Source organism: Arachis hypogaea, chromosome 18, assembly GCF_003086295.3.
Source record: "Arachis hypogaea cultivar Tifrunner chromosome 18, arahy.Tifrunner.gnm2.J5K5, whole genome shotgun sequence".
Lineage (NCBI taxonomy): Eukaryota > Viridiplantae > Streptophyta > Magnoliopsida > Fabales > Fabaceae > Arachis > Arachis hypogaea.
Genome location: NC_092053.1, coordinates 7,531,983 through 7,604,071, shown reverse-complemented (window position 1 = coordinate 7,604,071; position 72,089 = coordinate 7,531,983). Strand labels below are relative to the sequence as shown.

Sequence of the window (72,089 nt, the reverse complement as noted above, 5' to 3'; positions counted from 1 at the left end):
ATGAACTCAAGAACCTTTAAAGCTATAATTTACAATAAAGAAAAATGTGTTTTTATTTGTGTGCAAGGGGTTGGCAAAAAGCACAAAGAACTGAATGTTTGAAAAGCATTAAAAAAGAAGACAAGAAAAAGGAGCATTAGATTGGACTATGTCTATTGTGGCCAAAAGTTGAAATAAAACAGCACTAAACTACTAGTCATAGTGAGACTGAAGCCAATATCCAACTTAGTTTTGCCATCAATTAATATACGTCAAATTGGTTAGAGACACGGAGCTACACTTTTTAATCTAATGTGGTTGCATGCATAAGGATACTGCTATTTTCTTGAATGTGTGGATAGGTGGCTATGGACTGAAAATAAAAATGAACATTCAGACTATTTTACTGATTGGACTATGTCTATTGTGGCCAAAAGGTGGCTGTGGGTTTTACTGATCTTTCAATGACAGAATTCAAAGTAAACAGCACCCTAATTCTCAAAACTCTTGGACTTGAAGAAGAAACGGTAGCATTTCCACTGGTAGCTCTTGTATTTGAAACATTAAGTGACCTCAATGCAGTCATCCCTGTGTTTAGATGAAAATATACCAAATTTGACAACAAAATAGATTGAAAGGTATTAAATCCTAAAAATATGCAGAAAAAACCAAATAGCAATTCCAAAGTTTTATCCAAGTTGCAATTCTGGACAGTTTTGCCCAACTTCTTTCCATATTGATCTATAAGACCATCATTTTTGTCCAAAAAGTTGAAAATAATCACCTTGTTTATTCTTCTGGAAATTATTTTTTCGTAATTGAGTAATCTTTTTATACAAATTCTTTGCTTCAATCTGTATTTAAGGGAAAACTCATATAATGAGTTACATAATTACTGCAAATAAAATAAGTACAACAAATCAAAGTCAACAGCATTGCCTCCATCTTTTAATACAATGGCAAATAACAGGTTACCATCAAAGATGCTAAAATCACTAAAGTTAATAGAATAACAATATATTACTCGAAGATTTTGCCATTTTGGTCACTAAAATTATCTCAGAGAGTTTTCCTTTTGGAACAATAATAATCATCTGGGATATCTCATTAATGTTTTAGACCATCTGCAACATGAATCTCAATTGTTGGAATATGGAGTTTAAACATTATTAAGTGATTGAAAAGTGGAGAAAATAAGAGGAAATAGTAAACAAAGGTGATTATCCAAGAGTAGAAAATCAAGAGGAACAACACTATCACCATGTTGTCATGCCTTGTAAACAAGTGCACCTCCATTTTTGAGAGAACCTATTATCAAACCAGCATCAAAACAAAGCATATGCCATATGCCAACCAGTTTCTCGAGCAGTACAAAGAGGAACATCAACACATGACAAGAATCATCATAACCAAAATAAGGCAAATACAAGGATATATTTGCAATACAACTTCAATAAGAAACTTTTTTGAGAGGCATAAGCTTCTTCACAATATGCAAATTCTGCATATTATGATATTAAGACCCATCAAATCAAGAGATGTAACAAAAAGCAGCTATATTGGATAATACTACATATTAACACATGGTTTTGCAAAATGCTTAATTGTACTTAGAAAAATTACATATCCAAACTATATTTTTCGGTTGACCATAATCATTGATCTAACATTCTGTAAGAATTAATCAAGAAGCAAATTAAAGAAATGAGTCCTAGTAAGAAAATCTCTCAAATATTCCTAAATGAGTACACATTCACATAGACAAGAAGGGTCTAAATAGAAAAACTTTGCCGCAATTCAACATCAAAATCAGATATCAAGTAAGCAGTCTAACTATGAAAATGAAAATCACGTATAACCAATATACATGTGTATATGCAAATCAAAATCAACCACTTCATAGTTCACATATCATTGATTAACTTTATAGAAATCTCAGAATATATCTAATAAACCAAACAAATCAAAGGCATGAATCAGCAATAGAAGAAAAACCAGAAGAAGCTTGAGCCCTGATTAATTTAGGCTTAGCAGAAGAGCAAAAAATTCTTGCTGCAAAACCCCTTCTTGCAGTGCTGAGATCAATTTCCATGGTGCTCGGTTTCTAAAATCAAAGAACATCTGAACCCTAGGTGTCACACAAACATAATCTATAGAGTAGAATAATATTTTTATACTGACCTTTTGTAGTCCAAGAGGGGAACGAAAAAGACGTCGGAGGGTAAAACGTCACCGGCTGGAGGGGAGGGGCTTTTCCGATTGGCAGGTTTAGGGCTATGCAATGACGCAACCTGCGTGACGGTGATGCAAGGGCATTCGCGGTGCGCACGAAAGCATCTCCCAATGCTATGGGTGACGGGGGCTGTTGTGGGTGGCGGCGCAGCACGGTGAGAGAGGATGAGACTGCGGGAGAAGCAATTCCGTTCACTCGGGGGAGAGGAAGGCAGTTATGCAGTGCGATGGTGTTGCTCAGTCTTTCGCGGTGCTCACGGCGGCATCTCCTGAGGCTATGCGCGATGGCGGCTGTTGTGGGTTGCGGGGCGGCACCGTTGAGAGATGAAAATATTTGAGAAGCAAATCCGTGCAAATAAGGGATAGGGTTGGCAGTTTTTAGTTTTGCATTATGAAATCCTTATTTCGGTTGAATTTGAAATTTGAAATAAATAATAATTAATTACATTAATTATCATTTGATTTTAATTACAAAAATATCCCCATTGTACATATTGTATAGTAACTACATTGGCTCCTCATACTTTTCCATAAACTGACTATAATAATGTTTATTACTCTAAGTTGATAAAGGAAAACAATACACATATATCCACTACCTTTGTGTGTGTGTGTGTGTATGTTTTTTTTTTCTTTACATGTACATTTCTATATTTAGATTAGTGTTGAAGGTGCTGCAAGAGTAGCTTGAGAATGTGTGAAATTGGGAGATCAGAGAAGAGAAATTTGAGAGATAAAAGCTAAATCAGTAAATGACAAAACTCATCATTTACTGTAGGCTTCCTTATATACACATGTGTACACCTAGCTAATTATGCAGCCACTGTACCTGATAACCTACTCTAATAAATATCTCAATTGGCTCTAACTAACTCTACCACTTGCTGAATTATGCTAACTACTTTAAACTAACTAACAAACTGCAGCTAAACGATTCTGTTAAGTAACATCTTCCCTCAAGTTAGGGGTGCAAATATTTTGCAATCCTAACTTGCCAAACAAATTGGAAAATATATTGGGAGCAAGTGCTTTAATCAGCAAGTCGGCAACTTGTTTGTAAGTTGAGATAGGTAGAAGGTGGATTAATTTCTCCAGCATCTTGTCCTTGACAACATGGCAGTCAACCTCTATGTATTTAGTCTTTCATGGAATACCGGGTTGGATGCAATGTGGATGGCTGCCTAACTATCACAGTACATGCTTATTAGTTTCTGCAACTCCATTCCCAAGTCTCTGAGTATTTTCTTCATCCAAATTGTCTCTCGAGTTGCTGATGCTAGAGCTCGATACTCAGCCTCGGCTGAGGAAGAGGCAACAATAGTCTACTTTTTGCTTTTTCAAGAGACAATGGAGCTTCCAATGTAAAAACAGTAGGCAGATGTTGACCTTCTCAAGTCTGGGCACGCTGTCCAATCTGAGTCATTGAATCCCGTTACCAGCAAGCCTAATTGTGCAAGGAAGAAGAGACCTGTTGTTGGTGACATTTTAATATACTTCAATACTTTATGTGCTGTCTTAAGTTGTAGTGTGGTTGGTTTCTCTAAAAATTGACCCAATTTTCCAATTGCATAGCTAATATCAGTCCTTGTATTAGCTAAATACAATAGCCTGCCAATAAGTTTCTTGTATTCAGTGTTGTCATCGAGGAATTCCCCCTCATCTTTGGTCAATTTGGCACTATAACCCACAGGTGTGGTGCAAGGCTTGCAGTCTTCAAGCCCAGAATCTCTCAGCAAGTCTAGTGTATGCTTAAATCATTGCCAGTAAGTACAACATCATCCACATAGACAAGTAGAGCAGTGAATCCAGTCTTTTGTGATTCGGTGAATAGGCTATGATCAGATTTTGACTGCAAGTAACCATGCTCAAGGAGAACAGACTTGAGCTTGTTGTTCCACTGTCGGCTAGCTTGTTTGAGTCCATATAGGGACTTGTTTAACTTGCAAACAGACTTTGGGGGTGCATTCAGGCCTTGGATAACTTGCATGTAAACTTCTTCATCTAAATCACCATGTAAAAAGACTGTATTAACATCAATTTGCTTTAAAAACCAACCTTTTTGCAGCAGCTAGAGCAAGGACAAGTCGTAGATACTAAGCTTCATGACTGGACTGAAAGTGTTTAGATAATCAATGCCCACGACTTGTGTGAATCCCTTTGCCACTAACTTGGCTTTGTACCTATCAATAGTGCCATTTGGATTATGTTTAAGTTTGAAGATCCACTTACAGCCAATAGCTTTCTTGTGTGGTGGAAGAGTTGTAAATTGCCAAGTTTGGAGATGCTACAGTGCATTTAATTCTTCTTCAATAGCTTTCCTCCAGTTCGCATCAAATACAACTTCCTCATAGTTCTTGGGTTCTTTGTCGGTGGAGATGGCCAAAGAGAATGCCTTATGTGATGGTGAAAGTGCATGGTAGGACAAAAACTGTGAGATGGGATATTGTTTGAGTGAAGTTGTAGAGATGTTCATACACTGAAAATCTGATAGGTATAAAGGTTGTTTCCTTTCTCTGGTGGATCTTCTAAGAGGAATGATATGTGAAGCCTGCTTATCTAAATAAGATGCTGATGCATGGCTAGTGGTGCTAGAGCTAGCTAAAGTGGATTTAGCCATAGTGTGTGTGTGAGATATAGTGTTTGAAGTAGAGGCAGCAGGTGTAGCTGGTGTGTGCAGGTGTGTTGTGCTACTGGGAGTGTGTGAATGCATGATGCTATCTCGTGCATTTAGGGGGAAAGTAAATTGTGTCGGAGGGCTCTCTAAATGATAAGTGAATGGGTCATGTAATGCAAATGTTGTTTGATCACTTGTAATTTTTTATGAATGTTGTTGTGTGCATGAGGTGTGAAAAGGAAATAAACTTACATAAAATTTTACATCTCTTGAAAGAAACATTTGATTGAAATCATGTCTAGAAGCACGAATCCTTTGGTGGCTTCCCTGAACCCCAAGAAGGCACACCTCCTTGTCCTGAGATCCAGTTTCTTTCTACCAGCAGAGACACTATTGGCATATGCCAAATATCCAAACACTTTTAAATCTGAAATTGAAGGGAAGGTTTGATACAAAACTTGATTAGGTGTTTTATTATCTAAGAATGTAGAGGGAATGGCATTTATTAGGTGAATTGCATGTTTTGTGGCATAATTCTAGTAACAACGTGGCAAGTTTGACTGAAAAATTAGAGCTCTAGTTACTGCAAGGATGTATTGATGTTTTCTCTCAACAATTCCTTTTTGTTGAGAGGTTTCAACATATGTCCTTTGATTAATGATGCCAGTTGAAGCATAGAATGTAAACATGATAAATTCTGCCCCATTATCAACGCGAATTGCTTTAACAGTTTCACCAAATTGAGTTTTAGCCAAATTGATAAAAGTTGTAACAAATATGAAGAATCTGATTTGGCTTTCATGAAGTAAACCCAAGTATACCTTGATTTATAATCGACAATAGTAAAAAAATATTTGTGACCCTCAATTGAGAGAGTTAAGAGAGAGACCCCATATGTCAACATGAATTAGTTAAAAAATAATGCTCTGAAATTTTATTACTTGCTAGAAAGGGGATTTTTCTTTGCTTTGCTAAATGACAAGAATTACAAGGTACATCAACAATTATTGCAAGTAATGAAATTGTAGTTCTTTTTTATTGTGTCATGCTATGTAATGATAGGTGTCCTAATCTAAGATGCCAGATGTTATTGTCAGATGACTTTTGAACATTCATGATACATGATTGTGTGAGGTTTAACCAATATGTATTCAGTGTATAAAGACCAACAACCTCAGCTTTGCCAATCATCCTCTTGGAACTGCAGTCCTGAATCTCATAGTGCAATGCAGGGATGTAGTGAGTTTCAAAACTGAAATAAGCTTGAAATTTAAGGATGGTATATACAATGCATTGACAAGATGCAATTTTTCAGAAAAAATAATAGTTCCAATTGTATTGCTTGTAGTGTAAGAACCGTTTGGCAATTTTACAAGAATTGGATCTATTTGATGATAGGTTTTAAAATCTTCAAGGGCATATGACACCTGATCTGTAGCTCCAGTGTTAATTACCCAAGAAGTGCACTTTCTGTTTGAAATCCTTAAATCTGTCACATTGGTTTTAAAATGCAATATGTGTACCAAATTACCTTGATGAAGTTGTGACTGTGGTAATTTCACAATTTGGTTTGCACTATGGATTTTCTTTACCTCTTGCTTGTGTAGTAAAGCTAGTAAAGCCTCCTTTTGTTCTATAGTAAATTCAAAATTGACATTCTCAATCTCTCCCAACTGTGAATTGAGTTGTTCATTTTCTACCTCAGTGTTTGTTGTGGCCATGGCATTTACAACAGCTTCTCCACTATACTTTTGCCTTAAGTGTGGTGGAAGGCCATGCTTCTTATAGCATGTTTCAACAGTGTGCCCCAACTTTTCACAATATGAGAAATGTAGTTTGCCTCTTGCACCTCTCCTTACACCAGCTTGATACCTACCTCCTCTACCTCTACCTCTTCCTCTACCTTGACTATAGTCTGTAGTGTTTGAGTGAAAATCAGAGTATGCGAGCAACTTTGGGTCTGAGATAGGTTCAAGGCTATGATTCTGCCTTTCTTGCTGTGTGAGCAGTGAAAACACATTGTTGATGTTAGGAAGTGGATCCATTAACATGATTTGGGACTTTACACCTGATTATTGGTCATTTAATCCTCTTAGGAATCGTGTTACCTGATCCTCCACCTTATACTGCCTGATGATTCCCAAGGAGCACAAGCATCTCGTTCCACACTCACATGACGGGATCGATCTGAAGTTCTCAATGTCTTCCCAAATTGACTTCAGCTTGGTGTAATATGTTGTGACGTCCATATCTCCTTGTTAGATTGTGTATAACTCCTCATAGAGCTCGGCCACTCGAAATCTATCACCTTGGTAGTACCGCCGCTTCAATTCATTCCACATATCACTTGCTATGTTGTTTCATATCACCAATTAACGAATGCTAGGGCTCAATGAAAGATTGATCCATGCCAACACATAAGTGTTGCATCTTTGCCAAGATTCATATACACTATCATCTTTTTCTGGCCTTGCTAGGCTACTATCTATAAACTTCAATTTGTTCTTTGCACTTAATGCTAACAACATAGATCTACTCCAAGAACTGTAGTTCTTTCCATCTAGAACTTCTGAAGTGAGAGGAATAGCAGTACTTTTTGATGGATGCAGATAATAGGGACTTGACAAATCTTGATTCGAACGGAGACTATTTCGTGTGATATTTGTGCTTGGATCGAAGCAATTTGATTCAGCATGTTACTCAATGCATACAAATTAATACCAGAAGATGTGTTGTTGTACGGTTCCGCCATTGCTGTCTAATCTTATTTGATTTGCAAGATCAGAGCGCTGCGATACTTGAATTGTGAATAGGAGCAGAGATTCAACCTCTCACCTTCCCTCAATCTTCTGTTTATCACACACGCTACTCTCTTAGAGTTCACGCTCACCGCACCATGTTAAAAGTGTCCTAAGAGTAGCTTGAGAGTGTGAAATTAAAAGATCAAAAAAGAGAAATTTGAGAGATAGAAGCTAAATCAGTAAATGACAAAACTCATCATTCACAGTAGATTCGTTTATCTTATATATATGTGTATATCTAGCTAATTATGTAGTTACTGTACCTAATAACTTACTCTAATAAATATTTCAATTAATTCTAATTAACTCTATTACTTGCTAAATTATGCTAACTACTTAAAACTAACTAATAAACTGCAGCTAAATGATTATGTTAAGTAACAATTAGATATATGTGTTAGGGGCGTACGTCTATGATCAACCTGTCATGAATAAACATATCATGATGATTACAATTATTTTTAAGTTATAATATATTAGAGTACATAAATATTAATAAATCCCTTTTTTCTTAATTATATGATTAACTCTTAGGATTGTTTTTAGGCAACATTTATGATTGGATTGGACTAAAATCATTGGTCCTAACGAGTGTATTTTTTGATGTAGATAGTCCCAAATTTTAATTTAGACATTATATTACAAATTTATCCATACTGTATATTTATGCAGCAACACTTAAGTTGCGTTTGTTTCTGAGAACAGGATAGGACAAGACATTGAGAACAAAATAGGACAAGATACTGATGAATAGAGATACAAAATTTTATGTTCTTATATTCTATTTGGTGATAAATTAGAACAAATTATAAAAATCTAATTTATTCTTATTTTTTTATTCAAAAATTTTGAGATAAAAAATATAATGATAAAAAGATATAATTATGAAAAATTAACAAAAATAATAAAAAAAGAATGAAAAATAAGTTGTATTCTTTGTTAGTATCTCCGTGTCCTTTCTGTCAGGATGGACACAAAATACATTAATTCAGTGTTTTTGGACACACTGTCTCTGTCCATATCTCCTCTATCAAACATGATTTTGTGTCTCTGTATCCATATCTCAATATCCTGTCTCTATAAACAAACGCAGCCTTAAAGAATCCTATCCATTAATTGGTCTTTGCCAAATTTCAAATTTGGATGTAAGAGACACATAATCATTTACCACTTGAACTAAAGTCTCAACTACAGCGAATGTGCTTAACTAGTTGAGTATATTAAGAGCTATCTAACAACAAATCAATGTTTAAAAAAAGAGTTATGTTACTGTATGTACATCAAAATCAATTATCAAAATTAGTTACTAGTATAAAATATATGCTAGAATATAAATATACATTGAAAATAAATTAAACTATACATATATTTATACATAAATATATTGGTAGCTGATTTTAGTAGCTAATTTTAATGTATAAATAATATTTTTGTTAAAAAAAATTTGTTTCTTCCATTTTTTTTTTTTAAAAAAACATAGATTAGTATCTATATTTAAAACATAAATAGAATAATAGTGATCCCCACAAAAATAGTTTAACTAATTAAACAGTAAATCCAAGGGACCAAAACAAAAATAACGTAACAAAAGAAAAAAATTTGAGCTTTTTGTGAGACATTTAATTTGTTGATGATAATTTTGTATGCTTTTAGATTTTACATGATATCGGTGATAATTTGATGTTATTGGTTTTGCGAATTTTCTATTTAGCACCTTAGTTACAACTTATAAAAGTATCCACCAACAAAAACAATATGTAGGAATCAAATCCAACTAACTGATGATATATATGAAAAGGTTGACTAGTTGAATCTTCTGTTGGCTAAATTACTTTATAAGAAATGTGCGAAATGTTTTTGAAAATATTTTTAGTTTGTCAGTATTTTAGATGTTTCAGTTGATTTAGCTATTGATTTCAATTATATATACTTTTAGAAATGTTACTTTATATATATCATTGAAAGTTGAAACACATAAAATACTAAAAGTCTAGAACGCTTGAAATGCTTTCGATGTTATTATTTGTCAATGATATAATTTTATAATTTTTAATTTTAAATTTTACTAAAAATTATTAGAATAACGACAATTTTACTGTAAGATATAAATTATATGAGATAAGTTTTAAGAATACAAAATACTAAAGGATTATTAGAATTTATTATTTTTATTATTAATTAATTAATAATATTTAAAAATATATATTAAAATATATTATTAAATTATTAAACTAAATAAATTAAATTAATAATTAAAAATAATAAATTCTAATGACTGTTCAACAATTTTTTTTGTTACAAAATTCATAGACGACCTTAAATCCGATAAGGTAGATGAACATGATTTTGTTGAAATCCAAACGTATCTGTTTTGTGGGGCTAGTGATTTTGATTTGTTTGGAGTCATGACAAAGGTCAGAAGAAAAGCAGGATTATTATCAAATAATCAATTTGTCGCACCACATATACCAAACCAAATGTTTAGGTGCTCCAAATCTTAATTGACCCACAACAAAAATAATGAAAAGGAAATTAATTAATATGAAAATAATTTATGTACTGAAATAATAAATAAATAACAATGATCGGTACGGGAAACCAACAAAGTTGGATTCCTTGAACAAAATGCTATTGGCAAAAAAATTTTATGTGATGTATATATGATGCTTTTCTCACGTCACACGGCCTCAATGCATGAATGCATGCATTGATAATTACAATAAGCTAAGTGCCAAGTATTTTTATTTTCATTTTAGCTTTTTAATAGGACCAAATATTTGTTAGACGCATACATTCATATAAAATTATATTATGTTAGTTTCACCTATCATTTGTTATTCATTATATCTGGAATATTTATACATTTTAGTTTTTAAAAAATTTTGGATTAAATTTTAGTCTTTAACTAAAATTAATTATTTGATTGATCCTTAATAATTAATTTCATCACTTATTTAAGTTTTTTATTCTGTCAATTCTAATAGAAACAAAATAGTTCCTGACAATTTTAACGAAGGACAAAATGGTCCATGTTCCCTCTGTTCGAAAACAACGCTGTTCTTTCCCAATTTCCATCGTATCTTGTATAACTCTAACATTTATATTCTCCTTTTTCATCTTTATAGTCTTCTTCACCATCTCCTCCTTCCTCCTCTTTAGCTCCAAGATGGATTAAATACGATTTTGATTCCTAAGGTATAGGTAAAAAATTTGTTTCGTCCCCAACCTTTTTTTGCATACAAAATAGTTCCTAAAGTTTAACTTGGTTTTAAAATCGTCTCTAAGGTTTAACTTGGTTTTAATTTTTGGCAGCGAAAGCGGAGACAGAGGTGGATCGTGAACAACTTCTTCTTCTTTTTCCCTTCTCCCTTGTTCTTCTTCCCGACCTTCCTCCTTCGCAGGAGCAGAAACACTCTCATTCTCTGATCTTATGTTTTCATTTTATAATCTTTTTTGTTATGAGTAATTTATTGGTCCAAAATTTTAAGTTTTAAGTAAAAAAGAAGATTTTAAAACTTGATTTTAAACCTTAGAGATGATTTTGTATACAAAAAAAATGTTGGAGATGGAAAAAATTGTTGGCCTATACCTTAGAGACAAAAATCGTACTTAATCCCTCCAAAATCAAGTCATGATGTAACTGCCACGCCTGTCGCACCTACCTCAATATGTCATGGATCACACACTTCCCAAATCTCTATAACTAGTACACCCACCTCCTTCGCACTTTAACCACCAGAAGTATCCATCTCTACGTCCTTGATAACAGCATCACCTCCGATTCCGACAACGTCTACTACATCCTCAAGACTAAGTTCCACAACTACTCTAAGGGCACACCTTTCTCCATTCTCCGACAAGTAATATAGATTGTTGGACATTAGAACATTATGAAAAGATTCTCCTTTGACATCATATGCAAATTCTCATTTGGAATAGATCCCGAGTGCTTCTTTCCTTCTTTTCTGGAGTCCAAGCTAGCAGAGAGTTTCGACCTCGCATCCAAGCTACTATCAGTACATCGAGCAATGTCGCCGCTCATATGAAAACTGAAGTTATTACTGTGGAGAAGAAGTTAAAGGAAGCGATCAGAGTGGTGGATAATGTGACCATGGAGATGATAGAACAGAGGAGGAGGGAGATGGCGACGACGACGGGTCTTAACAAATCAAACTTGTTGTCTAAATTCATGGGATTCATCGAAAAGTACAAGTACTTGAAAGACATAATAGTCATTATTTTCCTGAGTATGAATTGGTTGAGCACAAGTTGAAGATTTTTCTTCTTGTGAACATTAACATTGCAGTGTGTGCATTATGTAGCTTGAAGTTGCAGTGTTAGACTGTTAAGGTTATGTAAGATATGATGAAAAATTGGGAGAGAACAATATCGTTTTTGAATAGAGAGGGTTAAGAACCATTTTGTCTCCTGTTAGAATTATCAGAGACTATTTTGTCCTACCTAAGTGACTGAAGAAGTTAATTGTTAGAGACTAATCATATATTTAATTTAAGTTTGGGACTAAAATATCTGGTCCGAAATTTTTTAAGGGTCAAAATGAATAAATACTCTTATATCTATTATTTACTATCGAATATAATATATATAATTCCTAGAATTATTAAGAAAACAAAGTATTTTATTTATCATTTTAAATCTCATTTTTTATTTTTATTGTACATATTTAATCAAATAAAATACTAAATTAACTAATAAACCCATTATTACTAGCTATAGTTAGATAAAATGTAAATCTCATTAAACTTTAATCTAATGAGTATAATAAATGAATCAACGTGACGTCTTAAACAAAACTAGTCACCTAATCAAATTCTTTATTATTATTAAAAGATTATCCTATCATGGTCCCCTTAGAACAAGTCACTAACACAAAAGAAGTCATCATGGTTTGATACTTTGATTTATGTCCACGATCATCATCTATCTTGTCAGCACAGCTAGCTTAATTGTCTCACCATATATATAACTCCATCCTTGCCCAAAAATTAAATTGAAAAACAGTAATGTTACATGTTCATCACTTCATTTTGGATCAGAATTTAATTAGCAATAGTTTGTAGTTATAAAATATACAATTTGTAGCTATATTTACTAAATTTTACACATAAGAATTAATATAACTTGTATTCATATATTTATCCGAATTTAGAATCAGTAAATTTATTTATTGAAGAGAATTTAATATTTTTATTGATAAAATATTGGCTAAAATTGTTAAAAATTGTTTATTCTCAAGATTTTCAATAAAAAAATTATACCATGAAACTGAAAATAATCCTCATATACATAAAAAAAATTATTTATATAAAATACACATTAAAATATATATTAAAAATAAGTTAAATAATATATATATATATATATATATATATATATAATAATTAATTTAATAACTAATTTTTAATGTACACATAATAATTTTAAAATAAAAAAAAGTTTATTCCATTTAAATCTTACACACTACTAATAAAGTAATAATGATCAGGAGATCTATTTCTATTAGAGTTATTATTTAAGTAGTATAGTTATATAACAGATTTACACATCACTAATTATTATGGTACATAAAATTACTCTTCTAATTAACTAGGAAGTGATCAATGATGATGACAAATAAAAAGACCAAACTTAAGAGCCATATAATCGTATAATTTAAAAAATCAACTGTATAAATCGTGACCACAGAAAATTAATGACTAAATTAATCATGGTTAATCGTATAAAATATATATTAAATATAAAATATATATTAAAAATAAGTAGTTAAACAATATATATGTATCTACATACAAATATAATATAATGGTTAAAGTATACATAGTATATTTACTAAACAATATCAAAATAATGACCTAAAAATCACAATATTATTTTGACCATCAAATGTAATATTCAGATCTAAATTATTTATTACCACTAATACACACAGGTTGCTATACATATACATACACAATGGAGAAAAAGATGATAGGGCCTAATCATGGCTTACTTTGGTGCTACTTGGCTACATGCATGAAACTGATGGAATAGAAATTAATGCAAAGCAAAAATTACATAAAGGCAAAGGGTAAAGAGGCCCCACATTTTGAGTTTGCACCTTCAACTTTGAAGGAATTAATAGCCAGCATCTCAAGAAAATGAAGGATTCCTCCTTCATTAACTCTACCATGTCCCCTTCCTGCAAATCAGTCTTTATCATATTCTCATCATTCATTCATTCTTCAATTCCCTCACTTAACTCTTTACAGTAGCTACTTCTCACTGGTGCTAATACTCCAACCCCATCGAAAAAAGTTACATAACATTTATGATTCATACATGTGTAGTTCATAGTTCTAAATTACAGTCCTCATCAGTCACAATTGTTGTGGTAACAATATTATTAGAGAAATTTTTAAGATCAGTGATTTTTAGTAATTTTTATGATTATTTGACTAGTATAAATATTAAATTGTCTTTAATAAATAAATTTTATTAATTTTTATGTACAAATTTTGATAAATATAAGTGTAAATGATATGTTTTTTATGTACAAAATCTTCGAATATGAATTATATTAGTCAAATGTTAGTCAAAATGATAATATTTACTGATTATGTAGTATTATTGTTCGTATTAGGATGACAAATTGACAATTCTATATTTCAGCATAAGAGCAATTTAATTAAAACGATATATACTATACTAGATAGCTTCATAAATAATACTGTAGTTATTTTTATATTAATACCTTTGTGAATTAAAATGTATAAAGATATATAAGAGAGGACCTTAGCTTGATATATAGAATCAATCTACTACTCTTTATCTTTTGCCTAGCTATATATCTTTATAGGATTTTTTTTTTCTTTTCTGATTTTTGGTATATTGGATAGTATATAATATAATAATGGTTAGTGCAAACTACAGTGGCCGACCTAATACGCCAATTTTAATTTATATCTAGTTACCTACTTCATGTATATATATATACACAATAATGGTGTATATATGCAATAATATCTACGAAATTATATTTACGTTCCTTATCATATAAAAGTTTAACTAATTAGCTCAGTCATTGAAGTTTTGGAAATCAATAATATATATGACATAAAACAAAATCATCAATAAGTATCCGTGTAATTCAAATTAAGTCGATATATATTATATATATGACATAAATTAAAATTGGAAAAAGGTTGGGGGAGGTTGACAAAATTAAATTCCTATATCTTCTAGGTATAGATCAGAAGACATGGAATCAAACCAGACTGTACTAGGGATTTTATATGGTCACTAATAAGTCACACTAATCTAATATATATATATATATATACACACTTGAATGATGAATTCTACCTTAGCTTCAAAACCTTTATATATATGCCGTATGTTCTGCTTAATTTATTCCCTCTTAATTCCAATTAATCCCACTAATTAAACTCGAATTTTGCTTTATTTTGACTAATCAGATCAATAGACCTATATATAACTAACCAACTAAGATTTTGGTATATGATATACTATATGGCTACATGATGATATGAAAATATGATTTATGTGTAATTATTACCTTTTATACCCCATGTATGTTGCCCTTTCATGATGATGCTTCATCTGCAGCTAGCTACAATCCACACTATGCTGGAAACTTTGATTTCATTTTCCCCCTTCTTCTACAAATTCTAAAATTACATAAAGCAAAGAGGGTTGTATATATGCATATCTATCAAGAAGAGAGAGAGAGAAAATCAAGAAGGAATAGAAAGAAAAAAAAGACTAACATACCATAGTTTTGATGAGATTGGGGGGTGTGTATGACTGTATGTGGAGATGGTAACAAAGAAGTGCAAAAATAAGATATTGACGCGGCTCAATCAAATTACATGGCTACGGATTACCTAGTAACCATGTATTCAAATTGAGGCGCGCCAATACCTCAGTTTTGTTAGCTTCATACAACAAATATTCATAGCACTTCACCATCACCACCTCCAATCCATATATAGAGAGAGGGAGGGATCTATCTTTCATACATGCACCTTCTTTGAATAATCTTCCAGAGAAAGCAAAGAAGAAAGACTAATTGATGAAGATAGAAGAGTATAGAACCAATTATGGTGGATGATGCAACCTTTTCTCCTTAATTTTCTGAGATCTATGGAACTTTCTACTTTTCATTATGATGTGGAACTAACATAGCATTTTGCAGCCTGTGGGGGAAGCAAATAGTAATAATAATTCAACAACCAAGCCAGTAGTATATGCTATATTTTAGGTCTACACTGTTTGACTGATTAATCACTTTCCATCTTCCATTTCCATCAACATATAATAAAATACTCTTAAAACTATTTGTTTTCTTAACCTCAATTTCGAAAAATACTCTTAAAATATTTGCCAAGTGTATATACATATTCAAACTACTACACCTTAATTTCAAGATTCTGTAGTGGCTTGGCATCCACGTACTCGTGGATCAAAATTTTCCATTCTACAAAAATATATTGCCTCGAATGGATTAAGAGGTAAGAGGGTCCTTATTGGAATTTTAATACATGCATAGAGATTTATAGTGGCTTTGAATAAAAAGCTTAATTAAGTTCTTTTTAAAAAAATAGTTTAAATAATAAATATTTATATTAAAAGTAATTTATTTAAATAAATTATTTTGTATTTAATTTTTTAGTTTTAAAAATGTTTATTTTAAAAGAAATATGATAAAAAAAATTTATTATAAAAATTTTTTTTTTTAATTTCTTTATAAATATTTAAATAATTTTTTAAAAATTATAATTTAATTTTAAAAATTATACTAAATATTAATATTATTATATTTTATAAGTTAAAAATTCAAAAAAAAATAATTTTTGAAACTTTTCAAATAGATGCTTAAGACTTTGTATTTATATTATTATTAGTGTGAAACTTAAATGAATTAATTATTAGACGTCACATATATACACTCAATTCATTGATAAAAGGACTCACTTTGATTTCGTTTTTTCATGAAATATAAGGGCATTGAAAGAGACGGGTTTCCATGCCTTCCGGTACAAATATGTACATATTAATTAAGTTGTTATGAATTGCACCCACCATTGTGGACCACATCACAGAATAGGCCAATGACTTTTAATAATTTCATAATATTATTTAAAATATATATATAGTTATATGCTAGCTATAAATGTAATACTTTGCTACCAAATAAAGTTTATTCTCAAAAGTATTATAATGTATCTTATTAACAATAATTTTAATTAGGGTTTAGGTATGAGATGCTCTCATGATTCTTCTATGGACCCTCATTTAATTTAATTTATATTTGTTTTGTGCTGTGGTTTGTGGTTTATAGGCGTGTGTAGGGACTAGGGAGTTGCCCCACTCTTCTTCCTAGCCTTAAATCAACTTTGGTTAATTACTATTTACTACTCAAGTTCTTACAAGGTATCACTTTATTCAAAATGGACAAGTCATCTATAACTTCAAAATAAAAAGGACAAGGCATCTTACTGGTGGTCAATTTCAGTACGTTGACTTGTCATGTATAATTTTTTTTTGAGTAAATAGCTTTATCCATCACTACCTATCTATTTAAAAAATAAAGTATTTTTTTATAATTTAAAATTTTTTAAATTATCTTCAATCATTCAATTAATTAGTCTAAAACTCTAAACAGATCTCCTACATCAGCAAATCATCGTTTACAAGAGCTGTTTAGACTAATAATTATTTGAATTATTGAAGACTGGTTAAAAATTTTTGAATTGTAAAGGAATATATTATCATTGAAATAAATAAATATGAATGAATATTTATTGTAATTTTTTTAATGGAAATCGGATACATAATTAAACATGTAATTCAATTCTTTTTAAGTATTACTTGTTAATTGTTATAATTTTTAGATTATTTAATGATACGTTAATTTGATAACCTTGGTGAATTTTCAATAAATACATTAATAACTATCTATCATAAGTGATAATTGGATTATTATTTAAGGAAATTATCAAGTGACAACTCTTTTTTTTTTTGGTTAATTTTAAAAGTATATATATTTCTTCTTTTGAATTATCAAACCATTATTATAGCTAGGACTGACAATGGATAGGGTAGAGTTTAGACTCTACTTTAATTTTATCTGCGGGTTAAAAACTTTTTTAAAACTTTATTCTACTCTACTCGCGGGTTGAGAATCTCTCAACCCTAACTCTACCCGCACCCTAAAGTTCTAAATCCTATCTTACCTGCCCTACCTGCAGAAACAAAAAAAAAATCAAATAAATATAAAATTCAACCATTCCAAATTTTATACATATTAATAAAATAAAAAATAAAAAATTAAGTTCAAATTAAAATTAAAAACAATAAAATCTTAAAGAAATCCAACATAAAATTACAAATAATATGATCATCAACTAGTTTAGTAATTATTTCAAATTTTTATAAGAAGAAGATTGTGAATACAAGACTTACTTTTTTCACTACATACATAACTTTTACATATATATTATATAATATATTAAAGATGCGGATAGGGTAAGGTATACACTAAACCCGTACCCTACTCTACCCAGAGACAAATTTATACCCTATCCTACCCTACCCACAGCGGGTAGGATAGACAATCCTACTCGAATGGGTTGGTCCGAGTTGGATACTCGCGGGTAGGATATATAATGACAGCCCTAATTATAGCAATCTACCAAAAACAAAAAACATTATTATATGTATACATCACAGCGATGGAAATTTAATTTACACTTGGATTGTGATGGACCAGCCAAAACTTGGAAGACCCGCAATTTGCTGAAAATATTTTACCGGCGGGTCATAACTCACAACTCACAAATATTTGCGGTGGCACCTACCCACCTAACTTTTGAAATAATCCTTATTATGAATTATGAATTGTGAATATCCAACACATTGTAGATCACAAAAGTTTGTTTGGACTTGTGAGCCTTCCTGGGGAGAGGTCAATAGCCATCACTTTCATGTTAGACAAAGTTTTGGTGGTTGTATTCATTCATTGTATTAATTATTCATTCCATCCATTGTAGATATCAACCAAGATCTGAGCTCATGCCAATTTTACATTTTATAGAGGCACAAAACTATATACATATAAAATTAAAGTTAAGAATATGCATATACTTCTGAATTATGAAAAAGGTATAATTATTTCTAATTTAAGGGCACATGTTAACCGTTACGAATCTAAAAAATTTAACATATTAGGACAAAATATATATAATTTTCATGATAATTTAATATAATAGAATCAAATTTAATAACACAGTAAAAACAAATAAATAAATATAATTATCATGTACTACTAAAAAAAATTAAATCCTAATAAAGACGCTTGCCTCTCACAAGATAACACTTGGAATTTTGGATCTGGCCTTATATACTAATGTTATTAATTAAAAAATTTTATATAAAAAATATAAAATCTAAATTTTTAATGCTTTAGTTATAAATTTATTTGTTAAAGTAAAAAATTTTAAATTTTTTATTAATAATAATAATACAATCTTAACATTTTAGCTAAATTCTTATAAAAAATTATTTTTAAAAAAAAAGTTTATATTACTGTATATGTTTATCAAAATGCAAAGCCATCATCCCAAAGTTTATTATATATTGGTGGAAAGACCAAATAACATACTCTTCAACGTTATTAATTTACCAAAATAAAATGAAGTCTTCCAGATTTGTTTTTTAATAAGAAAGAACTCTTCAACATTAAACAATTAGTTAAAGGGCTTGATCATTATATTTTCTTATGTTTTATGTCACATTGTTGTTCTGTTAACTCGTGCATCCAACTATTTGCAGGTCAACAGCAATTATAAGCCCAAATATACATAAAAAAAAACTCGATTATATTTCTTTTACATAGACTAATAAAGAAATATAAAAAACACTTCAAACCAACAAAAGAGGGAAGAAACAAAACTCTTTCATAGTAACAGGTGTAAGGACTCTAATATTGATAAAGAGGTATGCATTTTAGTAGCTAAAAATGGTTAAACTTTGATTCAAAGGTTATAACCATTATCCTTCTATTAATAATTGATGGTTGAAACTCATGTGCAATTAATTTTATGTGAAGTTGATAGTTAAAAGTCGTTAAATGATTTGACAAGTTTGACTAAATTATTATCTAACAATTCTCAACTATCAACTTCACATGAAATTAACTTTACTTGAGATTTTACTATAATTGATACGGGAAAGATATTCATTCACCACATGTAAAGTATGAATTTTACAAAAAAAAAATAATTTTTTTTCTCTTTTGTTCAAAGACATAATAATTCAACACTGAAAAATGGAGCAAAGTGGCAGCACATCAAACTCCCCAAACCAATTGTTGATAGCATAAAACAATCTTACACTATTATTTATTGATCATATATTTTTTACTTTTAAGACTTATAAAGTACTTAGTTATTACTTATTGGAACACATTTTATTAATATACTTATATAGACTTAGAAGTAGATATTCGTATAAAACATTTTTTATATTGATAATACACCAAAAATTACATTTAATTAGAAATTTTTTAAGAAGAAAAAAGAGATTTGTTGTTTTTTTCTTCCACTCCAAATTAAGACGAGAGCTTATTAAGCTCCAAAAATCGCCGTTTTTTTAAAAAATCCCATCACAAGCTAAAGACTAAAGTCTTAGAGTTTGAGTCCGTTGCTTCATTCATTGGCCCAAAAATCTTGTCTTTGATTTTTGGGTTTACAGAAAATAATGTTTTTATCTCTAGATTTTGTCCCCTTTTGTGGTAGTTGTACTTCACATGCTACAAGCCTATAACGGTTTCAGAGAGCGAAAAGCGCACACAAACGCCCTCTGCAGAGAAAACATAGAAAGCCATTGACCCTCCATGGCTGTGGCATCGTCTCTTGCTCTATCAGGGCTTGCAAGTTTCCAACTTTGTTGTTGTAACAGCTTGTTGAGGGTGAAGAACAGTGATTTTGGATTAAGTTTGGAGAATTATCATCACAAGAGAGCAGCAACAACCAAATGGGGGTTCCTCCTTGGTGGGGTTTCTGTGTTGCATGTTGAGAATCCATGGAAGCCAGCTAGGATAATGGTACAGCATGTTGTTCATAATGATCAATTGGGTGGTGATGTTGTATCTCAGGGATTGCATAAGGATTTGGGTTCTCTTCCAAGTGAGTTTTCTTACTTTCTTTAGTGTTTGTTTGCATTTTCATTCTGTTCAAGATAACAGATCCTGTTAGATGTTTATGAGCATAATTATCCATATAATTGAATTATTTAATTTCTTTATTCCATTGGTGCTTGCTTGCTCTGCATTGCTGAATGAATAAAGACTTGTTTTGTGTAATTTATCTTTTCTGGTTTGATTTCACACTGTTAATTGAGTTTGTTAACATTTCCTAGCTATAGAGCGGAATAAAAGATTAACTTCCCCCCATGTTGTTTTTTAAAGCTAGTTGTTAAAGCAAAGCAGCGATTATATGCAGGGTTGGTTGTGGCGTTGGTGAAGGGGATAGACCAGTTAGTACTCCCAAGTCATTGTTGGTACTTCGTTCAACCGGTCTTATGTTTCTCATTGTTGTTGTTCTCCTGAATTCTGGAAAACATTGTTCAGAATGAATGTATATGTTGGAAAACATATGATCAACTTGTATCAGGAGTTGTGCCGTTGGAATCTGTCTAGTTGTAACTGTTTAGAAAGTTACTCATCCTGTGCTGTTGTTTTATTTTATTTTGTTATCTTGCCATATGGATTCCCATGTTATGTAATTTGCCATGACCTATGAGTTATACTTTTGGATCACATAATTTACAACTACTGATTTTGTCTCTAAATGTAGAGCCTTTGTCCATATCCGATATTGTGGCTGCTTCTGATGATAGTGCTAAAGTGCGAATATCATATAAGGTATGATGTGTATGTTTGTTTCTACTTTGTGATTTGATGGTCATGTTTCATCATTTGCTTGGATTATTGAATTAGGGAATACCTGGATCATACAGCGAGGATGCTGCACACAAAGTGTACCCTAATTGTGAAACAGTTCCTTGCCATGATTATGAAGCTGCCTTTAAGGTTTGAAATAATCTGTAATATTCTTTATGCAGTAGTTTAGCTAAAGCTGAATTCCTTGTGTGTTTGTGTTCGTGCACGCGCATGTATTTTATCATGTATAAGCAAGGACTTTTGCTTATGGCCATCAATATCTTTCTTATAACCTAGTTAACTTCTATAAAAATATTTTGACAGGCTGTTGAATTATGGATTGCTGACAAAGTTGTTGTTCCAATAGAGAATTCATCCGGGGGAAGCATCCATCGAAACTATGATTTACTTCTTCGTCATAGGCTGCATATTGTTGCTGAGGTGCAGTTGGCTACTAATCTCTCACTTTTAGCTTTGCCAGGTGTCAGAGTAGAGTACTTGAAACGAGTTCTAAGTCATCCCCAGGTTTGGCTATATTCTTTTTTCCATTTATGGCTCTTCCGAGATGTGGTAGTGTAGAATTGCTATTGCATCTGATCCTATGCAATACAAGAAAGAAAGAGATGTTTCTTTTAGTGGGGTGCGGTTTCAGGCATTCAGTGTTGTCATCGATACTTAATTACTTATTCCTTTTATATTTATTGTCATTAATTCATCATGCAGGCACTTGAATTGAGTGATAATTTCTTGACTAAACTAGGTGTTGCCAGAGAAAATGTTGATGATACAGCTGGTGCTGCTCAGGTAATCTGACAACATATTTTTCGTGACTTCTAAGTTTTCTAATGCATTATTAGAGAAAAAAATTGTTTAATTTTCCCCCTTTTAATGTGTGCATGACATTAGCATGTAGCTTTGGATGGTCTATATGATGCCGGTGCGATTGCAAGCATTCGAGCTGCAGAAATTTATGGGCTTAATGTGCTTGCAGAAAAAGTTCAGGTAAAACTCCTTACCAAGTCAGGTTGGTTTAAATGAAAACGCTTGTGTTTGTTTCAAAATTCCAATGTCTTATACAGGACGATGGTGAAATCATCAGTCGTTATCTCGTGCTTGCCAGGGATCCAATAATTCCGAAATCTGATAAGCTCTTTAAGGTAAACTTTTGACCTATGAAGTTGTATCTTAACCATGTTACAAGATTTTCTTGAATCGACTCATCATTAGATAATTCCAGACAAGCATTGTGTTTACACTGGACGAGGGTCCTGGGGTACTGTTTAAGGCGTTGGCAGTATTTGCCTTAAGAGATATAAACTTAACCAAGGTATAACAGAAGAAGCTTCTTTTTCTTAGTCTGGCTCTCAATTCTTAATAAATACATGAAGATCAATGATATGTATTATTGTAAAATCAGATTGAAAGTCGCCCACAACGAAATCGGCCGTTAAGAGTTGTTGATGATTCGAACACCGGGAGTGCCAAGTGAGTTATGATTTTTTCCTTTGCATTTCCTATTCTAGCCGAGGATAAAGTCATTCAGAGATTTCTGAAACTACATATTTCCCTATCCTGATGCAAGAAATTGAGATAACATGTTACTTTTTTTCATTTAGGTATTTCGACTACCTTTTCTACATTGATTTTGAGGCATCTATGACTGAGCCCCGAGCACAAACCGCTTTAGGACATCTGCAGGTTTGTTCTTTGTCATCTTATTCATGATCTGAAATCTGTCTCTTAATTCTTCTATTTGCTTCTGTCCCTTATTAAACCTTCCTTCTGAAAGAGTCATGGCCAAAATCCTGTTCAAGTGTTTAGATCTTTTGGACTAAGATTCTGTTCTCTCTTTTTCCTGTAGTATCTAACATGCTAATACAATGCACACACACTTTCTCAAGCGTTCTGTTCTATACCTTTTGTTGAATTTTCCCTCTTTTCAACCACCTGTATATCAAATATTAATTCTACCAACTTTTTTTGTCATGAGTTCCTAAGCATATATCAAATATTATTAAATGTCCCTACAGGAATTCGCCACATTTCTTCGGGTGCTGGGCTGCTATCCTATGGATACAACCATATGAGTCACAGCTATCCGTGTTTATTGCTGAATTTTCAATGGATATCATCATACTCAAGCCTAAAATGCCGGAATTTCCAAGAGCATTCGGAGCTAACTGATGGTCTGAACATACAATACGGCGATGCAAACGGTCGATTGTGATCTTAGACATTGCAAAAGAATGAACAGAGGTATAAGGTTTTAAACATGTATGTAATATGTAGTATAGCTTCAATTCTATAGCATTAAAAAGCATAAACAAAAGAAACAAAAGCAACAGTGAATGTAAAAGGAAAAAATCTGCTAATGTATTCTTTGTTTCATAGTGAATTCACCATAATCAGTAAGAACACGATTTGTTAGCATCTCATACCTTGCCTTGATTCCTAACTGTAAACACCTCATGATCAATTATGTTTCTGTTCATGTATTGAAAGTTTGAATATTCTTATTCTCAAATGCTATGGCTAGACAAATAGCATTTCATTCTATTACAATGTCAACCTTGACAAAAAGAATTAAAAAAGAGAAGGACAAAAAACATGCATGCCACCAATCCATTGCTTCACAGTGAAGTCTCTCAGCCCATTATGATCAATAATAACATGATGCATTGGTTGATTGGTTCGCATCTAATGTGTTTGTCTTGATTCTTCTTGTATTCTCTTCATAGAATTGATACTGTTCTTATTTGAAACCTTGAAAAAATTGCAACAGTTATCTAAAAGACATTTTGTGTTTGGTTTGAAAATTTTGTGAAGAGAAAATAGAAAATAAGAAGTGAAAATGAAAAATAAAATTTTACTATTTTTACTATTTTTTTTGTAAAATTCTGAAAATTAAAAAAAGAAACTAAAGGCTCACACCTCCGCTTCTCCGCATACCTTTACCCTCCTTTCCAATCATTCACAGTTTTACACTTCTCTTCACCAAAGGCTCACACCTTCGCTCACCACCCCCTTTCCAATCATTCACACACCTCCGCTCACTACCTCCTTTCCAATCATTCACAGTTTCACACTTCTCTTATTTTAAAATAAGAGAAGTGTGAAACTGTGAATGATTGGAAATGAGGTGATGAGCGGAGGTGTGAGCCTTTGGTGAAGAGAAGTGTGAAACTGTGAATGAAGAGAAGTGTGAAATTGTGAATGATTGGAAAGGAGGGTGAAAGTATGCGGAGGTGTGAACCTTTATTATATAGTTATCAGAACCGGACCGGACCGGCCGGTTCGACCAGAAAACCGGCCGGTTCGCACTCAGATTGCATTAAACTCGCGCGGGTCCACGGTGCACCTGCGCACTGCTGAACCATCGTAGGAGCACCCCCTCTTCGCAACTCCAAAAATGTATTCAATTTCATTAAAAGAAAATTATGTAAATAATTTAATTCTAAATTCTTAAAGAATATTCTTAAGGTATTCTAATTTTAATACACAGAACGAATAAAAAATTATGTTTGTGACATGCACTCATTGCAGAGATGCCAGCTGCTGCTGCAATTGAATGTTCTTGGTGACTTGTGAGTCCACAATTTTTTTGGTGAGTGACTTGTGAGTTCACATGTTGATATTTCAACGTTGGTCTTAAAAAGTAAAATTCAATCAAGAGAAGTGACATGAAACCACTACTTTTTTCCCAACAAAATATTGATATGAAAGAATCAAATATTAATGTTTTTGGTTTGAGACTGGTTGCTTTATTTGCATGACCATCTTGGTGTGACATTTGAACAATTTGGAATCTGCTGTGGCTGATGGATACTCAATGGGAGGGGAAAAGACATAAATAAAGCTTGTTATAAACTAACCCACTTGAGCTGGAGTGCTCAACTCATTAGTCCGTTTAAGTAAATATCATAGCGAGGTTCGAATTCTGCTTTGTGTATGAGTCTAAACCCTAATCATATGTTAGGAAAAAATGACTAGCATCTTAAGGAATAGTATAAAAAATACTAAAAATTTATGATAAATGTTATCCTACTCTCTCTAAAATAACATATAAGTTACCATCTCTGATATATCATATCCTAATGGATGTTTATTTATTTTAAATTTTTAGTAGAATTTATTGGATGACTAATTTATCTAATAAAATAAAAAATAAAAAATTGATTTCGGGTCATTGAAATTTGTTGAAAATTTAACAAAATATTTGAAAAATAATGTTAAATATTACTTTTTTATTTTTCACACAAAATCTCTGCTTTCTAACAAAAATTAAATAAAAATCCTGACCTTCTTAAAAAATAATTGCAAACTAGCTACATTAATTTTTAAAAAACAAGATATAAAGTATTTCAATTTTTTTTCATATAATTTAAAACCAAATTGTATAAAATAAATTTTTAAATTTAAAGATCTACTTGACACGATAAACTTTTCATATTAAAAATTTTTACGGTGACACTAATTTGTGTTTCTATTTTTAATTTGTCACATCAATATTTTAGTTTAGAATTTAGTTAATATAAGAAAATTTTTAAATTAATATTTTAATAAATATATAACAAATATATTAAAATAAACATCGAATTAGAATGTGACATATCAAAAAGGATAACTTACATGTTACTTTAGAGAAGGTATGGTAACATTCACCAAAATTTATTTGTATGCCAATATTTATTATCCATATGATAAAATTAAATAATATCTAAAATCTTTTCCATGTTTATTATATAAATAACTTTTGCCTTCAAAAACGTTAATCACTTTAGATATTTATTTTCTTTTTGTTAATTACATATAATATATTTCAACATGTTGTGATAAGGATTATGATGTGGATGTCTATTCATTATGGACGGCTTACACATTCTCAAAATTGATTATATTAAAGAGGTTTAAAAGTGTAAATATTTTACCTCTATAAATAGTAAAATGTAATTGTACATTCGTACACTACAACAACACAATAACATATACACTTTCTCTTTCTTTATACACAGCAATAAAATCTTCTCTCTCTCCTTTTTTTTTTTTTTTGATAAGGGACGGGGCAAAGACCCAAAGAAACAAACAAATTAACTAAGATGTCTTGGGAACTTTATCCTTCTGCAGTCAGCGTCCAGCGAAGGAAATAGGAAATGAGGGGCTTCTTCAAAGCAACTCAATCCATGGGGGAGACGATGTGCATGCTTTGCAAGGTCATCAGCTGCAAAATTTACTTCTCGAAATATGTGGTTCACCTGAAAAATTTCAGGCTTCGCTAGAAGGCGCTTGATCTCCCTCACCAGAGAGGTACTTGAATGTTGGGAGGTAGAAGCACTGTGGATAAGGTTGAAAGCACACAGGGAATCTGTCTCTATAACAAGCTTTCTTAACCCCAAATCAATTGCGAGTTTTAATCCCAAATAAATTCCCCAGAGCTCAACTGTGGTAATGGTTACCGCACCGATGTTAAACATGAAGCCTACCTTGAGTCTCCCATTTGTATCCCTCAGAAGTCCTCCACAAGCATCGATTCCCGAATTTGTGAGAAACGAGCCATCGGTATTAATCTTATACCAACCCTCCTTTGGCGGAGACCAACCAATGTCGATAATCTTAGTCGAGGTAAGGGCTTTTCTGCTTTTGTCAGTTTTTTGAAAAACCTCATAATAGTGTTTAGCTAAGTTTTGAATTATTCTTGGAAGGTTTGAGCTGTGGATGCCCAAATTGTTAAAAATTAAATCATTTCTGTTTCTCCAAGCTGCATTGCAGGTAGTAACAAAATAAGTGGGCCAAGCATTCCCATCCTTTTTTCGAGCAGTCACGCAAAGATTGTGCTTGAACCAATCCTGGAAGTTTTGGTTGAAGAACTTGCCTTGTTGACTGCTATCAACGCTGCTCATCCAAGTTTTACGGATATAGTGACAATCCCGGAGAACATGGAGCAGGGTCTCTTCTTGGCCAGGGCACCTGGGACAACACTCATTGCTGGTAAGTCCTATCCTTTTCCTCCTGGAATTAGTGAGTAAAGCCTCTTGCATTGCTAGCCATGAAAAAGCTTTAAGACGTTGTGGTATATTGAGCTTCCAAACATCTTTAAAATTTTTTTCTCTATTCTCATTATTTGAAAAATAAGCTTCATAGGCAGATTTAATAGTGAAATCTCCCTTAGGTTCTGGTAACCAGCTGATACTGTCTTCTCCTAAATCAGAATGAGGGGCTTTTATAATCTGGATTAACTCTAAAATCTCCTTCGGAAGGATTTGATTTAGTTTGAACCAATCCCAGTCTCCCTCTGCTCTCGCATAAGCGGCCACCTTCTCATCACTCCTATCCCCGTCAATGGAACTTATAGCAAGCGAGCCTATGCCTGGCACCCAATGATCGTTCCAGAATGATATCTTTTCACCATTTCCAATTCTCCAAATGACATTAGTGCTGAATTGGTTCCAAATCTTTGTAATACTTCTCCAAACATTCGAACTACTAGCTTTAGAAATCACCTTAGGAATCGACTGAGTTCCACACCCATATTTTCCTTTCATAACTCTGACCCATAGGGATTGATTATCCTGAATAAGGCCCCAGGCTAATTTCATGAGGAATAAAGCATTTGTATCTTCTGCCTTTCGAATACCAAGCCCTCCCATACTCTTCGGCTTGCAAATAGTATCCCACCTTATTAAATGGATCTTTTTATTCGCTTCAGTTTCATCCCAAAGAAAGTCTCTACAAATCTTGTCTATTTGATTGCAAATTTCCTTCGGAATCTTCATGGTTTGCATCACGTAACTAGGGATAGATGACAAGACTGACTGGATGAGAGTACACCTTCTTGCAAAAGAGAGCGTCTTCATGTTCCAGCTAGAAAGCTTAGCCTTCATTTTGTCGATGATGAATTGAAAATGTTGCTTGTTTCACTTCTCATGAATGAGGGGAACACCAAGGTACTTTCCTAAGTTGCATGTTAGGTTGATGCCAAATGTTGACTGGGCTCTTGCTTGATGGTGTAAACTACATTCTTTGAGAAGAAAACACAAGATTTCTGAAAATTAACCCTTTGGCCAGAGCTATCACAGAAAACCTTAAGTGTTTCCCTTATGACATTTACTTGATCCTTACTAGCTTGTGCAAATAAGACCAAATCATTTGCAAAGCAAAGATGAGAGAGTTTAGGCCCATTCCTAGATAGCATAATAGGTTTCCACTTCCTATCATTAACTCGAGAGTTAATAAGGTGGGAAAGTCTCTCAACGCAAAGAACAAAAAGGTAAGGTGAGAGGGGATCTCCCTGTCTAATGCCTCTGGAGGGACGAAATTCTTCTTATGGATACCCATTCCAAATAAGATTCATAGTTGGCGTAGTTATGCAATACTCAATGACATTGACCAAGCTCTCTGGTAAATGCATCTCCTTGAGGGTATGTAAGATGAAATCCCAATTGAGCCTATCGTATGCCTTCTCTAAGTCAATCTTGACCGCCATAAATCCTTTTCCGCAATTCTTTGTCCTCATAGAATGGATCACTTCTTGAGCTACCAAAATATTATCTGCACTAACCCTTCCTGGAACAAAACTAGCTTGAGTATTTGAAATAAGAAAAGACATATGGGGTTTAAGCCCTTCTACAACAATCTTAGAAATAATCTTATAGACAACATTGCAGAGACTAATAGGCCTAAATTGAGTAAAATTCTCAGGGGCAGGAACTTTAGGAATAATAGAGATGAGAATCTGGTTAACGTTCACGATATTCTTAGGTTCCTGACAGATAGACCGAACCCAAGTAACCAAAGAATCTTTAATAGTGTCCCAAGAGAATTGGAAGAATTTAGCTGGAATTCTATCTCTCCCTGGTGCTTTCCACCCTCCCATATTGAACACAACCTTCTTGATTTCCTCCTCTGAGGTCTCCTTCCCTAGTTCCTTAATATCTTCATCCACAATCCTAGGAAAGAAACCTGTCAAGGGAAAAGGAACATAGATCTGATCAGAAGAATAAAAATTTTTAAAAAAACATACTCCCATATTCTTAAGCATAACAGGATCCTCAATCCAAGAACCATGACTGTCCATAAGGGACGTGACTCGGTTCCTTCTTCTACGACTATTAGCTTTTTGATGGAAATATCTAGTGTTTTTAGCCCCAATTGGATAGTATTACACCTCGACATTTGTTGCCAATAGCTTTCTTCTTGGATGGAAATGACTTCATATTCCTTCCAAAGATCTTTCTGAAGTTTATCCAGGAAGGGGTTGTGACCAAAAGATAACTTCTTATTAATTCCCTCCATACGGAGAAGTATACAGTTCTTCTTTCGAATGATATGACTAAAGACTTCTTTATTCCAAATATTTACTTTTTTTGTAAACGAAGCTATGTTGAGGATAAGGTCTCCTTTTTTATCCCAACTATTGTCTACTAGATCCTTGTAATTGTCATGGAGAATCCAAGGGGCTAAGAACCTAAAAGGCTTCGTTCCTCCATAATTGTCGTTCTGATTAAAGTCCAAAAGAAGAGGAAGATGATCTGATTTGAGTCTCAGAAGATATTTAACACCTGCATTAGAAAAAGCATTAACAAAATCTACATTACAAATAAATCTATCAAGTCTGCGTTTAGTGTTACCCCGCTGCCAAGTAAAGGGTGGCCCGGTAAAACCAAATCGCTGACACCACAATTAAGGATACAAGAATAGAATCTGTTGCTATCTTGAGAGAGATTTGTACTTCCTCCCGTATCATTTAACGATAATATGGAGTTAAAGTCCCCCCTCCTAAACACCATGGTCCAGATATATCAGGAGCTAATCTTTTCAGGGACTCCCATAAAGTCCTTCTGTTTGCTGGTTGTGGGCTGCCATAGACAGCAGTGAGCCACCAGGTGCTAACTTGCTGGTAGCAAACCTTCATGTGGATGAATTGATTGTGAATATGCATAGGTTCAATCTCCCAATAAGCCTTTTTCTAGAGGCACCATATACCTTCCGCAAAACCACTCGCCTCACTTATGCACCACGAATCGAATCCCAACTTCTTGATGATATTTTTTGCTTTTGGACCTGACACATGAGTTTCCAAAAGAATGCACAAGTTAGCTCTATATCTGAAAGCAAGATCTTTAATAATGGAAGGGAACCCTTTGGCAGCGGCTTCTCTACAATTCCAGATTAAGATATTCATAAAAACTAAATAAAAAAGAGGTAGAACTCATCCTGATAACAAGAAGACTCAAGCCTCCATAGGCTTTGGGCTTGATGGAGAATGCTCCATATCTACTTTCCGTCTTGACAGCTCCATATCCTCCGTATCTGTAAAAGGATCATCCTCTCCAGGATCAGGGGGTTTAGTTGCTATCATAGCTTCCTCTGGACCCTTAGCTCCCCCTCCCATGATAGAGGAAATAAGAGAGTTAGTGGTGATATCGTTAGTGTAAGCTACATTGTTGTATTCTCCATCTTGATATTTTTTGGCAATCTCTTTGTTTAGTCTGCTAAAGCTTCACCAATAATCACTGTGGTCATTTTTGTTTTTCTCATTTTGAACTCTCCTTGCATTACTTGTTGAAGGATCTGTGACCTGTGAACTAGCATTCACAAGGTCTATTTTGTTTGATTGCTTGGGCTGACTTTGAATGGTCTGTTGCTTCTTACTGATTTCAATGGGCCTTCCTTTTACTTGTGAGGGGGGAGCCTTAGATTTTTGCTGATTTTTTTGGTGGCCCAGATTTTTGGGTATCAAATCTGGGTGCTGGTTGGATTTTTCCTTTCCTTCTTTAGTCTCTTTATTGCTATTGGCGTAGTATTCTTGTTTCCCATAATAGTTACTCTGATTTTCCTCCACGTAATCTTCTGAATTAATTCCTTCTAAAGCTTGAAATCTGCTTGACTGAAATCTTTCCTTTTTCTCCATATGAGAATCTTCCATCTTCGGCTTGTATCTTCTTTGATTTCTTTTTACTAACATCCAAGGACCAAACGGATTTTCCTCTTTGGGGAAGAGATTATTGCGTTTTTTGTCTTTAGGATCTTGATTACTCCCATCAATCTCCTTATTTCCCTCCTTTGAGGATTCTACCCTGAGATTGTCTTCCTGCTCTAACGGCTCCTTTCCATTTTTGCTTGGGTTACCACCACCACATTCCTGGTTGCTCCGATCAACCTCCATGGCAGCAGCTACCACTTTTTTAATTAGATCTCCAAAAATTTCATGACAATCTTCTACCTTATGGCCATACTGTCCACACTTAAAGCAAATCTGGTGGAGACCTTCGTATTCAAGCTTGAAGTCTTTGCCAAGAGCTTAAATATATGGAATTAATTTTTTATTTAAATCAATTTCTACACATATCCGTGCAAACTTACCTCTAGAATGGATAGAGGTGAGTTCATCAACTTTGAGCATGGTACCCAGAGCTTTCCCAACTTTCCAGAGAAAATATTTGTTATAGAGTTCTGCCGGAAGATTAGGGATCCGAATCCAAACAGCAACCTTTTGGATATTAACTTCTTGTGGTATAAATAGCGGTCTCCATCTCTGGATCAAGAGGTAGTGATCTGCAATCATCCATGGCCCTTCAAACAAAGCATGGGAGTAATCTTCTTGGTTAGAGAATCTGACAAGGAAGAAATTTTCTTCCAAATCCATAACTCTAACCACATCTTTCTTTGCCCATCTTTTGCTTACCCACCTCTCCATAGCCTGGAGGTTAAGGTTCTTTCCCAGGGGTTTGACGATCAAAGATCTCTTTCATGGACGACACCAGTCCTCGTATTCTTCTAGCGACACTTGTATGCTCAGCTTTGGATTGAAAGTAGCTTCTGTTTCTGGACTAGCATCAAAGGACTCCTTTTCCAGCACGTATTCCTCAGCGACCATATTTGCAATTTCTTTGGGATTGAGCTTGTCAAAACCATTATCAACTACCATGTCACAGTACAAAACCTTGCGGGTCGCTGCCTCTATTGGGCTATCCTCTAGGGCTTCCTCCTGCTGTCTGGGTGATTGCATATTTGCTTCCACATTATTATTTGGAGATTCTTCCATGGTGACTTCTGCATTGATTTCCTTCATATCCTCATGCATCTTGACTTTTTTTAGTACTTTTTGCCACCAGATCCTCTTCTTCTGGTGATCTCTTTTCTAGTTCAGTGGTTTGTGTATTGGCGTTCATGAGAGAAAACTTCTCATATAAAACTTCTCTCTCTCCTTTATATTACTAATACAACTCTCTCTCTTTCTTTATTTTACAAGAATTTTTTAATACTCTTCTCTTTCACTCTTTATATTAATATTAGTAAATATAATAATCATCTTTATTATATTGAGATAGTAATTATGGTACTAGAGTCTTCTACTTATACTTCTATTTTATATTTATTTTACAACACGTTATCAGCACGAGACTCTGATCAAATTTTTAGGAAGATTCAGGTAACAAATTTTCATTATGTCGAAACTCTTTCATCTTGAATTTAATGCTCTTGATATATCTGGAAACAATTATTTATCATGGATATTAGATGCTGAAATCCATCTTGATTCAATGGATCTTGAAAATACCATTAAGGCTGAAAATAATGCATCCCAGAAGGATAAAGCCAAAGCCATGATTTTCCTTCGTCGTCATCTTGATGAAGGATTAAAACATGAATATCTCACATTAAAAGATCCTGCAGATCTTGGAAAAACCTTGAAGAAAGGTACAATCATGTGATACTTCCTCAAGCCCGATATGTTATAGAAAACTTTCTCGACCTTCCATGTCTCGAATGTGCTCCTACAGCAGCAGTATCGAGAAAAAGAATTTAAAAATATTTTGAACTAATTTCTTGCCTTCTTGTTGCTGAGCGCAACAATGAGTTACTCTTAAAAAATCATGAAGCGCGCCCAACTGGCGCCGCCCCATTTTCTGAAGCAAATACGGCAAATCATTACCCCAGAAGAGGTAAATGGCAAGATTTTAATAACAAGAAAAAATTATGGAAGGAAAATGAATTATGTTCACAAGAAATGATCTCACTAGAAGTAGGATAAAGAAAGAAACAATGGGTAAAATAAATCAATTGATGATCCTGAAGGAAATATTGGCTATTTGATCAATATGAAATAGTTTAATATATGAGTTTGTTAAGTATTCATGTAAATAAATAATAAACTTTTTGTTAAGTTTTATTTTTATGCATCTGAATTTCAAATATAATATTTAAGAATTTCAAAATTATTGAATATGTATTTCTACTCATTTTATTATTATTATTTATCTTTGAAGAAAATGGCAAGGATATATAATGAGGATGTATGCCTTGCGGATAGTGCAAGTTTGCACACTATTCTTAAAAGTAATATGTATTTTACCCATCTTGTGCTAAAAGAAAAATATGTTAATACTATTATTAGCTCAGGCAATGTGATAGAAGGCTCTGGAAGAGCTATAATTTTGTTTCCCGGAGGAACAAAATTCATAATAAATAATGCACTATTGTCTACCAAATCTCTAAGAAACTTATTGAGTTTTAAAGATATTCGCCGAAATGGATATCATATTGAGACTATAAATGAGGAAAATCATGAGTACTTATGTATCACAACTCATGATTCAAATAAGAAAGTTATATTAGAAAAGTTACCCTCACTTTCATGTGGGGTATATTACACCAAGATTAGTGCAATTGAATCACATGCCACTGTAAACCAGAAGTTTACTAACCCAAATGAATTCATAACTTGGCACGACCGATTGGGTCATTCGAAACAACCATGATGTGGAGAATTATTGAAAACTCCCATGGACATTCACTAAAGAACCAGAAGATTCTTAAATCTAGTGAATTTTGTTATGTTGCATGTTCTCAAGGGAAGTTAATTTTAAGACCATCACCAGTAAAGATTTGATTTGAGTCCCCTGAATTCCTGAAAAGGATTCAAGGCGATATATGTGGACCTATTCATCCACCATGTGGATCTTTTAGATATTTTATGGTTCTAATAGACGCATCTTCGAGATGGTCACATGTGTGCTTATTGTCTTCTCGCAACCTGGCGTTTGCGAGATTATTGGCTCAAATTATTCGATTAAAAGCACAATTTCTAGAAAATCCAATCAAAGCAATTCGTCTTGATAATGCTAGTGAATTCACTTCCCAAGCTTTTGATGCTTATTGTATGGCTAATCGAATAAGTATTGAACATCCAGTAGCTTATGTTCACACACAAAATGGGTTAGCAAAATCACTTATTAAGCGCCTCCAATTAATTGCTAGATCCTTACTTATGAGAACAAATCTCCCAACCTCGGTTTGGAGGCATGCTATTTTACATGTCGCAGCACTTATTCGTTTGAGGCCAACAAGTTACCATCAGTTCTCTCCTATGCAATTAGCTTTTGGCCAGCAGCCAAATGTTTCCCATTTAAGAATATTTGGGTGTGCGATATATGTTCCCATTGCACCACCTAATCGCACCAAAATGGGACCCCAAAGAAAATTGGGGATATATATTGGATATGATTCTCCCTCTATAGTGAGGTATCTTGAGATACAAACTGGATATGTATTTAAAGCCCTGTTTGCGGATTGTCATTTTGATGAATCAAAATTTTCAACATTAGGGGGAGAGAATAAGCTTCCTGAAAAGGAACTTAATTGGAAAGCATCATCTTTGATGCATTTAGATCCTCGATCAAGGCAATGTAAACTAGAAGTTCAAAATATTATACATTTGCAAAGAATAGCAAATGAATTGCTTGATGCATTTTCCAATACAAAGAGGATAACCAAATCTTATATACCAGCAGAAAATGCCCCAATTCGAATTAATGTCCTAGTAGGACAAGTAGCCACTGAAGTAAATTCACGCTAGAAGCGTGACAGACATGTCGGTTCCAAAGACAAAAATCCTCGAAAGAGAAAAGATGTAAATACTATTCCTGTTGAAAAAGATATAGTAAAGACACTTGCACTTGTCCAAAATTCTGATATAGTTTTAACGTCAGAAGACGTTCAGGTACCTGAAAATTGTGAAAATGACGAAATCTCGATAAATTATGTCTTTACAGGAGAAAAATGGGACCGAAATAAGACAATTGTCAATGAAATATTTGCATATAATGTGGCATTAAATATCATGCATGAAAGTAAGGATCTTGAGCCAAAATCAGTTGAAGAATGTCGACAAAGAAATGATTGGCCAAAATGGGAAGAAGCCATGAAGGCTGAATTAGACTCACTTGCAAAACGTGAAGTCTTTGGACCTGTAGTCCGTACACCTGAAGATGTAAAACCTGTTGGATACCGATGGGTATTTGTGAGGAAATGAAATGAGAAAAATGAAGTTGTGCGCTACAAAGCCCGACTTGTGGCACAAGTTTTTTCACAAAGGACCGGTATAGATTATGAAGAAACGTATTCCCTTGTAGTGGATGCGATAACATTGCGTTATTTGGTCAGTTTATCTGTATATCATAAACTGCATATGTATTTAATGGATGTGGTAACAGCCTACTTATACGGCTCATTAGATCGTGATATCTATATGAAAGTCCTCGAAGGACTAAAGATATCTAAACCATCCAATGAATATTCGCAAGGGTTATACTCAGTCAAATTGCAAAGATCTTTATATGGTCTAAAGCAATCTGGACGAATATGGTATAATCGTCTTACTGAATATCTAGCCAAAAATGGATTCAAGAATGATGATATATGTCCATGGGTTTTCATAAAGAAATATACATCTAGGTTTATTATAATTGCTGTGTACGTTGATGATTTAAATATCATTGGAACTCCTGAAAAGATTCCAACAATTATAAAAACTCTAAAAGAAGAGTTTGAAATGAAAGATTTTGGAAAGACTAAATTTTGTCTCGGCCTGCAGATCGAGCATACAAAAAATGGGATCTTTATTAATCAAACGACATACACAGAAAAGATCTTGAAAAGATTTTATATGGATAAGTCACATCCCTTGAGTACCCCAATGATCGTAAGATCTTTGGATGTAGAAAATGATCAATTCCGTCCTAAAGAAGAAAATGAAGATATCCTTGGTCCTGAAGTACCATATCTTAGTGCCATTAGAGCACTAATGTATCTTGCTAATAATACACGACCTGATATATCATTTGCTGTGAATTTACTAACAAGATATAGTTCCTCTCCAACCAGAAGATATTAGAGTGGAATCAAACAAATCTTTCGATATGGAACGGTTGATATGAGATTGTTTTATCCCTATGGATCCAAGTCACAATTAGTTGGCTATGTAGATGCTGGATACTTGTCTGATTCACATAAAGGGAGATCTCAAATAGGATACCTATTCACATATGGTGGTACAGCTATATCATGGAGGTCCACGAAACAGACGATTGCAGCAACAACCTCTAATCATGCTAAAATACTCGTGATACATGAAGCTAGTCGCGAGTGTTTTTGGCTCAGGAGTTTGATCCAATATATTCTGTCATCATGTGGACTGATTGACCATAAGATAGCTCCAACTGTCCTATTTGAAGATAATACAGGATGCATTGCTCAACTGAAAGGCGGATACATCAAAGGTGATAGAACAAAGTATATTTCTCCCAAAATTCTTCTTCACTCATGATCTTCAAAATCAAGGGACAATTGATATCCAACAGATCCACTCAAGTGATAATCTAACAGATTTATTTACAAAGTCACTCTCAAAATCCTCCTTTGAAAGATTGGTATATGAGATTGAGATATGCCGAATTAGAGACATTAAATGATGTCGACAAAAGCGGGAGACTGTACTCTTTTTTCCTTGGTCAGGTTTTTTTCCATTGGATTTTTCTTGACAAGGTTTTTAACGAGACAGTTCTCATCACAAAGGATAATGTACTCTTTTTCCTTCACTAAAGTTTTTTCCCATTGGATTTTTCTTTAGTAAGGTTTTAACGAGGCATAACCTTGAATGGTCATTCAAGAGGGAGTGTTGTGATAAGGATTATGATGTGGATGCCCATTCATTATGGGCGGCTCACATATTCTCAAAACTGATTAAATTAAAGAAGTTTGAAAGTGTAAATATTTCACCTCTATAAATAGTAAAATGTAATTATACATTCGTACACTACAACAACACAATAACATATACACTTTCTCTCTCTTTATACACAACAATAAAATCTTCTCTCTCTTTTATATTATTAATATAATTCTCTCTCTTTTTTTATTTTACAAGAATTTTTAAATATTCTTCTCTTTCACTCTTTATATATAATATTAATAAATATATTAATCATCTTTATTATATTAAGATAGTAATTATGATATTAGAGTCTTCTACTTATATTTTTATTTTATATTTATTTTATAACACAACAAACTATTAATTATTTTATACCAATTTTATCATACCTTTAGTTATTACAAATATCTTATTCTCTCTTACCGACTCATCACCCTCCTATTGACCTATCTTATTCTTACGACATAACTCTTCAATAATTCAAAGGATACTTTAATCTGTGAACGTTTTTCATTTAAAGAACAACAACAATAATAATTTAATTTTCATACGCTATAAATATAATTTTTTTTTTTACAAAAAAACTAATTGTATAATATCACATTAATACAAATAACTAATTTTTAAATTTACTATTTAAAAACATCTAAATATATAAATCTGATTGGATGATTATATAAAATTTATTACAATACCAACATATAAAAATTAAAGTCAAATAAAAATAAAGCTATTAAATTACTTCATCATCAATTACTATATTATTCGCCTCTAAGGACTTTGGAAAAGAGGAACTGTCCAAAAAAAGATGAAAGAGAGGGAATAACGCCTCTCGTAGGGTTTATTCATAAATATTCTTACATCTTCGTTGAGCCCCAGAAAAAAGAACATAGTTTAGGAAGAGTTTCAACTGTACTGAAAATATTGATGTTTTAGTTATTTTAACCGTTGATCTAAATTATAAAAAAAAATATAATATATATTAATTAAAATCAACAGTTGAAATACCGAGAATACCAATATTTACAGTACACTAAAAATTTTTCCCATCATTTAACTAGTTGAGCTACTAGTGTGTATGTCAGCCAAAGAAAAAAAAAATCAAATGAAAATAGTGGCAATCAAAGGAATGGCATTTGAATGATACTGAAAAGACCATTATATTTAGTAAGTAATTTTTCTTTTTGCAATTCTAAAAATATTTTATTATTTATACACCTGTTTAATTTAAAAGCTGAAAAGTGAATAAATAAAATTGAATATAAATCACTATCTAATTAAATAGTGACAAAATGTGACATCCACACAAAAACATTATATATAACTTTGAGTATTTTAGTTTCTTAGTTAATAACTTTTTTAAATTTTAGAATAATAAAATTATTTTGTACTATTTACAAAAATGATATTCTAATAAAAAATAATTAAATACCAATAGAGAAAATTTCATTTATAAATAGTAGATTACTTTCTCATAATAATAATTGTCTGTTATATTTTTTAGATTCATTAACAACTTAATTAAAGAGACATTATTATATGAAGAATATATAATACTGTCTTTTACACATGGGAAAGGGAACATTACTATATTGCATTGTTAATGATGGTGATGCTGTATGCTTTTTGGTTTTGTTCTTTTCCTTAAAACGTTTGACAGATGCTGTGTGCATACCCATACCAAACCTTTTTTTACAACTTAGCTTCTCCTCGAACCATGATGTTTAATTTCTCCCTAGGACTATTTTCTGTCTAGGTTCAATGAACATGACACTTCTTTTTCTTTTTTCTTTTTTCATATTTTCTAACTTTATGGTTATATAAGACCAATGCTCTTTTTTCTTTTCTCAGTGAGGAAAGGAGCTGAATTAGATCTTGAAGGGACAAGTGCCAACCCACTTTGTTTCTGAACTCATGAAGACATGAACTTGGCTATGTTTTTAGCCTTCATCATCTGCTTCATTCTCTGAGTGAGTTCATTGGTATGCTTCTTTATTTTTTTCTTCTTATTCATGTTGTTGATTCATTCCATATATAATTTTATTATGGATTATGTATTCTCTTCTTTTCGGTTCTTATTTTTCATCTAAATAAAAAGATATGAACTGAAAATATAAATTTTAAGTGGCTTATTTTTATGCTAATTATCACTAAGAAATGGCTTAGATCTCTTAATCAAAGGACTACTTTTGAACCTGTGAAATTCCAAAGCTACAAACTTTTGTATGTTGGCATTGATGGGTAAACTCTAACTTTGATTGATCCGATCCAATACATGTTTTATTTATAGGTTTTCAAATAAAGTGACCCATGATTATTCTATCAATCAATAATCAACTTTGACAGCTATATTAGCTGCATCCTTCCGAAACTCATCATAACCAATACAAATGGCTTATTTGTTATTAGTTGTTGTTGCTTTCAGATACTTTTTTATGCTCCTTTTCAATTTCTGTGATTCTATGAATATTCCTCTTGTATGCCAAATTTCAACACTATTAGATTCATATTTTAAGGGTTTTTTTTTTCCCTTTTATCTTTTTGAACCTCTCTCTATTTGTGGTTATTTTAATTTGGAGAATAATTACTCTGAAAATTCAATTTTGGAACTAATGAAATAATAAAGCAGCACATAAGCCAGGAGATAGTTTCATAATAACCACTCGGTGTGGTATTTTTGGATCTAAAACATATTAATTAAGATGCTTAGTCATTGGTGGGTTTTAGATTTTGTGTACGGAGATGCCATTGACTAATGTTGTTTTCACATCTGAAAACTGATTATTTATCATGAAAGTAGCCAATGAAATTGCTCAAAACATAAGAAATCAAAATATAGAATATAGGAGTAGTACGGAAGAACAACCTTATCTTCAAATTGGAACTGGAAATCAAAGCCTTCTCCAATCACTGGTGCCGATCCTCATAAGTTTTGAAAAATGCTAAATTTGGGTAATTAAAAGAAGAGTTTAATTTTAATATACTCATAGAATAAAACATTTTATATAGACGTCTTTTGGATGATTATTTATTCGATCGATATAAATAATAGTTATTTTTTTTAATGTAACGTTATATAATTGAATATACTTATAAAACTACTTTGTATTAATACGGCATCAAAATTAAATTTAAAAAAATAATAATAACTAAAAATTTCTTATGCAAGTTAGGAACTAGATAGATTTTGACACGTAGCATAGTGGTTGCTAGTTGCTACCTTGCTAGCACTATACTACTACAACATAATATTAGAATGTTTTAAATGTATATGACATATTGGTGTTTTAGTAATCTTAACTGTCAATTTTAATTAATATTTATATATTTTTTTATAATTAAAATCAACAAATAAAATTATTAGAACACCGATGTACCTGACATACTTAAAATTCTTCTAAATATTTAACTAAAAAGTTGTAAATAACTTATAAAATTGTCGGGCCAACTTTCCAATAGAATATCTTCAACTGAAAATGGATGTATATTATATGCTTCTTAAGGCAGAGAAAGTATAACTTTATAAAGAATTTGCAGTTCCAAATATGATTGCGACATATCAAGGGTTATTTTAGTAGATGATTCTTGGATATATCTTGATTCGAATTCCAATCTACTTAAAATTTTGTTGAAGAAATTGTTATTAGGTTTTAAAATAATTTTTCTATTTTTATTTTTAATATTTTGTTTTCAATATTTAAAAAAAATGAAAAAAATAAAATTGTTTTATGTGTTTACCTTTTTTCTTAATAAAATTTAAGAAATAAAGATCTTTTGTGCAATATATATTGTACAGGAGGCTATGGCAGCAGAGAATGGCACAGTTGATGATAAGGAGATGATCATGACCACCAAGAACTTGGGATCTTCCATCTCATCAAATTCATTCACAACAATGATATATATGGTGCAGCTCCTGTTTGTGTTGTTGGATTTGACAACACATTTATATGGTTATGAACTGATCAAGTCATGGGATCAAGAAAATATTATAGACCCTCTTGTACTGGACAAGGATCTCAAATCCAACAATTGATGATTCCTTGTTGCTTATGAGATCCTATATATGTTCTTGTACTGCTCCTCATCAAGAGAGTTCCCCTTCTCAACTTCAAAATATTGGACACTGTTTTAATTATATTAATTAATTAATCGTTTTCTTAGCATTAAGCCTCTTTTTGAACGAATTCCACCCTTGTCGTAATACTAGTTAGTACACTACATGAGTTGCTATGCCGCATATATAATGTAATAAATTGAAGTTTATTAATGTTCTTTCTTGCATAACAGTTTCCTAGATTTGAATTCCTTAAGCAATTTTAATAATATGATGAGTTATTATTTTTATGATGCGGTTAGTGATAAGTTATTAATTTTAAGGGTCTTACTATATATCTAAGTATTTTTATCAACTAAATCTAATTAAATTTGTCTAAAATCAACAAAAACCGCTTAGTGAAATCACACTTATTTTTGTTTACGTGAAAAATAGTATCAAAATTTCTTAACTATAACACAATTTTTTTAATTTTAACACCTAAATTTCCTAAGGTTCTAAAGTTTCTTTTAACATTTTTTTTTGTTTATTGTTAAAAAGGATAAATAAAAAAAATGAAAGAACAAAGTTGCATAATTATTCCTTCTTTTTATTTGGTTTTTTTAATTCTTCGTAGAGGGTGAAACAATAAGAATTATAAGAGTGTGAAACAAGAAAATTATGAAAATAATAAGAAAAAGGAAGAAAATGAGTTGTTTGAAAAAAATATAAAAAAAAAATAGTACCAAAATTTTTTAACTGTGACTTAAAATTTTCTTAATTTTAAAATCGAAATCTCTTAGACGTGACACATAAAACAGAATGCTACAGTTTTTTTTTATTCTTTTTTGGAAGACGACGACGACATTAAAGAAGAATCGTGTAAACGCATAAAATAGAATGATGCATATTTTTCTTATTCTATTTTGAAAGAAGAAGAAGATGACGATGATATTAAAGGAGGAGGAGAAAGAGGAGGAGGTGGATGGTGATTATAATAATGAAAAAGGAAGAAGAGGAGGTGGAGAAAGAAGGAATGATGATGATGACGACGACGATGACGATGAGAAAGAAAAAGAAGAAAAGGAAGAAAAAGAATAACATACAAAAAAAATGCTTACTAAATGCTAACTTGGTTGGACTTGTTAAAAAAAAGATTTAGTTGTCTAATATTTCTATAATTTTAAATGAAAAGTTTTTTTTTCTATATTATAATACATACATGTAAAGTTAAGATATAATTGTGAAAAAAAAATCAAAATCAATTTGGATACAAAGTGATTAAATTGTCACTTTATAAAAGTAATAGAAGTTTGAAAAATGATCATTGGTCAAAGTTGTTCAAATAAATTAAGAAAAATCAAATCATAAATAGTTAAAGGAGTTTGAACATGCATGGTAGTAACAAAAGAATTTGAATACAACATCTTTAGAAAGTTGAACTTTGATGGAGCGAGCAATTTGTTCTTTGGTTATGAGTATTCAAATTAGAGTTGATGAGTTCATATACATATGATTGGTGGTTTGGTTGCATTCAAATTAAAAATTTACTGTTTGAATATAATTTGAGTGTTCACATACATATATATTGCAACAAGTTGAAACTTGCATATTACATGGATATGGTGATCGATGGATATTTTGTTACTAATTTTGTTCACATTAGCTGACTATATAAATGCTAAAGATTTGGTACCTTAAAGATGTGCAACTTCATAATGTAAGACAAGAAAGTTAAAAGGATATCTGTGTTAAAATTTAGTATCTATTTTGTTATTGTTTACTTCTGATTAGTTTGTGTTTGATCATCACTTTAGTATCTTATTAAGTGATGAAATTATGTATGTTAATTCTCTTGTGGCAATTTTATTTTTCTAACATCTTTATATGGTTTTTTTATATAAATAAATATGAAAAAAAATTTATTTACCAAAATACACAGCAGGAGAAATATTTTTCCAAATACGCAGGGCCAATTCAGGGGGACGCCCGCGAAATGGAGTTGCACTCCAATCCAGATCCGGCGGCCACGAAATGGGCCTAAAAAGCAGCAGGAGGCATGCAGCTCCCCAAGTCGCTCCTGGCATGCACGAAATGAACCATCTCAGCCCTGGCGCACACGAGTTAGACCACCTCAGGGGCAGCGGCAGCGAATTCTTTGTCTTGCAAGGTTCAAGTTTCCAAATCTGGGTCTTGCTCATTTGTCCTCGTCTGCCTGAGTTGCGAATTCTTTGTTCCTCTCAGGGTCTTCAATTTTCTGGGGTTCTACTGGTTTGAGGCTTTTGAGAAGATAGTTATGGAGGTTGGGTGAAATGAGTGGTGGAGGGTGGTTTTGGAAATGGGTTCCCCCTTTTAATGAATACATTGTTAGCACACTGTTATCACTTGTAGCTTCATGATTGTTAGGTTAGGGTTTCTAGTAGCTGCTCCAATTGCAACCTTTAAAATTCAGCAGCTGAATTTGAATAACTCCAAATCAGGTATTTTGTGAGTTTTAGTGTTTTACCTGTTTATTTGTTTGAGAATTTTTTATAATTATACATACTAATCATTGTACAGAGGTTTTTTCTACTTGTTTCATATTATGTTCAATCCTATAGTATAACCTTGGTCTTTATGTTAAACTCCATTATCAATATGCCACAGAACATGGCCAAGCAAGGATTAGAGAACATCAAAATTTTGCTTTATGGCTATATAGTGAAACAGGAACTTTCTCCTGAACTTTGTGGTATGATTTGACATTGTTGCAGAGGGAGGAGGAGGAGAAGAGGAGGTTAAGTTAATTAGCAATATAATCAATCAGTATAATAATTTTGAAGATGATATTCTACCTAAATTTGAACGTTTTCTATCTGGGGAGGTTGAGTTTTCTTGAGTACTATGGTTTGAAGGAGCAAGAATCAATTGCAGATTTACAAAGGCAGATACAAAATAAGATGGTGGAAATAGATATGCTTAATGTAACCATTGATTCCTTGTTGGAAGAGAGGAAGAAGCTACAGAGCTTCAGCCAAGGACGAACTTGAGGTGGCTAGAAGCAAGATCAATTCGCAGACCATCGTGTGCGCCACAAACGAAATAGCCAATTTGCGGACGCCGCCGACGAGATGGACCCAATTCGCTGCCGCTACCCCTGAGGTGGTCCAACTTGTGTGCGCCAGGGCTGAGATGGTCCATTTCGTGCATGCTAGGAGCGACTTGGGGAGCTGCATGCTTTCTGCTGCTTTTCAGGTCCATTTCGTGGCCGCCGGATCCGGATTGGAGTACAACTCCATTTCGCGGGCGTCCCTCCTAAATTGGCCCTGCGTATTTGGGAAAATATTTCTACTGCTGCGTATTTTGGTAAATAAAGTTTTTTTCATATTTATTTATATCAAAAAGCCTCCTTATATTCATTCAATATTATAAAGGTTTTATATGTTTGACACATCAATTATGTAAAATGTTTCTTATTAAACTTATTATCAAAATATCATTCTTTTCAAACTATTATTTAAGTTTAATTTTATTCTTATAGCTAATTTTTTTCGTATCTGATGTAACTAAGACAATTAGACTTAGCTTCTAACTATTCTTTCTTTGTTAAAATATGTTTACCTCCAAGGTGTGCTTGTATTTTGTCGGATGACTTGGAGGATTGACATGCACCAAGAGCACCACCACCTGCGGCCTAAGTGGGAAACGAAGAACCATGGAGAGGAGGGATGGGCGGAAATGGAGCTAGATTAACTTTGAGGGAGGAGAAAAAAATATATATAATTAACAAAAATTAAAATAAAAATTTTAAGGGAGACTAAACTAAAATTTATGTATAATTTGTAAGAAAAATTTGATGGTTGAAAAAAGTCATTGTCCTCTTGTGATGTATGAGGCTCCGCCTCTGGAGATAGGTGAGGGCTAAGGTCAGAGGTGGACGGAAGTTGAAGGGTCAAAGTAGTTTGCACTTTGCACCACCTAATAAGCTAAGGCTAGCTGTACCACTGATGGATGGTGAATATAAGGATGGTGGCAACGATTGTGGTGATGAAGAAAAATAATAGCTCCGTAATAAGTCTAATTATAGATCAGGCTGCAATTAAGAAAATTGGGCCAACTCACGAAATTGAATCAGTGCAAACAGCAGAGCACAAACCAATGAGAACCAGAAAAATTTCATCTTGGATGAAGGACTTTGTTAGTAAGTGAAAAATAGGGTGCAAAACAAGGGATTATTTCTCAAGGCTGAGCTGGAGAATTAGTTAGAGGGATTTTATAGAGGAGAGGAATCAATTATATTACGTAAGAAATGTATTTGTGATATTGTTCATAAGGAGTTTATCCTTGACTTGAAAAGAGAATTATCTTTGACACTCACTCTTCCATCTATTTCCATTTCCATTCAGTAATAATCATAATCTATACACTTCTACAGCCTTAATAATTACATTTCTACATTACTCTGCATTAGTCATTGGTTGTCTATCTTTGTTGCTCTCGTTGAGAGGGAACATGGCCTCCGATGAACTTTGGCAATAGGAAATCGCTGCTCTGCAACGGAATCATGTGGAGGTCGCAAGTCACGTCTCCATGACGGCATCGCATATGGACAGACTGGAGGGTTTGGTGAGAGAAATTCGAAGCATGCTGTCTGAAGCACTCAAACTGAAGCAAGTAACCCCGATCTGTGATGAAGGCTCTTCACATCTTCGACACCAACAACAATTCTACCAACCTAGAGGTACAAAAGTTAATTTACCCATTTTTTTATGGTGATAGTAATGTGAATGAATGAGTTTTTAAAGTAAAAGAGTATTTTGAATGGTTTGTGGTACTTGAGGAGATGAGATTAAGAATAATTTCCTTCTGTTTGTCAGAAACTGCCTATGCCTAATATCGTTGGAGGGTCAATAATAACATTGCATATACTTGGGAGTCTTTTTTGGATGCATTACTTGTCAGGTTTGGACGGAACCAGTACTATGATCCCAAGGCTACCCTCAAAGAGTTGAAGCAAACAGGTACCATAGAAGAGTATTAAGGACAGTTTGAAGATCTTACCAATTAGGTTACTAGACTCAGTGAGGATTGGGTGGTGTCATTATTCATTGTTGGCCTTCAAGAGTACCTGAAATGCAAAATTATTATTAGCTAAGCCGATATCGTATATTCATGCAGTTTCATTAGCAAAGCAGTTTCATTAGCAAAGATATATGAGCAGAAGTATACAGCCAATTCAAATCCAAAATCTATCAGCCACACATCACCAAACCTCATCAAACCTATCCAAACTACTCCAATAATCCCTCCTTAAATCGATACCTGACAAACAAGCGATCCAACCTTAGTCCCATGTCTTTCTCCCACACACAGCCAAACACTAATACTAGAAATCCCACATCAAACCCCCTTTTAAGAAATTGTCAGTTGCTGAAATTAAGATGAAGAGAGACAAGGGCCTCTGTTACTACTGTGAGAAAAAGTGGTCACCAGGACGTAAATGTAAAATTTTTTGTTACTTGTTGATTGGAGAGGAAGAAATGCACGAGATCCTTAAAGAACCTGAACCTAAATTGATTCAAACTTTGGGTGCAGAGATGCCGGTTGTAGTGTATGTCGTGCAACCAGAAATTAGTTTGAACGCCGTGGTAGGTCAATACCAGCCTACCACCTTTCGCGTGAAGGGCACGTACAATGGGCAGCCGGTTATGGTGTTGATTGACGAGGAAGTTTCTATAATTTTGTGAAAGCAAGTGTGGCGGAGAAACTCCACTTTCCGATTCAGCAGACCACGCCACTTCAGGTACTAGTAGGCAATGGAGATGTAATTGGTTGTAAGGCGTATTGCGAGAATATTCCCTTGGTAGCAGAGGGGTACTAATTCTCCATTAACACTTTTGTGTTGGATCTTCAAGGGGCTGATATAGTTCTCAGAGTTCAGTGGCTGATGTGCCTCGGCTATGTTACCACACATTATGGATTGCTTACTATGGAATTTGTGGTGAATAACATCACGGTAAAGCTACAGGGTGAACGGTTGCTTCAAGCTGACACTATGAGTAACAAACTATTTCAAAAGATGCTTTCGTAGGAGGTTGTCACCACTCTGCCATCTTAAGGTGGTGACAGAGGATAAGGAAGGAGACACTCCGGTGCAGCAAAAAATACAACGAGTTTTAGAAGAGTTCGAAAAGGTTTTTGATGAACCAACTCAGCTGCCACCCAACCGGGACATAGACCATGCTATCACCCTACTGCCAGGGTCACAACCAGTGTGTGTTCGACCCTATCGGTACCCTTATTTTCAGAAGGAGAAAATTAAACATTTGGTAGCAGAGATGCTAGAGGCGGGAGTAATCCGAGAGAGTCAAAGTGCATTTTACAGCCCTGTTTTACTAGTTAAGAAGAAGGATGGGAGCTGGAGATTCTGTGTCGATTATAGAGCATTAAACGCTATTACTATTCTGGAAAAATTTTCCATTCGGGCCATTGATGAGATACTTGATGAACTCTTTGGTGCAGAATACTTCTCTAAGATTGATTTGAGATCCGGTTACCACCAAATCCGAATGAATGAGGATTCGGTTCACATGACGGCTTTTCACACCCACCAAGGGCATTATGAGTTTGTAGTCATGCCCTTCGGTCTCACTAATGCCCCTTCAACATTTTAGGCTACTATGAATAAGGTTTTTCAGCCTTATTTGAGAAAGTTTGTTGCTATTTTTTTATGATATTCTTGTCTATAGCAAGACTTGGGAGGACCACTTGCACCATCTCAGACTGACCTTTACTGTCTTATCCCAGCACCAGCTGTTTGCTAAGAGATCAAAGTGCCTCTTTGGTCAAAAGCAAGTGGAGTATTTAAGTCATGTTGTTGGGGCAGATGGAGTGAAGGTTGACCCGTCTAAAATAGAAGCAATTCAAGTATGGCCAATGCCAAGTTCTCTCAAACAACTTAGGTGCTTTCTTAGATTAACGGGGTATTATTGCAAGTTTGTGGCTAAGTATGTCCAAATTGCTCATCCCTCGACTGAGTTACTTAAGAAAAATAATTTCCATTGGGGCGAAGAGGCGAATAGAGCTTTCGAGCAGTTGAAGGGTGCAATGATTCATACCCCAGTCCTAGCGTTACCAAATTTTTCTAGGCCTTTTCTGGTAGAGATAGATGTATCCCATAAGGGCATTAGTACAGTGTTAATGTAGAATGGACATCCCCTAGCCTATTTTAGTAAGAAACTGACATAGAAAATGAGTCTTGCTTCAGCTTATATCAAGAAGCTTTATACAATTACGCAATCTGTGGCTAAGTGGCGCCACTATTTATTGGGAAAGAAGTTTATTATCAAAATTGACCATCAAGGGTTAAAGGAACTAATGTCGAAGGTGGTTTTAACGCTAGAACAACAATACTACTTGGCAAAGTTGTTGGGCTATGAGTTTGATATTGAATACAGGGCTGGCAGATTGAATCAGGTTGCTGATGCTCTCTCCCATCACCCTAATTCAGAGTCTCAATTCGTATTTTGTAGCTTCATTATGGTTTAAACGGATCTGATGGATTCTCTCAAAAGGGCTAATGCTCACTGCCCTACCATACTACAATTACATCAGCAACTTAAAGAGGGCAAGCTTAGCACGGATTATGGGGAACGGGATGGACTGCTCCTATATCAGGGAAGGCTCTAGGTTCCTGATTATAATGGGTTACAAGAATTACTCCTACATGAGTTTCACAAGTCAATACGTGGAGGTCATGGCGGACTACTCAAAATGTATAAATCAATGGCGAAATTATTCTTTTGGCCTAGAATGCAGACTGCTATCCAAAAATTTGTTGAACAATGCTGGGATTGTCAAATTACCAAGTATGTTCCTGCACGTCTCCATGGACTATTACAACCACTTCCAGTGCTAGAACATCCGTGGGTGGAGATCTCTCTCGATTTCACTGTGCAATTACTAAAATCTGCTGGGTATACTGCGATATTAGTGGTGGTGGATAGATTTATTAAGGTGGGACATTTTACTGCTCTTAAACCAAGATTTACAGTGAAGGATACAGCCAAGGCATTCATCAATTATGTGGTCAAGTTATATGGATTTTCGGTTACTATGGTTTTGGATAGAGACCCTATTTTCCAAAGCAAGTTTTGGAAAATCTTGTTCGAGTTTAGTGGTACCAAGCTTAGCTATAGCACTGCCTATCATCCACAGAGTGACGGTCAGACTGAGGTAGTCAATCGCACATTGGAGCAATATCTCAGAGTCTTCACGCACTCTTATCCGAATTAGTGGTCCTCTTTTCTCACCTGGGCTGAACTCTGTTACAACAGCTCTTACCACTCCTCTCTTACTATGTCACCACATGAGACACTCTATGGGTTTCCGATGAGAACCCTGCCTGGATACTATCCAGGGGCCACCAAAGTCCTTGCCGTGGATGAATTTTTGAGGGTGCGCAAAGCACTACATCGGAAATTGCGTTATTCCCTTCAACGTGCACAAGGAAAAATGAAGAAATAAGTGAATTAACACCGCTGGGAGAAAAGCTTCGATATTGAGGATTGGGTTTTGTTGAAAGTTCTCCTAAGAAATTCCTAACCCACAATACCCACAATAAATTGCAGAAGTGTTTCTATGGTCCATTCCAGGTCACCCGATGTTCCATGTCGCGGTGTTGAAGCAGTTCCACGGGGATCCTCCAGTTGAGCCAATCACGGTGCCATATCTCCAATCGTCGCTGCAACTGCGTCCAATCGCCATCTTCGATAGTCGTTCCATGGCTTTTGATGAGGGTGTGCAAACTCAAGTCTTGGTGGATTGGGAAGGGGCTTCCAAGGACGAGACCATGTGGGAAGACTTGGAGGAGTTGACGAGGTTATTTCCTGAGATCAACCTTGAGGACAAGGTTGTGTTGGAGGATGGGCTAGTTGATAGCTCCACAATAAACTCAATTATCGATCAGGCTCCAATTGAGGAAATTGGGTCAACTCATGAAATTGAACCAGTACAAACAGTAGAGCCCAAACCAATGAGAACCAGAAAAGCCCCATCTTGGATGAAGGACTTTGTTAGTAAGTAAAAAATAGGGTGCAAAACAGGGAATTATTTCTCAAGGCTGAGTTGAAGAATTAGTTAAAGGAGTTTTATAGAGGAGAGGAATCAATTCTGTTGCGTAAGAAATATATTTGTAATATTGTTTGCACGGAGTTCATCCCTAACTCGAAAAGGAAATTATCTTTGACATTCACTCTTCCATCTATTTCCATTTCCATTCAATAATAATCATAATCTATACACTTCTTCTACAGCCTTAATAATTATATTTCTACATTATTCTGCATTAACTATTGGTTGTCTATCAAAAAATAACTATTTATATAGTTAACCACAAATAAATACTAATATGATTCTCAAATATTTTTATTTATTTCGAAGGAATTGTTGAAATTGAAGATATTTAGATTGTTAGACAACTTGTTAGTTGGGTCCTATATATATGTCTATAAAAAATATTTGATAATAAAAAAATTAATAAAAGTAGTCAAATTTGTTTTATTTAACATTCATTAATTTAATAATAATTAATAAATATTAAATAAGACAAGTTCTTTTTATTTTTTATTTTTCTAGTATTATTGTATTCCTATATATCCTATAAAAATCCTTTAAAAGAAGGTTCATTAAGTACTGGATTTTTCACATAGCAGCTCTTAGGTTCATTCAAATTTTTCATGCGTGCCTTATTACAAGAACATCCCGTTTGTATCTCACTTCTTTATCATCTTTTTTTCAGTTTATCTTACATTACATGTACACACACCAGTGCATATTATTTGACTTACTATCACACATATGTATCGAGACAAACAATTTTCTGATATACTCATTGCAATCTACATGTGGTCATTTCAAATTTAAAAATCAGTGAGTCTTTATCATATAATATGATACAATAATAAATTCTATATATTTATTTTTTCCTCTATTAAATATTAGGTATACTTTATATAATAAATTGGAATTAGAATTAGATTAGATACTATATTATATAATATTATAGGAAATATATTACATATATTATATGATTATTATATGATTATATAATAATAATAATAACATTATACGAATGATGATGATGATGTGAAACCTAATGCACAATAATAATGATTAATTCTATGCTTATATATGTTGACCCATTAGCTTATAAGGCAGAATTTGAGCCTAACTCAAGTATTAATTTTATCCCATTATTTAAGTTATATAGATAGAATTTAATAATTTGGTAGGGATAAGATTAAGAAACTATGTTAGAATTAATTACTAGAGTTTTGATCTAAATTTAGCATAGAGTTGGTATGTAATTAAGCTTTTAAAACTTCTAATTAAAAGTTTAATTTGTGTTAGTGTGTGCAATGAAAGTTATGTGGAAAAAAATAACAAGTTATCAATACTTTAAGATACAGAATTATTAATTAATATTGATTACTATTTATTTATATAAAGCATGGCCATGTAACCTTTTATCGTAGCATCACCATCAGTACAATTTATCATGATATCATCGTACCGTATATCACAAATAACTGTAAGTAGCTACATATACAATATAATAGAGATAAGAGATCACCCAAGTTTGTAAATACTTCGATATCCGTCTCACTTTTGAAATATCACTCCGAAGGACTTTGTTTCTGGGTTGGCTTCCTTCCAATAAGGTTTTCTTCTCACTACAAAAAAATATGATTAAAATGGCACTAATATTAAGGCGGTTTAATATAACCGCCGTATTATTCCCTCGTTTCACCATTTTTCTCTCATGCCATAATGCCTATGTTAAAAGTGCTACATTTTGGCATTTGTTGTACCCGCCACTCTCTCCATTTATTTTATTATTTTATTAATAAAACTAAAAGAGCAGATGAGAGTGAGAGAAAGTGATGCTTTTAAACATATGAGAGTGAGAATACGAAACCCTAACAATCGCGCTACCATTCATCTCCACAGCGAAGCCATTGTTGCCTCCGATTGAGCTTTTGTAACTTGGTTCTTTGGTCTCGATCTGATGTTTGTCACCGCCATAAGCGATGTCGTTGTTGCTGGCCTCCGATTGTGCTTCTGCGATTTGGTGTTTCTTCTTTGTGAATCACTAATTACTAATTCGATCTACTTCATCTTCTTATTTGAATTTTTCTAATTAGATGTTCATATTTTTTGATCTGGTTCATGTCTATAAAGCTGACGAATTTGTTGCTAATATATTCCCAGTCGCAGATTTTTAGTTTTGTAACTGATTTTTCATTTGATTATTAGATCTCTGTTTGTAACTGATATTTTGTAACTGATTGCTAATATTTTTCATTTGATTTTTAGTTTCGTAACTGATATTTCGTAACTGATTGTGATATTTGAATTATTAGATCCATTTTCTAATTCTCAGTTTTTGTTTCAATGTATCGATTAGCTTCCAAGCTAGCCTCCTCCATCACTTCATCGACCTCAAGGAGCGTTGTATAAACAATTACACTCTCCTTCTCCATTCTTCTTTCTTCCGTTTATACGAATTACAATCTTCATTTTTGTTTGTGTTGCTGGAACAGATACGCTGCAGGGTTATTTCAAGTAGAAACTATACGAGCAAAGACATCAACTTTGGCGTTGGAGCTCGTGTTGCAATTCTTCAGGGTATTCTTGAGTTTGTTTGGGATTGAATAATGAAATTGACATGATTAGTGTGAAAATTTACTTTATTTAGTTATTTTTTTAATGTTGTTTTTTGGTTGGTTGAATTAGGGTCGTAATGTGATTATTGAGAAAAGTTATGGGAACCCAAGGATCACAAATGATGGTGTGACAGTAGCTAAGAGTATCAAATTTCAGGATAAGGCTAAGAACATTGGTGCTGATCTTGTTAAGCAGGTTGCCAAGGCTACCAACGCTGCTGCTAGAGCTGGTGAATTTACTTTTCATTAAGGATTTGTGTTTTCTTTGATGATATTGCTTTAGTATGAATTCTAGCTGAAGCAATTTTGAACTCAGAAGGAATTATTTTCGATCATGAGGCATCAAGTTATTTATTTATTTTTAAAATAAATGTCAGAATGTATTTTCCATGATTGTTCAAGTATCAAAAAATTTTAAGGTATTTTTCCATGTTGTTCATAACTTAGATCTATTTATCTAACAAGTATATATTTCTTATGTGATTCCAGGTACAACTTGTGCAGGCAATACTGACAGAAGGTTGCAAATCGATTATAGCTGGTGTAAATGTCATGGATTTGCGTAATGGAATAAATAAGGCAGTTGATGCTGTAATTACTGATTTAAAAAGCAGGGCAGTAATGATAAGCACACCTGAAGAGATAACCCAGGTACAAGCGTCTTTCAAAAAAAATTCCTCTTTCTGAATGAATTTTTGCTTAAAATATTATGAAGTATACTCTTATATACAAACTGAAGTATACTCTTAAAATATTATGGAATTTTTGCTTTCTTTGGAAACAGATAATTCTTGAGATTATGTTTGTAGAGCAACTAGAATTACTATTGTGGCTGAAAAAGAAAATTAAGATGCATGTTTGTACTCTGAGTTCAAGAGTATGTTCTTCCTTCTTAGACTGAGATCTTTTCTTAAGCATAAAGTGTTCTAATTGTTCTTGTTTCATGGTTGACAGTGTATTATTTTGGTAGGGAGAATGAGTTATGTTACCAAATACTAGTGAGTTCCTTCTTGTATATATCTATCTAGCCAGTTTTATTCATGATTGTATTCTTACTATGATCTGTCTTTCATCTTCTTCTTTTTCAACTCTATATCTGTCTAGCTAGCTAGCTACATTTGATTTATTATTAATATTGTACCCATTCTAATAATAATATATATAATACACATTCTCATGTCCATTTACCTTACATTTTGCAAGATCTTTTTACCCAACATAAATTATCTCTTTGTTAGGACTAGGGTGTGTTTGATTTTATACAAACTGAGGTCCGTGGTTTAATCTTGAACTATGCCACATGGTTTCTGGCATTTTCTCTGTCTCATGAATAAATGTTTGTGTTCTCTGCTGACATTAAACCATTATAAGAGTCAAACAATGGACGCAAGGTCAAGATAGGAGTTGGAGTTGGAGTCTCAGTTGGCGTATTATGTGGCCTTCTCTTAGCATTCTGTTTGATATGGAAAAGACGAAAAAGGGCCACTCTGAAAGGTAAGAGTTCTCTGCTTTTCTTGAGCATAAAGTAACTTCTTGAATTATTATAATTAAGATTAATTAATAACTTGTCTTAAGATCATGTAGAGACTAATGCAGCATTAAAGGATCAGTCCATGGAAGAACAAGAGGAAGATCCAGAGGTTCCATTATATGACCTAACAGTTATAGCTTCTTCCACTGATAACTTTTCACACAAAAATAAGCTTGGAGAAGGTGGTTTTGGACCTGTGTTTAAGGTAATTAGACATATGAAGCCACTTTTCTTTTTAACAATCTTAGAATAACAAATGAAATTCTCTTGTGTCTCTTACAATATTTGAAATTGATAAATGGCAGGGAACATTAGAAAATGGGCAAAGAATTGCAGTTAAGAGACTTTCAGCTAGTTCCGGACAAGGGATCAAGGAATTTAAAAATGAAATTGCCTTGATAGCCAAACTTCAGCATCGTAATCTTGTAAAGCTTTGGTTTCTAATTTTGTGTTTTTCTAACTGGTTGTCAACTGTCAAGAAGGCTTAGGGTGTTCGTTAGTGGGTACCTTCTTGAAATCACTTGTGAATGCATCCCTGGTTGCCAAGAAGGTTTTCTCTCTCTCTCTCTCTCTCACTCTCAAACACACACACACTCTACTTTCTCTCTCTAAATATTGTTTTGTTTATGAATGTGCATATGTGTTATGTGAGGGTTAGTCTTTTTTTATATACATATTTAAATTGTATGTTAAATATATGTGAATGCTTTTTTGGATCTATATAGTCTTTTTGTAATTATATACTTCTTTGTATAATTTTTTCAAGAATTCCATCAGAACAAAATCTTCCAACTAAAATGAAGGTATTTCAATCACATAGGCTGATCTGCACATAGACTGTAAGAAGTTTTTTAAATTGCAATCACATAGGCTGATCTGCACATTTAGCTGTTTATGACATTTAGCTCCGAGCCACCAGGTGCTCATATCCTTTTGTGAATTTATAGTGATACCATTCTTTGCAGGATGACATCAGTTCAGGAGCAAATTTGTTAGCTTCAGTTGAAATCCTTGTGTCTGGAGTATGCTTCTTGAAAGATTTTGTGAAAGATTTTGTGAAAGATTTTGTGTTTCCATCGTTGTAAATTCCTTGATTCTTCATAAGCATCAAGTGGAGTTTTTGTGTGTGCTTTTTTCTGCAGCCTATTGACAAATAATCTCTACTTGATTCTGGGATATTTTGCTGTCTCATTCATGTTCTAAATGCCCTTCTAAATCCTGATGTAACTAGTCAACGAGCAAATACTGCTATTGATGATGAAGAGCAGTTGGTATTGCAAAAAGATTATAATGGTGATATTGGGGAAGGGCGCCGACTTGAGGTTCCTTTCTCTCCGTACTATATATATTTTATGCGTGTTTTGTGTTTCAATGCACGAATGGGTGGTATCTAATCATGTTTTAAAGATTTGAATTTTTCTTGTGTGTGACAAACTTAGGCCTAGCAGCCTTTGTTAATTTGTTGAACAATGATTTGGGCACTAAATTCTAATTGCTATTGCAGCACAAGGCATAATCACTGTATTGCAGTAGTTCGTATAGCAGTTCCTTTATCTATAGAGCATTAAGCATAAAATATAATAATACTGATAATGGATTATTGGGGACAAAAATAAAAGAAAAGTTATTATTAATTACCCGGCAGCATTACAGTGAGGGTAGCACTTGCTTGATCTTCATTCCATTCATAAAATGGTTCAAAATCTTGATAAACATGGTTAGGTGCTACTGATGATTGTGCCATCTTTTATTTTTTTATGATAATTTTTGCTATTAGATTGTTATGTAATTATGTTATTATTATCTCTTATGTTGGAGAATGAAATGAAAGCTCTAAGAATCGTTACTTATAAACACTTGAATAAATGGATATAATGTAGATTCCTCTGATCCATTTTTTTTAATAATTATTATTACTTTCTTTTCTTACAATCCTTGCGTGACTTTTTGTATTGGAGATGCTAAAACCTCTGAAATAAAATTGGTTAGCTTGTTTTCTTAGGTAAAAGAAACATTTGTCGTATATTATTTTTTATTTGTGCACAATCTCACTTAATTTCAGTTTTGAGATATCTTATATATAAACAAATACTGATGAATCAATTTAGGTTCTGATTCTTTTTAGTTATTTTTAATATTGAATTGTCATTACTAATTTTTTTTGGTACTTTTCCTTGGCAGATTACTGATAATAACTTGGAACAAAGATTTTACAAGGATTTACGTAATGAAAACTTGGCTTCAGTGAACATTGTCTTGTGTATATATAAAAAATTGTTATAGTTGTAAATTTATAGTTAGAAAATCATGTTATATTTGATACTTTGTATACGAATTATTATTTTTTATTTCCAATACTAAAAAATCATATATTATGTTTAATACTTTGTTTATGAGTTATATAATATTTTGTTTATGAATTATGATTTTTTGTTATTGTGAAATTTTAATAAAAAAATTATTTGTGTAACGCGATAAAAATGACTGTAAAAATTGCCTTTTAAACGATAAAAATTGTCACTTTTATCCGGTAAAAAGGGCAGTTTGTAGCTGCCATTTTAAACAGCATGAAATGTCATTTTAATTCGGTAAAAATGGCGGTTTCAAATGCCATTTTAACTAATAAAAATGCCTTGTCAGGGTAAAAATGGCGGTTCAAAATGCCGTTTTATCCTGGTAAAAACGGCGGTTTCAAACGCCATTTTAACCAACCAAAAATGTCACTCTACTAAGGTAAAAATGGCGGTTCATAAATGCCGTTTTAACCAGCAAAAACCGCCGTTTTATCCTGGAAATAACGGCGGTTTGAACCGCCGTTTTAACCAACAAGAAAATGCCATTTTATCTGGAAATAATGGCGGTTTGAACCGCCGTTTTAACCCAACTCAAAAACCGCCGTTTTATCCAGGTAATTGTGGCGGTTTTTCGAAAACCGCCGTAATAACCAAATGGCGCTTCAAATTATGGCGGTTTTTCTTGAGCGCCATTCAAGGTAATAATGGCGGTTCAAACCGCCGTAATAACCCTAAAAAACCGCCGTAATTACCAAGTTTTTTTGTAGTGTCTCCGGTCTTTCTTCTCCAGGAAATTATTAACATTGATGATAATATAACTTTTTTTTAAACATTTCTTATATTCTTTTGAGCTAATTTATATTTAATATTCTTTTGATTTTAAACTATTCTTTTATTGTGATGACAACCAATTAGTTATTCGAATTTCATTTGTTGACCATACCATACATTGAGTTTCTGACAACATGGATAGCCTCAACTCTTACTATCAAGGACGATACTTTTATATGGAGGTCAACCCCAACTTAGTATGTAGCTACCTCAGTGAATAGACAAAATTTTCATTTTTTGTATCAAGCTTATTTTGACTAGCATCATATTGTATCATACATTTAACGCTTGATACCTTCTCTTTTGAAGGAGATGGGTGAAATTCCTTCGACATTCTATAGGAGATTTAAGGATGCACTACCAAACTTGATGACATTTTATGATTCTACTAGCAATGAAGTTGATGTGGTCATTGAGAAGTTCATTGAACTGCTATAATTGTTACCGGCTACAATAACCTTGCCGCGATTTATGGCCTCAAAGAATGGAAGTTGGTTGAGTGTCTGCTACGTTGGCCAAGACAAATTCCTCATTGTTGAAGTGAAGGACCACAACATGCGAACCAAAGAGCTGTGCACCCACCGTTGAAGCTGAGTGTGGACATCAAATCATCAATACCTGTTTCGGGGAATCATAGAACTATCTGATGATGAGACTAATGCGACTCCGCGGCTTGAAACTTCTGAACCTATCCAAGTTTCACATATAGTATACCAATAACCTGATGTAGCTATGGATAATTCCAAGTGGGATGATGCCATTGACCAACTCCAACATCTTCCAGAATCTGTGTTGAATCTATTGACCTGCATTGACCCTTCCACATATTATGGTCTCGAACCTTACTTTAATAACTTGGAACCCATTGTCAACAACGAGGATCAACATGACCAATTGGATCCAACAAGACCATTAATTTTGCTTCCTGCATTCCTGGCATCTCCATTTTTAGATGTCCCACAGACAAAAAATATATCCTCTGCAGTGACCAAGGAAACAGGTGATAATTGTAACATTAGTGCTGATATTGTTTCAACTAAAAATGCAGGGTTTCCAAATGGTCACAGCCCTCCACCACCGAATCCTAACAATGGCCTTTCGCCACCATGTTTTCCAATCATGCAAGACTTTTATTCGGTTGTCAGGGTGATATCTGAGTACTAGTCAAAACACTATTCTATGGTATGTCTCTGCAATTCATAAATATTATACTTGCTCATATTGAATGAAGTCAATTTCCTTGCATCTAAGTATCTAATAGCCCACCATTTTATACCACTTTCATTTGGCAGCTACTTTCATATGCTTTCTCTTTGCTTGCGTTTCCTTCGAGGCCTGATTTTGTTCGCGTTAGAGGGTTACACAAGCCACCAATCATCATGAAACTTCGATGGAGGAGCCTTAAGTCATCAGAAGCCTTTCTTACCAGGGGTTGGAGAAAATTTTCAGTCGACCATGACCTAAAGTGTGGAAGTGTAGTTCGTTTCTGCATTCCCATTAATAAAAAAATTAAAAGTATTTTAATCAACCAATTATGTGAAATTGAATTTAGCAAGTACATATGCAGCATGATAAGAATCGTAAGAATTTTTGTTATTTCAATGTACAATAAACTGATGATTTTTGCATCGAGGATTCAAAATGTTATTACATTTCACATGTAGTATAGCCTTAAATTAATTACATGTGGTAAGAATTATGTGCAGATAAGTTCATCGTAAACACAAAATATTTTGGTCATGAAGTTTTGCTTATGAGGTAAAAATGGAAGCAAACATAGAATTTGACAGAAAAAAATCCTGAATTTAAATTTGAAAAAATGCTAAGATTGTAGAGTTGCTAAGTTGGATATTTTTTGTAGAACTAAATGAAACAAAACAAAACATTAATTGTTTGTTAACATTTATGATTTGTGACACTAATTAGCATAGCATGGGATAATCAAATAGTGTTTGGTGTAATGCTTTCACTGAAATAAGTTATTGATTGCTAAAATACGTCGTAATTGATTATTAGATTGGAAATTTTTTTTCACGAGATTGCATATTGTATTCATTATTTTAATTTTTTAGCCTGAAATTTTAACAACATATTTTAGTTTATATTTTTAAATATTATTAATTAATTATTTGTTAAGAATAATAAATTCTACTATTTTTTAATTTTTTAATATATTACAATTAAAATAATACAAAAATAAAAAAATATCCATTTTGGTCTTTAAAATTTTTTTGAAGGACCATGAGAATCTAGCACAAAAAAAACTCTTTCTGGCCGTTCATCTTTAACTCAAAATTTTTTTGAAGGACCATGAGAATCTAGCAAAAAAAAAAAAACTCTTTTCGGTCGTTAATCTTTAACTTTGTGAGACTAATTAGTCCATCCATCAACGATCTCTTTTAAGTTAACAGAATATATCTATATACGTGGCACGTTAATCAGTTAATCTGTCCACTAAGCACCAACTAGGATTGACAGTTTTTTGTTGAGGGTCTTATTGTCTTTTGGTATAATTGTTAGAAATCGTTTAGAGTTTTTTCTCTATTTTTTGTTATCCTTTTCATATGCATTGGCTAAATCTATGGGTAAAACACAAAAACAAAACAAATAGAAGTCAATATTACATGAATGTCCTAAATGCAATAACATTACATAGCTGTCTTGTTTGTATTTATATGTTATATTCGATTTACACCTTCTTAAAATAAATTGAATCAATAAGATTCAAATTAGTATAGAAAGTTGTAAATCGAAATATACAGCTTCGATTTAGTAGGGTTAAAACGTTGAAATTAGCTAGCACATAGTAAATCAAAACAATAGACTTCAATTTAGGCCCATAAAAACAAGTGACTTTGATTTACAGTCCCTAGTAAATCGAATAGAATAGCTTCGATTTAGAGGTTACGTACATCATAGCTAAATCGAATGAAGTAGGTTCGATTTACTATATATACACCTATATATACAATTCGAATTCATTTGTTTCGAATTACAATTCACAATCTCCTCCACCCTCAAAACGCACCCTAGAAAGAAAAGTTAGGTAACACCACAAGATTCAAAACTATGAAAATGGAGAATGTAAGAATCGCGACTAATTAACCGCCTAATTAGTTAATTAATATTGCCCAAAATAGAGTCCAAAAATTTAGAGTGAGAATTTGAGGATTTAAATATGATTTTTGGACTCAGTAGATTTTTCTGAGTCAAAAAAATATATTTTCGACGAAAAACCAAGAAAAAAAAACCCCGAACCAGCAGCCGAACCGATTTAAGTCTGCTTGGTACTGTGCGAGAAAAGTTTAAAATAATCAAAAACCTTAGGAAAATATTTAAAGTCGAAAACCGGGTGTTAATTTAAAGGTTTAGCCCAAAGTTGGGTTAAACAGGCTAAAAACACTAACAGGTTGGACCGGGCCCAAGTTGGACCCAAATCTAACATATATATAAACTTAAATGAATCCAAATGAGTTCATTTACACCTCCATTACACAAACACACAGCTGCATGAGAAGAGAGAAAGGAGAAGAGAAAACATTATTTACTTCTCACTTCAATCCATCATATCTCGAGCTACAGTGCTCCGATTCGCGAGCCATCGGCAGCAACGCGAAGCTCTCTCTGAGCCCGTCATTTCTATCTAAGCATTGTGGTAAGTTTCTCGAGTTTCCTTGCCCAGTTTTCGTGCCCTTGTGAAATTCAAATTTTTGAGTTTGGTCTTGAGTGAAATCTTGTGTTTTGGGTGTTTAGGTACACTCTAGCCCTTGATGGATATTGGTTTTGGCTTCCAAAACTGTTGGGCAAGGTAAGAGCTCTTGAAACCCTTGTGAGATTATGATTAAATTGAGCCCTAGGTTGATTAGTGATGATTTGTGTGTATATAGCTTGATTATTGTGAGTTTGGAAGCTATTGGAACTTGTTGGTGCTTGTTGAAGTGGAATTGGAGGCTTGCTTGTGGTTGAAAGTATAGATTGTGCTCAATTTTGAGTTTTGGCATATTGAGAATCGGCCAAGGTATGGTTTCGGTTTTCTCTATGTAGTATATAATATTCATGGACACTTAGGCTAGTGACCCATAGGATAGGTTTGAATTAAAATGGTTGTTGAGTTGTTGAATGTTGAGGTATGATGATTTATGATGAATTGATGAGCTTTGGTTATGTTGATGAAAGTGTTGTATGGTATTTGATGATTTGGAATGATTGTTAAATGGTTATATTGATGTTGGTAGTTTGATATGGGAGATTGATAAATTAATGATAGAATGATGATTGGTGAGTGTATTGGTGGGAAAATTGTTGTAATGTACTATGTTTGATAATTGAGATTGAGAATGATGAAGTGTGATGGAAAAATTAGCGTGAATAATGAATGGTGACCAAAAAGTGTAGATTGTGTTGTAATTGGAGGATTGGTATTGTTTTGGTTGGATGTAGTTTGTGAAAGTTGGTAAATTGAGATTTTGTAAGTGTTGGTAAAAGTTAGTTTTTGGTGAACTTTGAATGATCATAACTTATGCCTCAATTTTCAAAATTGGTTGAGATTTGTTTAGAATTAAAATTCATTGAAAACTCTTTACATCGATATAAAGTTTGTAAAATTTGGATTTATGTAGAGGAAGTTATGATCATTCAAAGTTGGTGTTGAAAATCTAAAATTCTGCAAAGTTGCATAATTTTGTGATTGCTGGTATGTGCACACACACAGCCTTGTGTGCACGCACAACCCTGCAAAATTTTGAACATATGTGCACGTACAGACCTGTGCGTACGCACAGGCAGGGAAGGGCTTTCTGTTTACAACGCTAGCACAGCTTGTGCGCGCACATACCCAATGAGGATTTACAACCTGTGTACATGCACAAGTTGGGAAGGGTAGTGTGTTGAGGGCGCTAGCACACTTTGTGCGAGCAACAGACCTTGAAAATTTTGGCACCTGTGCGTACGCACGCCTCTATGCATACGCACACTTTTAAAAATCTTCATGGACGTGCGCGCGCACACTCCTGTGCGTACGCACATGCCCTGTTTCTCAAACTTAAACTTTTCAACTATTTCACCTTCTCAACAAGATTGTAAGCTTCTATGACACCATTTTAAGAGTTTTGGGTATGAGAACATGGGAAATAAATTAAGAATTTTAGTTGATATTACTATGAAAAATTAGCAAACGGAGGCTTAGGTTTCGGGTGTACTGAGGATGGGTTTGATGGCGTGTACAGGATGATTGGTATATGAGATACAAACTAATGAACTGCTGAGTTCAGAATGGAAATGTTGATTGACAGTAGTTGGAATGAGTCGAGGACTCGGAAATGAAAATATTGATGTGACAGTGGTTGAGATGAGTCGAGGACTCGAATGTGCAATGATGAATCATTGATGTATTGAAAATATTTTCTAAAAAACCACTGAACTACTGTTTTGTATTGAGATTATGAGACGCTATGCACCTGGCAGGGACGGTGGTTAATCCCGCCTGTCGAGGTAACGGCAGCAGCGTAAGGACGGTGGTTAATCCCGCTTACGTTGAGATGTGAGGTCTGAGGCAAGAGTATCCCGCTCACATCCCTTCGGATCAATAGAATGTGTAGGCACAAAATCCTAGACAGTGATCCGAGCACTATATCTCGGTCCCAATGATGATTCCGAAGGGCAACATCTCCATGGAGGTGTGTCGGGTTGGCAGTTGAACCGACAATGTGATATCACAACCAATAAGACAGGCATTCATCATGTGCATTTTCTATCTGTTTGTTTGCTTTGTCGACTTGTGATTGTATGCCTAATTGAATAACATGCCTATTTGCTTACTTGAATTACTTGTCTTATATGCTTCTACTTGTATTGTAATTAATTGTGATTTCTACTGGGATTGAGGAGGTTCGGAAGGCGGTGGCGATGGGATCGCATGGAGAATAGGTTGGTGAAGGCTGTAGGACAGCAGTGTTTAGTTAGGATAGAAATCCCCTAAGATAGAGTACCTTGTTTAATTATGTTAAGATTTATATAATTATGCTTTATCGTTTTAGTATGCCTAAGATGAATCTTGTGATGGATATGAAGTCTAGGATTGCCTTTGGCGTCCCGGGGTCTTATATCCTACATCACTGGACACTGTTACCATACTGAGAACCTCCGGTTCTCATACCATATTTCTATTGTATTTTTCAGATGCAGGTCGCAACCCACCTCGGTGAGTTACTTGGATGGTGACATAAGCGGAGGATCCTATTACTCTTAGAGTCTTTTGATTTATTTTGTTTATATATCTCTCACTTTTGTACCTTTGCTTTTGCCTAGAGGCTTGTATTGAGAGAGAAATATTTGTATAAGCTATTTTAAACTTCAGATTCTGTTTGTCTGTATATATGACTAGACGGCTTAAACTCCGCGAGCCGTGGCTAGATTTTTATGATATTATACTCTTATCTCTTATTATACTATATCTATATCTTGTGCTTTAAGTTAGTAGCTCCGTTAGCACGTTTTGTACTTTTCAAATCCTGATTTTGAGCTATATCATTCATCGGGCTTCTAGATTATATTAATTCTTCCTATATATTATATGTATGAGCTTAGAACTATCGTAACCTTTGATTGACCTTGGCTTTACGACGCAAGGTAAAGTTTAGGCTAATTAGGGTGTTACAGAGAACGACCTGGATCGTATCTATCGGTTGGACAGAGTTGCCTATATTACTGGTGGTATCAATGAAGAGGTTAGTGAATGAAATTTTTTTTCAAGATAGATTAGAAATGTTAGTAATATTAAGTCTCTTAGAGTATATGATTATAAACGTTAGTTAGAAATTATAATTTTTAAACTATAAATATTGGTTAGAGTAGTGATTTAGTAATTTGTTAGAATTTTGAAACTACAAATGCTACTTAGAATAGTTTTATAAATAACTGTTAGTTAGAATAGTGATTAAATATTCTGTTAGGATTTATAAGTTTTAAATGTTAGATTAACTAGTGACTAAAAGTTTAGTTAGAATTTAATTTAGGTTAAGTGTTAATGATAATAGTGATTTAGGGCTCGTCTTCAACACTGCAACATTACATGGCATCGTTGCCTATACACTCAGTACCCATCTCGACAACTCATTATATGACTCTTTTCAATCTCTACAAATCTGCGAAACAGCCTTCTGCTTAGCCAACTAAATCCTTCTCTAAGTCGGTTTAAATTCAAAATATGTCTCTACCGTATTCTGTAGTTCCTTGATTGACACGGCAGCATCAGCTCTTATCATAGGCAGTATGAAAGTAGATATAACATGATAATTAAGCTTCTTGTGATCACTAGATATCGATGTGGCCAGACATGTATGAGCTCCATTATACCGTCTTACCTCCCAAGTACCCTTCCGTTGGCAACGAGTGATTCGAATCAACCATGTGCAACCGTTGCTAAAACTCTTTACACTTTCTATGGTACTTGACCTGATTAGATTCTAGCACTCTGTACTCAACTCTGCGGCAGATGCTATAAGCCTTCATGCTTAAGACAACTTCCTCTTTATCTTAAAACTGCTGACCAACTTAGAACTTAGCTAGACTTCCGGTATCCTTTGTATCTTTGGCTCCAAATTCAGATGCTACATCCGGTAACTCATGTTGTGTCATGGCCTCCAAGTCTAAATGGTGGGCTCCACATCATCATCATCATTCCGTAGTACATCTTCAACACCATCAGCTGGTTCTCCACCATCTCCGAAAACCAAAATCATATCAGGAGTATCGGCCATCGCAATAGCAAGCTGATCGAAAAGGTCCATTATCACCTATATGTCCATCACCATTGCGGTTTAGATCAACCGCGAAAGATGGAGATGCCACCAAAATTGTCTCACGTGCAATGACAGGCACAGATGAAGAGACACCAACAAGCATTGAACTAGAGGCTCCTAGCATCGCTAAAGATTGAGGATTGCGGTTCGATTCTCCTGAACTACAAACCACATCTCCAAACTTGGCCAATAGCTCATGGATCCTCACCTCGGAAAACTGACGACGACAACAGTGAAACAAAACTTGTAAATCTTCGTCATTGTATATCACAAAGGAGTCATACTTCACACCATCTCGTACAACAGAAATAGAAATTCTATAAAATAACTTCTCCACCGTTTCATGTCATGCAGAACCAATTTTTGAATTATAGTATTCTAAAACTCAACAAAATTCGTAAAAGGTTTGATAAATATACTCAACGGATTTTTATTAGTAAATTTATTCCCTATCACGTTTTTTTCCTCAATTGTTCCTATATAGTGCACAAGAACTAAAAAACTATATTCCCACGAGTCATTGTAAGTCATACTTTGATAAGGATTTAACTTTCTGCTCGTATTTATATAGGTCAGTCTCATAGCTAATTCAAATATATTAGCTTCGATTTATTACCATTGGCCCCATATATATATATATATATATATATATATATATATATATATATATATATATATATATATATATATATATATATATATTAAATTCATTAGCTTCAATTTATATCATATTGTGTCTCATATAGTAAATCAAACCTATTAACTTCGATTTATATAATGCAATATACTATTCTAGTAAATCGAATCTATCTATTTCGATTTACATAGAGAAAGGGTAAATCAAGTTCATTAGCTTCGATTTACATAGTTTCATTAACAAAATTGGACATACATGTAACGTTTCTTCTTTTAGGATTATCATATAATTTTAAATGCCATTTCATTTGTTCATGTCATTTACCTTAAATTTATTGTCTAAAAACTGAGAAATATTAGTGATTTTTTATTTTTTTTACTTATAAAAATTAAATAGAAGATATACATATTATGATATTAATAAGAATAACATTGCTGATTGTTGTTATCAGTCTTATCTATTTGTTATTAATTATTCTAAAATATTAAATTTAAATCTTTAATGTTATATCTACATAGTTAGTTAACATAAATATTTTTATTTGTTGTATCTATTTTAGATAAAATATTATATCAATTTTTTATTATCTATTATAAAATAGAATATGCACTTCTTCTAATAATAATAATGAGTTTATGTGAATTATAATGATTAATTTAAATTGGGTATACTTAAGATTTAATATAATCTTAATAGTGTAATATCTTAATAATTCTTTTAAACAACAACAAAAAATTAAAAAATATATCTTTCGTTCAATTTTTATAAATAAAAAATTAAAAAAATAATATTTTTTTATTTTTACACACTAAATTTAGTCAATATAAAAAAAACAACAAATAAAAAAATTCATAAATAACTCATGACAAATTGACAATTATTTCTAAAAAATTACAAGACTTCTAATAAAAAATTTGTTAATTTTAGTTAATATTTAATAAACAAATTAATAATTTAACTTGTTATGTAAATATATTTTATTAACCTAAAAAAATATTAACATAAAAACAAACTAATTTTACGAAAATAAAAATAAAAAAATTATTAAGAGCCTCCTTGTGTTTTAGAATAATCACGAGGCGGGTTTTTTTTTCTCAAAAAAATTTAAGAGCTTAGGTTAGGTGATCCATTAAATAAGCGTGTGAAATGAAGTAAATATATGGTACGGTCATTGTCACAGAGATTTGTCGCCCCAATGACTGCACATGGACCTATGCTTAATTTAATTTAACACCAATCAATAAGTCTAATAAATAAGAAAAAATATATTAATATTTCCTCTTATTTTGATTCCAATGTGCAATGTGCAATGTGCAATGTGCATATATTATTTTTTAGGGAAAGAAATCCGAATTTGGAGTTACTATAATCATATGCATGCTATACTAGTGCAAGTTATATACAATCAAGCTGGTGCGTCCACTTATATCCATTTAAAAGCAGGTATACTATATTTAATATAAATTAAGGAAAAGTCTAAGAAGCTAGCAATTTTTGTGTTTTCTGGCCAGCACTTAACCATCAAAACAAAAACGAATGATTTTCCATCATTAGATGTAATCTCACACCATTAAAAACACTATTAATGGCCAATTGATGGTTACAAAACACCAAAATTGCTGGCTCCCTAGCATTCCTCATAAATTAAAATTGAGAAATCAAGCTAAACATTTGATTAGATTCGCAGAAGCATCCAATTCCTTAGTTCCAATATTTTTAAGCTCTCCCTATCATTTTTTTTTTCTCTTTTCTTTCTTTCCCTTGTTATATATTTGAAAGAACAAAAGTTCTGCATATATGTACATCCATCCAAAACAAAGCATGTGCCTTTCCGTCATTCCTTGTCTGTGGCATATATATCATCATTGCATCGTTATAGGAATTTTACAGTTTTCGTTATACGCGAAATCTTTTATAAAAGCCAAATAAATAAATAATAAACAAATATACTTACTTGAAGTATATATTGTTCATTATGTTAGGAATATTTTCAATTGTGATTTGATTTTCTCTTGTATATTAATTATTAACAAATATGTGAAAGCGTAACCTTAATCAAAATGGTAATTATTTTAGTGATTTTAAATTGATATATTTGATTTCCTTTTCTTAAGGAATTAGTCTAATAAATATCAATAAAAAAATGTTTTATTTTTCTGATCATATTACTTATATACAAAAAAAAAAAAATATTAGTTGAGTTACTATGTTTTTAGATAAAAAAGTAATCATTGTCAGGATTTATGCATTATTATTTCTTATCTTGGTTGCAGGTTTGATATCAATTTCAATATTGTTGAGGATGAACATGGGTGCAATACAAGGGTCAATAATTTAGGTGTAGAACTGACACTCTTTTTAAGAATATTGAAATGGTGGATACAGCTCATATATCATAGATTACATTGCATGACACAGGCACAACACAACAGTCTCTGAGTCTGAGACTGAGTCTCAATAAACATAACCATCAACTAGCCCTGCTTCATTATTTCAGTACATTACTTCTCTGCTCAAAAACAAGCTAACACTCACCGACACCGCTTGCTTCTTTTCTCTTCTTCTTTGGAGAAAAGCTCTAGGCTCCAAAGCAAAAGGGAAAAAGAGAAGTGTTATTATTTTAAGCAAAAGAAAAGTGCTTGCTTGGTTTGTTTTGTTTTGTTTGTTGGTTTCAATTACTTCAAAGTTGAGAAAGTGTTACATTATCTTAGTGAGAGAGGTTTTCAGAGAGAGAGAGAAAAAATGGGTTGCTTCATGAGAGTGTGGTGTCTCTTGTTAGTGGTGCAGATTCTTGTGACATGTTCAATTGGTGAAGATCCTTATAGGTTCTACACTTGGAATGTTACCTATGGAGATATTTATCCTCTTGGTGTTAAACAACAGGTACCCTTTTTTCATTTTTCTTCTTTATTTATGTATTATTGCAAGTCTTTGTTTTGTTTTTGTTAGTTTAAGAATGTTGTTCATCGTTTGTTACATGAATGAAATGGCAGGGGATATTGATAAATGGGCAGTTCCCAGGGCCGCAGATTGAATCTGTCACTAATGATAATTTGATCATCAATGTCTACAATAGCTTAGATGAACCTTACCTTATCTCTTGGTAACTTTTCTTCTTTAATCCATTCTTGATAACCAGATATGGATAACTAGTCTTCTAAATTATTTTGTTGGTATTATTGTAATTACTTATTGATGCAAATTATTGTGATTACCTTGAGAGAGTACATTTGCAAAGTTAGTGTGAAAATGATGCCCGTTTTGGACAAAAAAGAAAAATGTGTCATTGTTTGTTGATTAGGTGATTAGGTGAACATGCCATATGACGTGGCCCCATTTAGTACTAGATCTAGCAAGTGAAATTCAATTTTAATAACTGCTAAAACTATCTATCTTACTTATCTGATTTATGGTAATTGATTGATTCCTCGTATGCAAACACCAGTTCTTTAACCTGATTGAAATATAAAATTGTTGAAAATAATTTGCACTTGTGATGCCAAAATGGATAAACTATTTTTCTTTCTCTTGTAGATTAGAGAAAATAACTTAAGAAATTAAAACTAAATGGTGCTGTGCATTGATGCACATCATCATGAACTTAGGCTGCGTTTATTTACATGAGACAGGGATACAGAGACACAAATACATTAAATTAGTATATTTTGTATTTATCTTGACAGAAAGGACAAAGAGATACTAACAAGAGACATTAACAATGGACACTCGTATATTAAGATGGTGTGATATTTGTATATAGGAATGGAGTGCAGCAGAGAAGGAATTCATGGCAGGATGGAGTGTATGGTACCAATTGTCCAATCCCACCAGGAAGCAACTTTACTTATGTTCTTCAAGTAAAGGATCAGATTGGCAGCTACTTCTACTTCCCATCCCTCGCATTCCACAAGGCGGCCGGCGGCTACGGCGGCTTCAAAATTAATAGTCGCTCTGTCATTCCGGTACCGTTTGATCCTCCAGCCGGGGATTTCACCGTATTGGCAGGAGACTGGTACAAGAGAAATCACACTGTAAGCAGCTTTAACGCATCAAGTTAAAACAGATAAAAAAAAAGTCTTCGATGTAATGTTATATCTGTATTGACTCTTGCAGGATTTGAGAGCAATTTTAGACGGCGGAAGCGACCTTCCTTTCCCTGACGGTCTTATCATAAATGGTCGCGGTTCCAATGGATACACCTTTACAGTTGATCAAGGTATAAAAACTATTTCTCCAAAAGTTTAAGCTGACAGAAAGAAGACTTGACATAAAGAAACTGATTGGTTTACTTGTTTGGCAGGAAAAACTTACAGATTCAGGATATCAAACGTGGGGATTGGGACTTCCATCAATTTCAGAATCCAAGGGCATAAGATGCTGCTAGTTGAGGTGGAAGGCATTCACACTCTTCAGAACACGTATGACTCGCTTGACATCCATTTGGGGCAGAGTATGTCGGTGTTGGTAACTGCCGATCAACCACCTCAAGACTACTACATCGTTGTCACCTCTCGATTCACCTCTCAAGTCTTGAACGCTACCTCCATTTTCCGGTACAGCAACTCGGCCGGAACTGTTGCCGGTCCTGCCACTATTGGACTAACAACTCAAATTGATTGGTCTCTGGAACAAGCTCGGTCTCTGAGGCGAAATCTGACAGCAAGTGGACCAAGGCCTAATCCACAAGGATCTTATCATTATGGTTTGATAAACACAACCCGCACAATTAGGCTTCAAAATTCTGCACCAGTTATCAATGGGAAGCAGAGATATGCTGTGAACAGTGTTTCGTTCATCCCCGCCGATACGCCACTGAAGCTGGCGGATTACTTCAAGATCTCAGGGGTGTTCAGCCTCGGAAGCATCCCGGATAATCCCACAGGCGGCGGGGGTTACCTCCAGACCTCTGTCATGGCTGCTGATTTTCGCGGCTATGTGGAGGTTGTGTTTGAGAATCCTGAAGACAATGTGCAATCTTGGCATATTGATGGCCACAACTTCTTTGTTGTAGGGTAAGTCCAACTAACTTCATTTTCTCTGTTTCTGCTGCAAATACGATTTATATTCTCTTCTTTATAATAACAGTACTAATAATTACTAATATACAACATTCAGAATGGATGGAGGTCAGTGGTCAGCTGCAAGCAGATTAAATTACAATTTGAGGGACACAATTTCTAGATGCACAGTTCAGGTATATCATGGTAAAAATTATGTATAGGCGATTATGCACAATTTTATAATTCAAATTTTTGTGATTATGTATAGGTGTATCCCAAATCATGGAGTGCAGTATACATACCTTTGGACAACGTAGGAATGTGGAATGTGAGGTCAGAGAATTGGGCTCGTCAATATTTGGGGCAGCAATTTTACCTTCGTGTGTATTCTCCTGCAAATTCATGGAGGGATGAGTACCCTATACCAAGTAATGCTTTGCTCTGTGGCCGGGCTATAGGCCATAGCCACCCTTAATAATATCTAAGATCAGTCAACAACAAATTATTCATTTCCATTCAAGGCTTAGCTCAAGCCTTATTTCTTTGGTACCATCTTATATCTATGTTGCTATGCTATGATTGCTCTCTCTTACTCATTGTAAAATCTGCGGCAGCCAGGACATTAGTATTTTTGTTGAATTATATATAATCAATGGATGTGTTTATATACTTCTTT

The 72,089-nt window shown here is 33.4% G+C and overlaps 3 protein-coding genes and 3 long non-coding RNA genes across 24 annotated transcripts; 5 read left to right on the top strand and 1 right to left on the bottom strand.

Moving 5' to 3' along the window:
• Positions 1–13,492: 13,492 nt before the first annotated feature.
• On the bottom strand, positions 13,493–15,760 carry LOC140181606 (uncharacterized). The gene is made up of 3 exons (XR_011876576.1): positions 15,418–15,760; positions 15,203–15,314; positions 13,493–13,825 (listed from the first exon to the last, which is right to left on the bottom strand). It is a non-coding gene; the product is annotated as an uncharacterized lncRNA (long non-coding RNA).
• A 4,396-nt stretch (positions 15,761–20,156) lies between these two features.
• On the top strand, positions 20,157–24,024 carry LOC112772497 (arogenate dehydratase/prephenate dehydratase 1, chloroplastic). The gene is made up of 11 exons (XM_025817460.3): positions 20,157–20,834; positions 21,504–21,571; positions 21,647–21,739; positions 21,914–22,114; positions 22,313–22,393; positions 22,496–22,591; positions 22,669–22,746; positions 22,827–22,916; positions 23,007–23,074; positions 23,206–23,287; positions 23,620–24,024. The coding sequence occupies exons 1-11, from the start codon at positions 20,543–20,545 to the stop codon at positions 23,674–23,676; spliced, it is 1,206 nt and encodes a 401-aa protein (XP_025673245.1). The 5' UTR covers positions 20,157–20,542; the 3' UTR covers positions 23,677–24,024.
• A 15,242-nt stretch (positions 24,025–39,266) lies between these two features.
• On the top strand, positions 39,267–41,927 carry LOC112772461 (uncharacterized). The gene is made up of 3 exons (XR_003187503.3): positions 39,267–39,336; positions 39,432–39,562; positions 41,377–41,927. It is a non-coding gene; the product is annotated as an uncharacterized lncRNA (long non-coding RNA).
• A 10,311-nt stretch (positions 41,928–52,238) lies between these two features.
• Positions 52,239–57,234, top strand: LOC112769246 (chaperonin CPN60-like 2, mitochondrial). Of its 19 annotated transcripts, none has more exons than XM_072226248.1 (11): positions 52,469–52,726; positions 53,063–53,109; positions 53,199–53,283; positions 53,392–53,551; positions 53,811–53,972; positions 54,276–54,319; positions 54,693–54,815; positions 54,906–55,057; positions 55,158–55,402; positions 55,818–56,174; positions 57,034–57,234. In XM_072226248.1, the coding sequence occupies exons 6-9, from the start codon at positions 54,304–54,306 to the stop codon at positions 55,338–55,340; spliced, it is 474 nt and encodes a 157-aa protein (XP_072082349.1). In that variant the 5' UTR covers positions 52,469–52,726; positions 53,063–53,109; positions 53,199–53,283; positions 53,392–53,551; positions 53,811–53,972; positions 54,276–54,303; the 3' UTR covers positions 55,341–55,402; positions 55,818–56,174; positions 57,034–57,234. The 19 variants fall into 19 exon arrangements, 14 of the variants coding, with proteins under 14 accessions (XP_072082347.1, XP_072082346.1, XP_072082342.1 ...); XM_072226244.1 differs by having other exon boundaries at positions 54,897–55,057; positions 55,995–56,174; XM_072226243.1 differs by having other exon boundaries at positions 54,897–55,057.
• Positions 57,235–58,286: 1,052 nt separating this feature from the next.
• On the top strand, positions 58,287–59,605 carry LOC140181733 (uncharacterized). Its single transcript, XR_011876859.1, has 2 exons — positions 58,287–59,159; positions 59,270–59,605. It is a non-coding gene; the product is annotated as an uncharacterized lncRNA (long non-coding RNA).
• Positions 59,606–68,761: 9,156 nt separating this feature from the next.
• Positions 68,762–72,082, top strand: LOC112771171 (L-ascorbate oxidase homolog). Its single transcript, XM_025815818.3, has 7 exons — positions 68,762–69,296; positions 69,407–69,516; positions 70,174–70,444; positions 70,527–70,629; positions 70,714–71,425; positions 71,529–71,607; positions 71,682–72,082. The coding sequence occupies exons 1-7, from the start codon at positions 69,156–69,158 to the stop codon at positions 71,886–71,888; spliced, it is 1,623 nt and encodes a 540-aa protein (XP_025671603.1). The 5' UTR covers positions 68,762–69,155; the 3' UTR covers positions 71,889–72,082.
• Positions 72,083–72,089: the final 7 nt, after the last annotated feature.

What these genes read in the sequence shown, in the direction of transcription:
- LOC112772497 (XM_025817460.3), top strand. Translation starts at nt 20,543, where the DNA reads ATGGCTGTGGCATCGTCTCTTGCTCTATCAGGGCTTGCAAGTTTCCAA. An exon ending in ATACAGCTGGTGCTGCTCAG is followed by an intron (nt 22,394 to 22,495) that starts GTAATCTGACAA and finishes GCATGACATTAG; the next exon opens with CATGTAGCTTTGGATGGTCT. An exon ending in TGCTTGCAGAAAAAGTTCAG is followed by an intron (nt 22,592 to 22,668) that starts GTAAAACTCCTT and finishes TGTCTTATACAG; the next exon opens with GACGATGGTGAAATCATCAG.
- LOC112769246 (XM_072226241.1), top strand. An exon ending in AAAAAGGGCCACTCTGAAAG is followed by an intron (nt 54,816 to 54,896) that starts GTAAGAGTTCTC and finishes ACTTGTCTTAAG; the next exon opens with ATCATGTAGAGACTAATGCA. An exon ending in GTTTTGGACCTGTGTTTAAG is followed by an intron (nt 55,058 to 55,157) that starts GTAATTAGACAT and finishes GATAAATGGCAG; the next exon opens with GGAACATTAGAAAATGGGCA.
- LOC112771171 (XM_025815818.3), top strand. Translation starts at nt 69,156, where the DNA reads ATGGGTTGCTTCATGAGAGTGTGGTGTCTCTTGTTAGTGGTGCAGATT. An exon ending in CTCTTGGTGTTAAACAACAG is followed by an intron (nt 69,297 to 69,406) that starts GTACCCTTTTTT and finishes ATGAAATGGCAG; the next exon opens with GGGATATTGATAAATGGGCA. An exon ending in CACCTTTACAGTTGATCAAG is followed by an intron (nt 70,630 to 70,713) that starts GTATAAAAACTA and finishes CTTGTTTGGCAG; the next exon opens with GAAAAACTTACAGATTCAGG.